The 72,089-nt window shown below is 35.1% G+C and overlaps 4 protein-coding genes across 5 annotated transcripts in view; 2 read left to right on the top strand and 2 right to left on the bottom strand.

Moving 5' to 3' along the window:
• LOC126978817 (elongation factor Tu-like) overlaps positions 1-9,142 on the top strand; it is a 16,643-nt gene extending 7,501 nt beyond the window's left edge. For both annotated transcript variants that reach the window (XM_050827903.1, XM_050827912.1), the window contains 2 exons: positions 4,913-5,141; positions 5,603-9,142. In XM_050827903.1, coding sequence (XP_050683860.1) covers positions 4,913-5,141; positions 5,603-5,808 — 435 coding nt within the window. In that variant the 3' untranslated portion in view covers positions 5,809-9,142. The remainder of the gene's footprint in view (positions 1-4,912; positions 5,142-5,602) is intronic.
• Positions 9,143-22,487: 13,345 nt separating this feature from the next.
• On the bottom strand, positions 22,488-50,720 carry LOC126978647 (meiosis-specific coiled-coil domain-containing protein MEIOC-like). The gene is made up of 10 exons (XM_050827638.1): positions 50,579-50,720; positions 46,564-46,649; positions 45,260-46,338; positions 41,393-41,501; positions 37,296-37,518; positions 35,498-35,685; positions 34,151-34,269; positions 30,688-30,809; positions 28,326-28,412; positions 22,488-26,490 (listed from the first exon to the last, which is right to left on the bottom strand). The coding sequence occupies exons 1-10, from the start codon at positions 50,642-50,644 to the stop codon at positions 26,317-26,319; spliced, it is 2,253 nt and encodes a 750-aa protein (XP_050683595.1). The 5' UTR covers positions 50,645-50,720; the 3' UTR covers positions 22,488-26,316.
• A 6,033-nt stretch (positions 50,721-56,753) lies between these two features.
• On the bottom strand, positions 56,754-66,185 carry LOC126978664 (WD repeat-containing protein 48 homolog). Its single transcript, XM_050827661.1, has 4 exons — positions 64,548-66,185; positions 62,090-62,254; positions 61,452-61,622; positions 56,754-58,461 (listed from the first exon to the last, which is right to left on the bottom strand). Exons 1-4 carry the CDS (start codon positions 66,060-66,062, stop codon positions 58,366-58,368), a joined length of 1,947 nt encoding a protein of 648 aa, XP_050683618.1. The 5' UTR covers positions 66,063-66,185; the 3' UTR covers positions 56,754-58,365.
• A 4,586-nt stretch (positions 66,186-70,771) lies between these two features.
• LOC126979355 (uncharacterized) overlaps positions 70,772-72,089 on the top strand; it is a 21,245-nt gene continuing 19,927 nt past the window's right edge. The window contains exons 1-3 of the mRNA XM_050828595.1: positions 70,772-70,784; positions 71,173-71,298; positions 71,676-71,784. Coding sequence (XP_050684552.1) covers positions 70,772-70,784; positions 71,173-71,298; positions 71,676-71,784 — 248 coding nt within the window. The remainder of the gene's footprint in view (positions 70,785-71,172; positions 71,299-71,675; positions 71,785-72,089) is intronic.

The raw sequence follows: 72,089 nt of genomic DNA, 5'->3' as shown, positions 1-72,089 counted from the left end.
TTAGATCGGTAACATCTATAATGAGTAGATTTTAGAAATTTACCCTGTATAGTCTCAATCATATCGGTATATTTTACTGTTCAGAGGATCCCAGACCTGTACAGCGTATTCAAGTTGAGGACGTATTAGTGATTTGTAAAGTGTTATGTATGTTGTATATTGTTTAAACTGGCGGGATACGCGCATGACAAATCCAAACATCTTATATGCATTGTTTAAAATATTGTTGATGTGCTGGTCTAAATGTAGTTTAGAGTCAAGCTGTATGCCAAGATCACGGACACTGCACATTTTAGCTAGATTTGAACTGCAGAGGGAATATTGGGAGGTAATAATATTTCTTTTTTTAGAAAACGTTATAGAGTGGCACATGGGAATGCTCAGGAACAATTTATTTGCGTTGCAATAGTCGGTGAGTCTATTTAAGTCCTGTTGCAAGAGAATAGAGTCAGAACGATTTGATATGGTTTTATATATCTTCAGGTCGTCTGCATAAAGTAAGAATTTTGAATTTAGGAAGCATGTGTGAATATCATTAATAAATAGAAAGAATAGAAAAGGTCCTAAAATAGATCCCTGAGGAACACCGGATGTTACATTAACAGGTCGAGACTCATAACCACTAATGACGATTTTCTGGGTACGTTTAGTAACATAGGATGCAAACCAACGAAGCAGGTTGCCTTTTATGCCATTGTAGGAGATTTTATCCAATAATATTTTGTGGTCAACTTTGTCAAACGCCTTTTGAAAATCTGTGTAAACAGTATCGGTTTGAATATTTTGATCAATGTTATGGAAAAGAGAGGTCGTAAATAAAATTAAATTTGTTGTGGTTGATCTTCCCTTGACAAAGCCATGCTGTTGTTCTAATATACTGATGTGAAGTAGGGGGTAAATTTTATCATGTACAAGACTCTCAAAGACCTTTGACAAAGATGACGTTATTGAGATAGGGCGGTATTTTTCAACATTACTTCTAGGTCCGTTTTTATGAATCGGAACTAAATTTGCATGCTTCCAAACGCTATGGAATATTCCTTCATTCAAACATTTATTAAATATTATTTGTATTGGATAGGAGATGGTTTCCCATGTATTTTTAAGAGACCTAGCTGGAATTCCGTCAGGTCCTTTTGAAGAGTCCAGAGATTTCAGTTTAATTTTTATATCTGATAATGTGACACTCAGATTACTTAAATTAGTGTTATTAGTGTTTGTGCATAAAGGGGGCCCCAGTTATCTAAATTAAGACTTGATGGCTCATAAGAAGATTCAAAAAAAGAAGAAAACATATCGCAAATAGTTTCAGGATTACTAGAGGAGAAGTCCTTGTATGTCATATGATGTGGAATACCAATCTTTTTTTTTACTGTTGGCTACATAGTTCCAAAAATATTTAATATTAGAGTGAACACTATCCTCTACAGAATTAATGTACCTTTTGTAACATAATCCGCATTCTTTCTTGAAACGTCTTCTAAACATGGAGAAAGTTTCATAATCCGAGATATTATTATATTTCTTCCACCTACTCCATGCTCGGGATTTATTTTTAAAAATGTGTATTAGAGACGGTGAAAACCAAATGGGAAATTGCATATTTTTAAGATTTGGAAGCGAATGATTTCATAAAACTTTGCTACGGATAGCTCGCAGGATGTATCTTTTAGTAACGAGTCCCAGTCAGTATTGTCAATCTCCTTGTTAATTAATATATAGTCAGCTTTATTAAAATTATACCTCATAACCTTTTTCTTTAGTAGTGGAGTAAATATATCAAAAAATGTTAAAATATATATGGGTGGATGGTGTGCATCAATATTAACTAGAGATTTACTGGGTTGCAATATTTGACAGTTCACACTGCTAATGACTAGGTCAAGTAATTTGTTCAAGTGATTTTTAAATTAGTTGTACTGAAAGCTATTAGTTAGTGACATAAACTGTTGCAAATGAATTCTGGGTGTCGTTAGTGGGCATTTATCGGATATATCTATGTGATCCTGAGACCTAATCCAGTCAATAGATGACAGATTGAAGTCACCAACAACAATAAACTTATTAACGGAACTCTTGTTCATTTGGTTTGCTAATGTTTCAAGTAAATTGACATAGACATTGTCAGATACATTTGGCGGGATGTAAATAGCTATAATAATGTTAAATACATGGGGGTTAGCACTTGGTAGTTGTAAAGCAACACACTCAATTGGATAAGCACTTACCATAGATGGATGCATTGGAATGGAATGGAGGTGTTCAAGCACTGCTATTAGAACTCCTCCACCATCTTTTTTGTTACTTATGGAGCGGTCTCTGTCTGAACACACAGTAACGGGAGTCAATAAATTCAGAATTATTTATATCAGGTATAAGCCATGTCTCTGTAAGTAAGATAATGTCATAGCAGTTAGTCAATATGTTAGTGTAAAGTGTGTGTAACTTTGTACGAATGCCCCTGCAATTCTGATAATAAATACTAAGCGTGCTTTTATTAGCCATGCTTTAGCTTTGCTTAGCCATTGGATATTATGAAAATAATAATAGATGTTTTAACTATAGAATTAATAGACATAATATGTATAGCACATTGAAACATGATTGAGTCAAAGCTTTTAATTATCCCTTTCTGAAATATGCAAATTTAAATTGAGTGATTATAATAAAGAGTCATTTGAAAATCTACTGCTAATTTTTTTATAAACACATAATCTTGATATTAAGGATATAAAGCATATTCCTAAATTTATTAAATACCACCTACCAATAAGTTCCAAGACCACAAATATTAAAGTAAATATCCTAGTCATTATGTTGGGACAAACAGGATTTAATTTAAGTTGACAATTCTGATAGAATAGACACAGATTGTATTTATCCATTGTACATCTTTTTGAAATTAATTGTAGTACTAATAAATATATATTATTGATAATTAATAGACACATCAAAAATACGGTAGTTGCAAGATATTGAATAATATTATAGTAATAAATATATTTGATGGGCATGTCATAATATGCTTCATCAAATGTAATTATGCCTTGCACACATGGAATCAGAATATGTTTTACAATAGACAGAAATATTTCATTAAAATAAGTAACTAATAAATATTTACTATATCTATTTTGACAATCATTGTGATACATATTAACAGATAAACATGATATTGATATGGATAGTTTTGAAATGCATTTATGGGTAACTTTTATAATTATTGTTTTTAATTTATAGTTATTAGACTTTATGAAATAGTTATATAGCTGACTAAAGTTAAGGCTTATTTTATACTTAAGGTTTAATCGCATAAATTCATGTAGTGTAATTATTTTTAATACAATTACAATATACTTGTTGTTAAATAACACCAGATTAATTAATCTTACGGATATCTTGTTGTGAACGAATAACAATAATGGGTGATGTATCTGTTTTACGAGCAAATATGGTTCCATTTTTAACCCCAAATTTTCCCGAGTTTGGCGAAATAAATGCTTGTGGTTAAGCGTTAAATGCACATTTATGTATATTCTATGAGCGGGGCCCGTAATTGATAGTTGTGTAAAAGTTAAGCCCTTGGCTGCTCGATAGGCTGCGATTAGGTTGTCTCGCATTATGCGTGTCGGTAACTTCACAATGATGTTTTTCGGGGATGAGCTTTTTTGATCAGCATGTGGAACACGGTGGACTGATACAATGTCCGACGCATTAAGTGGGTGCTTGATCGCGTTAAATAGTTTTTCTAACTGGGTAAGTAAATTTTCGCCACGCCTTTCAGGAAGATTTGATATTTCAATATTGCATGATCTTGCCTGTTGTTCCATCACTAATAATTTCTGTTTAACTCCTTCGAAATCCGTGGACAAGGTAGCAATAGGGGATATTTTGTATTCAATTTCTTTTATCTTATTCTCTAAACTTGCTTGTTTTTCCGAAGCGAAATCTAAGGAGTTTTCAATCTCTTGGATCCGAGTTCCCATTTCAGATACAGAGTTTTTTATATTTAAAGTTTCTTTGTTTAATTTTGATACATTTGAATTTAGATCAGATAGTGCAGTTGTTATTTTTGATAATTCCTGACTAATTGAGACATTGGGTTGCATTCGTCAAATTGTTTTCGTTTGCGTGTGTTGATATTCGCATATTCTTTCGCAACAGCTGTAGGTATCTCCGGGTTTGACGGGTATTTGTTGACGTCACTTTTTGGTGGAGTTCGCTGAGTGGCCATGACTTCAAGTATTACAGAGATAGCAATATAGTTATGTTCTTTTCTGTGAGTAATAAGGGGTGAGGTAACCCCTCAGTTACGGCCGGCACAAGCGATGCGAGAAAGAGATGTAAAATAATTTAATCTAACTCGATATGAGCACAATCACTGTCACAGCACACGGATACAGCACTTAAAATTACTTACATAAGAACTATTTTCAGCTGATAGATTTTCAAATAATTTACTAAAATTTAACACAGAGTACCTTTCTCAACAAGGATCAAACGTCGAAACATTCTTATACAAACAATGAATTCAAGCTCTAGAGGTCCTCCCATCATCAACATACAATATACGATAATTTATATTTATATAGTTTATTCTTTATTACTTTTTATGAAATAATTTATATTATTTAAACATTCATATATTGGATGCAGCACCTTAAAAACTAATTTATTATGTATATTACAGCCATTGTAAAATACTATATTTCATTGAAATGGCCTTCGAGATTCTTGTATGTTCTTCTCACAAACTCAAGTTTTTACAAACATAATATGGTAAATTCAGTAACAAAAAGAAATATTTATAGTGACTATTCAAAGAGCTTAGTTTAAGCCTAATTGAATAAAGTTTATTTGACTTTGATTTTAATTATTACTCAATGGAATGAATTATTACCTAAATTTTAAGGCAATCGCTGGTGACAACGTCGGTGTATTACTGCGCGGTCTTAAACTCCGTTCAGTTCAGACTGGAATGCTGCTCTGTCGGGCTGGAAGCGAAAAGTTGAGCAACCATTTCAAATCGAAGATATACTTCTTATCGAGAAGCGAGGGCGGAAGGAAGAAGCCGGTTATCTCGAAGTACGCGCAGCAAATGTATAGCGGTACTTGGAATATTGCTTGCAGGATTGATTTAGGTAAGTTAAATTCTTCTTTTATTTTATGGAAAAGGAAAGCGAGGGTACTGGTCACCTGGTGTTAAGTGATCACCGCCGCCCACATTCTCTTGCAACACCAGAGGAATCACAGAAGCGTTGCCGGCCTTTAAGGAATTTTACGATGCGCCCGCACACCGTCACGCAAATTCTACACCCTGACGTTAGTTCGCTGGTCGACTAGACCATTTATATCATACTTCAACTACCAAGTCTCTTGTAACTCATATATCTCTACTGAACCACAACCAATGGACGAGAAATAAATAAATTTCAATTTATATACAAGTTTAAAAAAAATCACTCTAATTGTATAAAAAATAATTAAATGATATTTAATTACCCGTTATATAACTAAATTATTCGTAAAATTTTGGTACATTTATAAACTTGGTTGTATTTAATACCTTCGTAATTATCCACAATGTTGTAACCAATTTCAGAGCCCACAATGGAAATGCTGATGCCGGGCGACCACGCAGAAGTGTACCTGACACTTCTAGAAGGAATGGTCATGACAGTCGGCCAGCCGTACACCATCCGAGAGAACAAAGTCACCGTAGCAACTGGTATCATCACGGAGACATTACCTTCTGTTGATGTTCCCAGAGGAAAATTAGGGAGAGCCGAAATTAATGTTGGCAGTTAAAAGCTGGCCAGCTGCGATTCGGACGCGCACGAATTTTATTCTACCATCGTGTAAGATAATTATTATAAAATTAAATCGACTTAACGCACTGTCACATATTATGTTATCTAGCCCTCACTAATATACAGTAAAACAATTTGTTATTTTTAAAGTGAAACCCGTCATGTCTGGGTTAAATTATAATAAAAATTAATTTGTGAACGATGCGGAACTCGAACCCGCGACCTCTTGGGTTCCGTCCGAGCGCTCTTACGAGCTGAGCCAACCGTTCGAGTGGCGCATGGTTCGTAAATCTTGGTATGTCGTATTCAACTCTTTAGGTTGTAGCTCGAACAGAACCCAAGAGATCGCTGGTTCGAGTCCCGCATGGTTCATAAATTTTAGTTACAAAGATCAATGGCGAAGTTTCATACTACAAAATATTTGAAATTGAATGGTAGCATTTCAAGAACTGACGTGTACTAATTAATTATCTATAATTTTCTGCATCTACTGACATTATTCATTTTTAATTTGGAACCGGGATAATGGAGAAATAAATGATTATTTTGTTTGAGTTTTTAGGTTAGGTTTTTATTTTTATTACTTTACCGTTCTAACTATATAATACTTATCTATTATATTCCAACTAACATGTTCCAACAACAATAACACTGAATAACACCAATTCCAAAAATCTTTAAGGATAGGAACTGGTAACCATAGCAACTGGCAAATAGTTAATAAATACCTACCTAATTACTAACGTTTACGGTACTACTGTCTACAGTCAACAACTCTTGAGTATTATATTATGATAAAATGGAAACTTGTTACTTGATGCAATGGAAATAACAGTTTATTTGCAACAAACCAGAGTTGGTTGTCCATAGCTTTATAAGTAATTTTATAACAGGGAAGTCAAATGCGCAATCCATAGTTGTAGGTACTTCTAAAGTGTGCCTAGCCTACGCCCGAATTTAAGGCTCGGGTTGACTTTTAAACTAAGTACTTCCATTTTTATAATCTTAAAAATCTGGTAAAATAAGTACCTAGTTTTCTAATGTCTTTTTCTCAATCCAAGACCTTATTTTGTAGAAGTAGGTAGCAGTAAATTAAACAAGCAAAATATTTTATTTTGTTTATTGTTATATAAACAGCGTACGTTAGACCAAATCGTGGGGCATATCATAGTCCGGTAATGGAGAGCAGAAGTAGTTCAGAATGAGGTTCAGAGTTTAAAACGAGAGAAAGATATTATTCAAGTCCAAAACCAAGCCAGTTAAAATAGAAACTACTTATAAAAATAAAGAAAGCACAAAATAACACAACAGCGGTAACTATAATTGATAGGTATTATTAGCATTAGGTAGATCATAGGTGAAAGGTATAGAAATTAGAAACTCATTGATCACTCGCTCATCGCTGTCAGTCATATTGACAGCTTTCCTTGATCTAACCTAAAATGGATGTGATTTCATAGTCGTGACAGCATATAATGTGAAAATGAAATAAATATTTTATTTATTTCCCCGGTTCCCTTTGCAATACAATTTTATCTAACAAGTCAATTTATCTACGAAGTTTTTTTGTAACTATCCTAACCTTAGATGGTTATTCCTATAGTCAGGTAAAATTTCGCCATTGTTCTTTAAATTGTATTTCATACAGTTATAATGAGAGCCGCCCCTACCCTATCGATTTGCATACCGGTACTCTTATTTAGGCATGTCACACACGAAATCAGTTGAACGTTTTGCACAACTCTATTTTATATATTATATTCCTACTAATGACCTAATGAAATTATTAAGTCAAATTAGTACTCACTTGCGTACCAACTGTGCTGTAAATCGCTATGCGTGCACATCTTGTAGAATATTTTTGTGACAGGGTTGTAGAAGTGAAGCGGTAGAACAATAGAGTTGAACCACAAGTTGTATTTATTTATTACACATAACTTAAACTTTGGAAAAAATAAACATCCTCGACTCGGAAACAAACATTGCTTGAAACAGCTCGGATTTCTCATTACTAACCACTGGGGCTAAGGTCGTCAAATGATATTCCACTATTCTTTCAATTATCACGTAGGTATACTAACTAAACTTGACGTGTGACGTGCCTAAGTTGAAAGTATTTTTTACCCATATACTTAGTATTGTAGCGTAACAGACAAACACTACTCATTACAGCGTGACTAAATTTAAAATGTTAATGTGTGCTCGTTTTACAGTAGTGTTAGTTAGTTAGTGAAATGTGTAGTAGTTTATAGTAACACAATCGAATGCAGAGCACGACACTATTATATTTTTTAATGAATATCCGTTAAACAGAACAATACTGATAAAAACACAAACTAAAACGCGGTGCAATTTGACAGGAGACTAATGGACATTAAATTGTTTCAAAACGGTTTCATGGTCTTCATCTATTCTGTATCTTTCTCACACCTAGGTTTTTATGTAAGGATAGTTATCTCACTTCCACACAGGGTTTGTTTATTACGGTAGTATACTAAGTTTATGTTTTTATCTACACCCATGCTTTAAATCCTCTATTAAAGATTCTGAAACAGTTAGCTTATTGCCAACATCAACAACACCCAATGTTCTAATAACCATTTCATCTTCCAAACGAGTGTTGTAATGTTGTACTGAATTTCATAACAACCCTCTTTTTTTTTTCAATCCCTTCATGCTCAAAGAGTTTAAACAGACAGCCACATTCTTATTGCTCTATGCGTGGTATCTGTATGAATTTCAAAAAAAGAACATTTTCGTTTACTCGCGTTCCACATTACCAGAACGTCGAATTATTGCACTATAAATAAAAACTACTACTAAAATAAATAATTCTTTCATTAATAAGTACTTGGTTTATTTGTAGTAATGGATGATATTAGGCTTCTACTAGGACTGGCTGTTTTAATGTTAGCAGCAAGCTAACTGTTTCAGAATCTTTTAGAGGATTCATATTCTGGGTGTAGATAAAGTCTTGTATGCAACTGTTGATAATTAGGTATTAAAACACTCATGTAATACTATTAAATATATATAAATCCACATTCGTGTTTTAATACTCCTTATTACACAACTGTTGCATAAATAACTATTACGCCTCATAGCTAAGTTTAATTATTATCATGTGAACTTGACACAATATAAGATTTGTATTTTGCCCGAGTTATAATAATATAATCCTGTAATGCTAATTACTACATGCCATAATAAACATAATAGTGGGTTAGCGTTTTTGTTGATTAAATAGCTTGTAAAAAAACTATCGTAGAAATTGATTAGGTCGGTATTATAACATATATGTAAATAGTAAAAACAATATACTGTTAATAGTCTTTTGGTTGTTTTATTTGTAATATGTTTTCGCAATCACTTTTTTAATACTAGTATGACGACTTTACCTTATGTAGGATCCTTGGATTTGGTAGTGATCAAAGAACATCAAACTATCATCTAAGTATTCAACATGACGTAAGTACATGTCGTAATTAATTACTCATTCTAGGTAGCGTTATGGGGCTTATGATAAGGTGATGGTTAATCACCAGGCAAAATGCAGAAAAACATTAATGCATTGTACACAGGTTAAAGGAAATGGGGTCGACCTTTCCCAAAGATGGGTGGACCAAATAAGAACTGTCGCAGGTGGCACATGGACTGGAACTGCGGGGGTTAGGTTAGAGAGGACATTGGAGGCGTTTGCTAACAAAGAATAAAGGCTTATATTTTTATTATTATTTACTAAAGCTCTTTTACTGTTTTATACCTGCAAGAAATTCAAATAATCCCCTTACGTGGTATTGTATTAATAATCATATTTGCATTTAAAGTATAATTTATAAAATAAAGGCTCTAAGCGAAAAAGTAGGGGTGAGCGATTTTTCCTTAATGTCAAACTTCATATTTTTGACTTGACAAAGAGAGAAAACATAACACAATCGATAACTAATATAATACTAGAAACAAACGGGGCACTAACTTATTATATATTATATTAATTATTAAAAGTAGCTGAACAAATAGTACCCGTATACATTTCTAGATTTGCGAGTGAATGCACAGAAACGGATATTAAAGAATATTTAAAACAAAATGGGCAAAGCATCTACGGGATTGAAAAGTTAAAACAAATGAAAGACGACTAACTTTAAGTCATTAAAAATCATGGTGGCTAAGAAAGACCTCGACATTATACTAAAAGAAGATTACTGGCCAGAATCTATAGTATTCAGAATATATAAACAAAATAGATCTGAAAACGGACTCATTATATCTGCATTATAACGTTTAAATTTAATACTTACCTATCAAACCACATCTTTCTAACACATACTTAGTGTTTTTGTTACAACAACAAGGACGTAAGAATTAGTAAAAATATAAAATGTGCTAGCTTTAACTGCAAATCCGTACGAAGGTCGCAAGCCTTTGTCACACAGTTGTGTGATGACTGTGATATAGTTGCATTACAAGAATTATGGCTACTGCCGGATGACTTGGGTTTCCTGTCACAAATTCACAAGGATTTTGAATATCATGCAGTATCACCAATAGACACCTCACCTGGAACTCTTAAAGGAAGACCGTATGGTGGAGTAGCTCTGCTGATGAGAAAGTCACTATTCACAAATATTTTACCATTAGCGTCAGGCTCGAAGCGTGTTATAGCAGTCAAAGTGGACCTTGAAGACCGCTGTATACTTATCCTGTCAGTGAACATGCCTACCGAGTGCGCGGATAATTTACCAGAGTTCACTGAATGCCTTGGTCATTTATTTATCATTTCAATCATAGAAGATAGTGGTATAGAGTGCGCGATGATATTAGGGGACTTTAATGCCGATGTAGGTAGCATGTTCGGAAAAGAATTGGCTGCATACTGTGGAGACCAGAACTGGGTTTGTGCTGATATCGAAATGCTCGGTGGGTTATCCAATACTTTCACATATCTAAGCGAAGCCCATGGATCATGTAGTTGGCTAGATCATTGTGTTGTGACGTCAGCAGCGTTTAATACGATTAAAAGTATGAGTGTGGTCGATGATGTGTAATGGTCCGATCATTATCCTTTATTAATTGAATGTGATATCTCAGAAATTGTACCAAAGAAAGATTTATATTACAGTCCAATCCAAGTTGTATGGGGAACCAGAAATAATCACCAAATAGCATCATACACATCAAATTGCACCAAATACTTACAAAGCTTACATAATATCAATAAATACCATAATACACAGTGCGTTGGCTTGCCGTGTCGTTACCACGGAAAATATAAACTAATTGATAATATGTATAAAGGCATTATAAACTGCATGAGTAATACGGCGAGAGAGGAAATATCACATTAAAGATTTACATATGCAAGCGAAACAGGCGTATGTAGGTACTATGGTTACAACACGGTCGGCCTAAACAAGGAAATATCTACGATAACATGTGTGGAACTAAAAGGAAATTTTAAAATAACTTAAAATGATGCCAAAATAATGATACAATTAAAAAAGGATATTATTGCCGCGCAACGATCTAAAGGCAATTTTAAGAGTAGTGGGGGAAGCGGCTCCCGGGCGCAGTATGACTCATCGCGTTCGGATCGACGCGTGTCGGTGAGTCCATGTCGAAAACCAGAGTTGTTTAACTGTATACAAAATATGAAAAGGGGTAAGTCACCTAGGCACGACGGTCTAAGTGTGGAACACGTATTATATCGCGGGTGTTTCTTACATGAATTAGTTTCAAAAATTTTTAACCTATGCATGTCTCGTTGCTATCTTCCTCAAGAATTTATGAAATGGACCTGGTAACGCTTCTCATTCCAAACATTATTGTCCTATCTCCCTAGCTACCATCATGTCTAGGATCTTGGAGAGGCTGCTACAGCAGCAAGGATGTATCCTGAACTCCTAAAACATATTAAAATAATAATGCATAGTTTGGTTTCCGTTCCAATCTCTCAACGGATATGGCTATATTCGCTTTAAAAAATACTGTAAAATATTATTTAAAAAGAAAAACAAGTGTACACGCGTGCTTTCTTGATCTTAGCCGCGCAATTGATACTATACAGTATGACATATTATGGTCTCGGATGGAGGGGACTGGTGTTCCCCGTGATATACTAGGACTGTTGAAATATTGGTATGGAGCCCAAACTGATGTGGTTAAATGGGGTAGCAGCTTCTCCAAAGAGTATAAGCTAGAGTATGGCGTTAGACAGAGTGGTCTCACGTCGCCAACCCTATTTAATCTTTATATGAATGGACTTATAGATAAACTTAGCGGGTCCAAAGTCGGCTGTTATATGTGCAATCAACCTGTCAATAACTTGAGTTACGCGTATGACATGGTCCTGCTGAGTCCCTCTATAAAGGGCTTCCGGAAACTTATAAATATTTGTGAACAGTACGCCTCAACTAATGGTTTAAAGTATAACGTAGATAAGACGGAGATTATGGTATTCAGGAACGACGGGTCGCACATTTCAAACACAGTTATCACTCTGGCGGGATCTTAGCTCAAATTTTTTTCTCAATTTAAATACCTGGGGCACATCATAAGAAATAACTTGAAGGATGATGATGACATTGAAAGACAAAGGAGGTCCATTGCCGCCACAAGTTACATGTTAGCACGCAGATTCGTCGTTCTATACCAGTTACTTGTGGAAAAACTATACAAAACGAGCTTACCATACGCTACGTGTGCAGTACAATACCGCTTTTAGAGCAATGCTTAAACTACCTTGGCGCTGTAGCGCGTCGGGCATGTTTGCGGAGAATAGGGTTGACGATTTCTATGCTGTGTTAAGAAAAAGAGCCGCTTCCTTTATGGACCGCATTAGAAAAAGCTGTAATTTAATAATTAATTCTGTGTATGACTGTTGTAAATATGATATTTGTGACCTGTGACAACTTAAATATATTATATATTTGACATAATATATTTTTAATAAAAAAAAGAACTGAAATTAAATTTTACATCATTGAATTGTATTATATTAATTTTATAATTTTTATTTCTATAATTTAATTATTTTATTTATAAATGTAATTATGACATATTATATTATTTTTTATCTGTAATTTAAATAAAATCAAAGTAATCTCAACTTGTAATGTAATTTAAGTTAACATTGTTTGTAGATTTATGGGTAAAATGCCTGAAATAAAAGATTTATTATTATATTATTATTATTATAATCAATATTTTTATGGGAATAAGTGACGAATCGGGCAAATAGCCAAAACCTCATGGTTAGAAGCATCATCTTTTCTTATGGCAGAAGACGAACGAGCAGATATAAGTCACTTAAATGTATGTGTTCTCCGAGGCCCATATTCCATTGTATAACCAACTAGAGGGATCACAAGAACGTTGGCAAACCTATAGTGAAAAATGAACGTATCAAATAAACAGACATTTATTCGACACTAAAATTAGAAAACCGAAAGCACATTTGGTACCTACGTGGCGGGAAAGAATTTAACCGGGGCATTGTGGTGAAAGTCAACAGTTACATCTATTGAAAGACTTTTCTCAAAATTGATTATTTTTGGATTCTTTTTAATGTCATTTCTAACACTACCACCGCTTCGGAATCAAATGGCACTCTGTGAAACAAGCGGCGCAAGAAACTCTCCCAGCATTCTTTTTTGGCGCTCTTTTTAAATATATACAATATTGGGCCACCGACGATTCTGATTTATCAAGTCATTGCAGTGGTAATATGTTCAGAGTCCTGAAGTATATCAAAACCACATATTCGTAGCAAAATACAATCTCTTGAGTTCAGTTCAAAAAGGGTTCAAAATAAAACACAAACAATTTCATCATTATATATTTTTGTCAGAAGGTAATTAATATCGTGCCAAAACAGTAACAAATTATTAGTAAGAAAAAATCACATCTGCAACTAGCATTAACTACACTTTATTGAGATATTCACCTACCGGCTCGTTGGGACAACATTGATAACATACAATTCAACAAGACGCCGTTAACACTAATGTGAACTAACATCGATACGCCTACGACGTGGGGGTAGTTGTACATTTAAAACTCCTGCGAGATTCATTCCATATTCAAATATCATCGATTCCGAAATTAAGAGTCCGCGAAAAGTCGTCTGATGAACAATTTAATTTTAAACTACCCACAAATGTATTACGTTAATAATTTATTGAAAATATACCGCCATTTGACTCATTTGCGGGTAGTCGGAAAATAGTTCGACTGATACATAAACCCTTACACTGTTATAATATCTAATTGCAATTTTTTTCAAATCTTCAAAATACCATTAGGATTAATTAAATATTTGTTAATTTTATTTCATTTTTACTTAATCACGGTAAATAAAAACCAATATTGTAATTGTCACTATCGGACAGTAACATTAAACTGGTATGCAGTTTGTAATTCTGGGGTAACTTTGACGGTTGTGATCTATCACGATTCTTTTTAAGATGAGTTTAATTAGAATATTTGCTTTGTTATGCAATATTTTTTGTGCAATTTGCGGACAATATTGGTGTAACAATATTCACTCGCCACCAGCCACAGTAACTTTTTAAATACTTAGTAAAAATTTAATAAAAGTTAGTGTTAATATTAGCCAGAGCATATAAAAAAAAGTTTTTTTTTTTATTATATTATAATTTTCTTATATGTTTTCAAGCTTTGGTAAGAGTAATTTAATCCAAAAATACTAGATATATATATTTTGGTACACTTTAGATTTATTAGTGACTGATCTCTCTCGCTCACACACCGCTGAGGTGAACGTCCGCTATTTCAGATCCACGATTGATAAGTTAAAGTAAAATATTGAAACTAAATATATTATTATTAAGGACTGAATATTATGTAAGTAGCGCGTGCACACCATTCCTTGGGTGCCCTCGCTAATAGCCAAAGGTCACTTTTGGCTAACCACAACGTCCGATTTCGGGTTTCGGTCAGAAAACACCCAGTGACAATTATTATAAAACGAAACAATCATCCATTACATCACAGGATTCTATTTTCTAGTTTTTTTTTATTGAAAATCAATAATTTATAAAGGAATTAAGGACAGAAAGAAGTAACCTAAAATATGTAATACCTCATTCTAAATAGCACGGCTATACTAGCTCACTATTAAATACATATTAATAGTGACTATTTAATACATTTAACAACTACCCCCACTTAATACTGCGACACAGCAGAGCCTACCTTTGACCGTTGAACACAATCCATATAAAACCTGCACTAAATCAGTCAAGACACTCTTCTATGCCATTATCTAAAACATGAATCACAAAGATATTGTATACACGGATCTAACATTTAGAGGAGAAAGACACGTCAAAATATTATATTTATGTAAAATGCCGTCAGCAAAGTGAGTGAGCTACACTTATATCTTGGTCCATGCGACAGATTACTTGGCATCTTATCAATTACTATTTCTCAAACAATTACAATTTCATTCTACCCGCATTTCATGAACGGTCAAAATTTTGTATAGTTCAATGACTCAAAACCAATACAGAGCCTTGGAGGCTAGTTAAGTTTACCTACACATTCATACTAATAAATCTATTCGAATCTGTTCCGTATTGCAACCATCATAACTAAGCTTAAATGAGGAACTGAGTCATTGAAGCACACTGTAACCAAATGTTAATAATATTCGAGAAATGCGAGCATAATGAATAGAATTTTACAAACCACTTCTTCGATATTACACATCTCAAAACTCGTCTAGATTTACAACGTCAATACACGATCCAAGTCATCAAAAAAAATAAACCGAGTTCGATATTGCGATGTGTAATATCAAACGCACATGAGGACGCAAAGAGGAGATGTACCCATTTTGCCAAAATCCAATGAAATTTGGGATTTTAAACCCTTCTTAAAATGTCATTAGCAGTACATAATAAAGTGTTTTAATTATTTCCCAATTATGAATTTTGTATTGATGATTATGCTATTACGGCTATCTCCTGTTTGCTGTTCTCGACAAAAATACAATTCCTTTACCATGAATTAAGTTATAATAAGCTCATAAAATTCGATATTCACCACAGACATTATATTGTGTATTATTAGACACGTAAACACGGATACGGACAGATCAACAAGTTAGGACTAGCGTTTTCAAGTTTTGCTCGACGGGCGTTTCAAAATTACATTAAAGACAATAAACAATCCTGATATTAGAATACATCCCACTTCTGATTTTAGAAATAATGACCGTAATCAAACCCACTTCTGACAATTTTTAAAATCAGTAAGTGGAACCTATTCCCTTCTGAAGTTAGGCAATGAGATATACCAAACATAATCCACAATGTAAATAGGAAATTTATTGTGGAAACGCCCGACCAGCTAAAAATGCGGTACATAGCGAACCGAAAAAACGTAACTGGCATCAGAAACAATGGCAGTGTGTCAGAACAAGTTAAGATTCAATATAGCTTAACGTTCAGTTAAAGATCTCTTGCCTTACTATAAACTATAATATTAGAACATGCTATTTTAATTATTTCGGAACTGCCCGTATCATAGACTAAAATGCCATTTTTCTTACCATACAGTAACAACTTGCCACCATTGCCATACTTGCCACCACAGTAACAACTCTTAACCGATACCGAAGTTCGACTTTTTACTTATACGTTTAAGAAGTGAGTACTATTTTAGAAGATGTTTCGGAAGTAAGGCAACAGTAGAGAATCATTTAACTGAACGTTAATACCAATATGAATCTATAAAATGCGAGACCGAATCAGCACGTAGATTTAAAAAAAACTTAATTATTAGCATAACATATTGAAGTAAGCAATAGCAGGAACAATTATTTGATACAATTCCGCTCGCGTCAGAACCAACACAGCTTGGGTTAACTTTCAAAGTTAAACTTGACAATTACTATTAACGGCCGCTTTCTGTATTTGATCTCAAATCTATTTTGGATCGAAATTTTACGTCCACCGATCCTGAATCTGCATTTCAATAAGTCAATCTTTATTTCCAAATCCTTAAAAAATGCCTATCTGTCAAATTAATACATGTACTAAGCTACAATCCCTAAAACGTCATCTCACAGGTGGATTGAAAAATGAAATCAAAAAACGTTTTCTATACATTATTGAAATTGGCAAAAGCAGGAAATGGATTAAATTTTGTAAGCTCGGATCGCAAATTAGGCTTGCGATTGAATATAGAAATCGGCTGTTAGTGAATCAAATTATGTTCTATCGTATAAGAGGTATAATGGCACATGTTATATAAAAGCACTTTCATAAAAATATATTTATGTAGAACGTGGTAATTTCATTTTGTTTTCACATAACAATTCACGGCAAAACTAATATAATGATTCATTACAGAAAGTAGAAACAATGAATTATTTGTTCAGTATAAATGGCTTCTGCCATAAGAGCTTTCTAGAAATGCTCGAGGTAAATAAATTTAATCAAAAACAGCTTGAAACAAGTTTAACTTCAAAGTTAAATGTATAAAAAATCTGATAAATTTTTGAGTATTCTCTAAAATACTCGGAAAACATAAACACAATGAGTAACAATCTTAAACTTACAGAATAATAAAAAATATTCGTATCCTCGTGGAACACTATTGCATTAAATTAAACAACTGTAATTATATCACTTAAACTTAAACATTAGAAATATATTATTGTTTTGGAGACGCTTTAGCACCACAATAAAAAATAACTGCAATAGAGGAGGCATTGGGTGTCGGAAACGTTCTCCGGTGTACGTCTCGTATTGCGTGTAATACTTGTGCACTGGCGACAATATGTAGGTATGTACCTATATATCAAACAGCAATGGAATCTCAACCTATCGACATAACGTCGGAGAACAACAGTAACTTCATTGTAATATAAAAAAAAAACAAACTTAATTCAAGACGCTTACAACTATAAAAATATTTTAGAAATTCTCACTTACATTTAAGAGGAACTGGCAAAATAAATCCTGTATTCGTCCATTTGGAGTGACAATGCAATCGGATAAAATTCATGGATTTTGGTCCACACATATCATTAATTCATGATGCCATTCCTTTATAAAAACTGGACAGAACCGTACGCAAATCGGCGAGTAGCAAAAATATTAGTTACAACTATATTATTATATGCACGCTAAACAATCGATGAAAATATATCAAATCCATTAAATACCCATTAGAAAAAAACCTATTGTTACTGCAACACCTTGTAGAAGCAATGTTAAACTTTAAGTATCAAGCCGTGCCGGCCGAATTCACTCGAACCCCGATACACACTTATCACATAGAACCCATCAGGACTTCATTATTGTCCACCATCAACCAACTATCTACTAACGCAACTAATATTTAAATGTCCTTAAACAAGTCCGTATCGAAACGACATAAGAGTATTTGTGCATAAGATGCGAAACTGACGTTCGACAATCAAACTAACTTTGCTCCGACGCCAATGACGGAGACAACAACAATCTTAACACCGAATAAAAGTCACATCGATTATTATGCTTTAATTATAAATATTTAGTAACATTAAACTATAAGAGGATTCTTGAACCATGTGTGGTTAACGATAGACACATAACTAACAGACTCAAACTAGAAGCTTTAGAGCCGTAACCAACAATATCTAGACAATCTAACGGCAAATCCTATATACCTAGAACTAGCTTCGTTTAAAATAGAATAAAAACCTACGTTACACATTGTTACAGGGGACTACCCGAACAGTGATTGAAAAACGACGCTACCACATTCAATTTTGCAACAGTACTATTCGTCTCAGTGTCATAAATATTTCACATAAATTATTATCAAATTCGATAAAGCTCTAAGATTGTTCCACATTCACATATATATATGTTCGTCTGAGTAGACTTAGCGACGATTTATGAATATATGACCAAAATATCTTCAGCGTCGCTGGTAACGTACTGTAATATGAACGATGTCAGCTGACCGAAGCTTCGTTTAAACTACTACTGAAAGTCAAGTGTTTCGAATTAATATTCTAGAGTAGACCTCTAACAGCATTAACTTTTTTGTACAATCAGGATTTCATCATGTCAATTCTAAATACATTAAATTAAAATAGGACCGAAAATGTCTCCTTGCGGGACTCCGCAAATAAAAATAGCATCAATTCAAATGCTAATTCATCATAGTGTTATAGCAGGAATTGACTACCTATTAATAATTAACTAGCGTAAAATTCTTTAAATTATCATAAAGGCTCTACTTACCAGTACCACCTTAAAATATATTTTCAAGGTATTCAAAGGCTTCCTATGAATCCATAATTTATTTTTACCTATAGGTATACATTTTATGAGTTTTCTAATATAACGGATCTATCTGTAAACATGGTACTGGCAGAAAATTATTCTAATATTTTGGTAATTATTCAAACAAATTAAATATTTCATGGAAATTTTGTCAAACAATTCCATTTCTTAGTAAATTATACTATGGACATTTAATTTTAGTGATATAGGACGAAATATATATAAACATATATATCATATATTACACTCAATTTCCGCATAGCTTTTAAATTAAGTACTGAATATTTTTTACATTAATGTACTACAGGACAATACTATAATTAGGCTATATCACACGGTTCATATTAATTTATTATAAAGATATGCTGTCGTAAGCGTTGGTCAAGTTGAAAAATTTGATAGGTTTTCGTTAACTAAATAAATAGATTGCTATTAAACTGAGACGGAGATGGGAAAGTGTATAAGTTTTATACAACCCGATAAAGCTAAAGCTTAATTATAGGAAAAAGAACAAGTATATAATTAATTATTGTAGTTGATAAAAAATAACGTGGGTTGCCGGCCATATATAATTATTTTTCTATTATCACACACAAACGTTGCAATCGTTAAGCCAAAGAATATCTCAGATACCAACCACAGCTGCTTTTCAGAAACAACATATAGCTCAAAAAATATTAAACAATTTAGTCTCAAAATCTGCAAACGAATTCAAAGCTTACAATACTTGTGGACGGAGGAATTTTAGAGCGAAATGAAATTCGGTTACCAGATGCGAGTGACGTCACGCAATACCTAGGGAGATTTGTCGCTCCTTTAACTTTAGAAGCTAATGTGGCACACATTTAATATTATCTTACTTTAAATAACTATAACTTTCACTAAAGCTCGAACGGTAGAGCAGAATTTCCGATGTATCGCGCTCGTGCCCACTTACGAGCCACGGACGCGCCGTTTTACTTTAGACTATATGAATAAACTTCTGCTATTTGATATATTTTAGCCCATCTAGGAGTTTAGGCGGCTTAACGTGCAATATTAATTTACAGCCACCGCATTTGATATGTACGGCTATATAATAAAATAAGTAATAAATTCATCTGGAAACAATAAAATAACAAAAAACACAATATGCATTCAGTTGATGAATTAAGCTTCATTTAGTAAGGAAGGGTCATGCATTATCGCTGTATGGTAAACAAGACTAAACTTGTTGTGTTAATATCTTGACGATGTGTCTCTAGTTTCGAGACGAAGACATGTTAAAGGTTATTACTCCTCCCCTCCTTATGTATAACAACTTTTTTATGTAAAAGGGAACATCGGCACATAGTGTGCTCATTTGGAAAAGTTTTATTGAAATCAAACGATGAGTGAATGAATACCAATTGTATTATATCTGAATGGTATTAATTGCCAGTTAGAGTGTGATAAGTCGGTTAGTACAAGCGTATCAATTCATGTAGAGGCAAGAGATCTCCAGTGGAAACCAATTTACTATATGATAATTAGGCTTTTGCTCTCGTTATGACAAAATAATATGAAAAAGATTGCAACGGTAGTCGAAACCAATTTTGGAAATCGTTTAGTCAGAGAACAAACTAAAGAACAATGAAATAAAAAAACCTATTGTATGGTTTTATGCTTAGATATTAAATTTACATATATAATTTACACGTCTAGATAGAGTCTCTTGCTGTTAGACAACCAATAAAAGCTACGTCTCACACTAGCGATTTGTATGACACTTTGTGTAAGTGTGCATGAATTGCGCAAAATAAATTGCGTTTTTTCGACGTTTTCACAGCTGTCATAGTCTATCTAGACGTAAAAAAGATCTAAGGTGTTATGTGTTAAACGCTTTGTCAGGTGTCACGCAACCCACGCCAACCTGACTTAAAAGCAGTAGTTGAAATTAATGATTCAACTTCACCCCTACTCTGCGGCCGGCTGTAATGCGACATGCGATGGATGGCCGAAATTGGAGGCGATGTAATAAACGTTTTACTTTAATAATAAAAATAAATGAAAACTATAGAGTAGATATTGCACCCGAACAACAAATGAATCTTTACTCATCAAAGACTAAAAGCATATTTATTGCACACAGTAACACGTAAATAAATCTACTAATTCGTCGTCCTTTAATATGGCAACTAGAAATTGTGAAATTCAGAAGATAAAATAATAAAAACGTAATATAATTTGCTAAGATTCTTAACAATGCGTTAGTGCTATGAATGAACATTGAAAATAGGATAATTTCGGACTACCCTACTTTCGTCACAAAGCTATGTCTATACTAAAGCGAATGTTATAGAAACGAATATTGAATTCATCATCATAAGTTTTAGGATAAATTCTGAATAATAATATTGTTGTAAAAAATTACAAAAATTATATTTGTCTTATTAAATAAGCGTTTCTTTATAGTGCTGACTATAAAACCAACAATTTCCGTAATTTTATAGCAAGAGTAGTAAAGTTTTTGACAAGATCAAACAAAATTTTGATTCTATCAACTATTTTAATGGTTAATGATTTTTAAATGTCGAATTTATGCAGCGAAAATTGTATTGATTAAATAACAGAATCGCTTTAGTATGGACATATTATATGCGACAGCCCTAAAGCCGGCTCCACATTCACGACCTAAAACACCGCAAAATTCACTGCGAGTATTGATAATTTCACAGCTTCATTTTCGAGTTTTGCGGCGTTTCTCCATTAATGCCGATTTTCCCACGATAAAGTTTTCGCACTTTGTTCTTGGCGTTATAATGAACAAAGTGTTGTACTTTTCACGGACACGCGCGAATCGCATCAGTAAATTGTGGCCGCGATTACGAGGGAAGTGTAGAGCCGCCTTTAAATAAATATTATAACACTTCATTGTACTAACATTTCAACTGATTGGAAGTAAACGGGACCGGTCATAAATAGCTTATAGCTGCGGTAACGTTTCTTATTACTATGTAGAAATCACATTAACCTTACGTATACTTAAAGGTCAATATGCCTTGAACTTAACGTTACTTTTGAGTAAAGTAAATAATAACATTCCACGAGCTAGTAAAAAGAAAAATTATTTTATAATTATATCACAAGTGGTCGCCCGCAGGTTGGAAACCGTTATACTACTATCATTCATTTTATTCTCACGATATTTAATTTTGTTATTATATGTAATAAATTTAATATAAAATTCTTTGGTATCAATCAATGTCTATTCTTGTGTAATATAGTATGACATAGTCATGAAAAACGTAAATATTAAACTATTTAAATGCATTGGTAGAACATAATATTATGTATAATTTAAGCTTTCTTCAGTTATTCGGTATCAGGAATGTTTAGACAAATAATAAGTGATGTTGTTGATGGTTTTCATGGGTTAAAATCACAGTTAATAATTACCGACGCTTATACCCTAAAGAATTCTGTAGTTTGCAAGTATCTACCACGTACTAGGGGCTTTTCTTATGTGTAGCCAGACTATATTCCTGAAAGATATAATGTGTAAAAACGTAAGCACGTTCAGATGCTTGAAAACAGATAAATCTCTTTACTAGCTCGTATCAATAGAATTATAATATTACTCAAAAAAATCTTATAATATTTTAAATAATAAAATTAGAAAAAAGAACACAACTAGGTAAAACTATTTTGGTCCTTCAAGCCGGATGTTTGAAGGCCCAAATTGATAGCTAATATTTGCAGTGTAAAAAAAGGCAGTCAAAAATTAAGTAACGTCAAGTTCTACGGCTTTAAAACTCAGTAACATATATACCACATATGCCTTATATAATAAAAACTTTTAGGCCAGTGGTTCTAAGTATAATAGACTATATATTTAGAATTATATTTACCAATATTACATAAAATTTGGACATAGCGCTTTTAACAAGCTCCTTTGTCTAAATTGGCATATTGCGTTGCCAATGTAGAATACATTAAAAATTTCAGCACTCAAATCTATATTGGGCAGATAAAATAATTTAAGCAACAGCGTAGTGTTGTAAAATGCATGCATTTCAATACGGCAAAAAGCACTAATATTAATAAATATAATGAAAATAATAATAAATAAAGTAAATATTACAACTAAGGATAAATTCATTTGACGAATAACTATTCGTTTGTCAAATTGATTAGTGTTAATAAAATATGCTTCACCAAAACGAATGGAGAATAATAATATATTTTTAAACATCTTCACTTAAAGCTAATAAGAACTTAACAGATAACTAATATTTTGGTTTTAGTACCGCATTAGCTGGCGGATAAATACTTGTGCACCAAATAGCACTTATTTACTAAAAGCCTTTCAGAGGCGAGTTTTCCGACAATCACCATAATTTTTGTTAATCGCTTGAGAACAGATATAGAGCTAGTCTCTACGTATCGGAGCAGGTATATTGTTACGCCAGATAAATTTGACAATAATCACTCAATTCCATTAAATTAACGAATAAACAATGCTTATAAAAATAATTTGTCTAGCAAATTCAAATTTTAGCTTAGCGCGATTAGGGCGTCCGATGCGATATCGGTTCGAAGTGTACCTAAGAATACTACTACAGGGTAAAAAAATATTTTTGTTGAATACATACATAGGGTAAAGGCCTAACATTCAAAGCTGTGAAGGAGTACTTTATGATCAAGTAGAAGCGAAATACGTGGCGGAAATTCGCAGAAAATACGTTCTATATTTACATAATCAAAGTAACAATATATTAATTTGTGAAAATATTAAATAATAGGAATAAGGAAATGAAACAAAGCATTCACCTAAAGAACCGCCTTTTAGTTCGTCTGAGTAGAAAGGACTAACTAATAAGGAGAACAAACAAGCACCTACTTGCATGGTTACCCAAGCTCTCTAACAATTACAACAATTACAGACGAAGATATGGCAAATTTTCCTCGTGTTTCGCTACGACTGAGCAACAAGTTGTGTCTTTTAGATGGAATTACTACTTGTCAGGATACCTTCGCAGACTTTTACCAAATTACCTTTTTAATAAAGAGTAATTTGAAATATCTAGGCCAAGAAGTCATAATCCATAAGTCAAGTTGACATCTATTATGTCACCAACACGTCAATGTCAGGTAAATTGAAGATATTACAAAAACGTCAATCTGAGAGAAGTGTATGACGTACGTGACACACTTTTGACTAGAACTAGCAGCAAAGCCCTCTTAGGCTTGGAAATCGATCGAAATCTTAAAATATCGAATTGAGGGCTATCATTTTGAAGCCTTAAAGATCGTAATGGCACGAGTTATGTATTCGATAGCGATAGATTTTCAGTCACGCAATTTCATAATTTCTAACAATATTAGTATTACAATACATAGTCCTCAACATTCAGAAATAAAATATCGACAATATAATAATATGAAGACTATTTTATCGTCACATCATAAAATAATTTTAATATTACTTTCGAGTATATTTATCAAATAATATGTACTATAACAATAATTAATAATGTGTACAGTACAGTGTAACAGATAAAACACACTGTTTCAAAATTTATCTAAATAAATAAAAATATTAAGGTGGTAGTATAACATACGTACTTTCGCTAAAGCAAGAAAAAAAATAAAAAAAAAACAACAACACACGTGAACACTTCATAAAGGTAATTCCATTATACATAATGAAAATATCTTTTTACACGTACTTTTCTATAAATAATTTAAATGCCACACTGTAATTTACACATTGCAAATTTCATAGCTGTCAATAAAATTAAATAGACGAAAAAAATTGTTACACACATCCTCAATACTTCTGGAGTTATTTACGTGTTCAATACCGTAATAATTGTGTCAATACTTAAAATAATATAATAAAGTATAAACTAATTAGAGTATGGTCGGTAAGTAGAGAGAATATCGGTCATTGACCTGTTGATGCTCCCTGTCTTGGTCGTTTGTGTACAGTTATCATGATGAGAGAACGAGATGATGTCTCACAGTGGCGGGCAACGGTTACAGAATATTAATAATGAGCTTAAAGATGTCTGTTAATGACATGAAAATTTAGAGGCCTCTTTTATACAGCGTGCGCTATAATGGCGACATTAAATAAATACGCAGTTGAACGTAACGTAGAACTACTTAACCGTAATCATAAAATAATATTCAAAAAAAATACATAATTCACCTAAATAAATCAATTTCCCATAATATCATTTTGTAACAACCTGTAAGAAATCTAGTAGCCGTGCGCTAGCGTAGGCTACTTCACAGCACCTACTTCGTGCCTTTCTTATGCGAACACGTTAGGATTATTATAATTTTGTTCCCTAAATATATAATTTGTTTGTTTGAAAAGTTCAAATTTTAATTTTTTTACTTTTAATTTTAATTTTTTTTTTTACAATTAAGGTTAGTGCTACCCGTGTGTTCATTTAATGTCGCCATTAAGGTGTCACGTTTTATACCCGACGATAGATTATAAATTAGCTTTTATTAAGAATATAAATATGAAAGGAATGAATCCGGGATAGTAGATAGTACGATAAAAACAGAAGATAACAAATCTCTCTTACTAACAACAATCCTCTCCCATTTGATCTCACGTAAAAAAAAAACAAATGACTTAATCAATAAGGTCATTTTCCGAAAATCTTACTGCTCCACGACCGTACTCTAGTTAAATTTTTAAATAAGTATAACATGTAGGTTAAATATAATATTGAGCGACATTAAAACGATTGAATCCGCTTCACATGGATACATAAAATTCATTAGAGATAATAATATAATTCGTCATTTTTGGTTCAATTTTGTCATTTACCAAAGTTAATTTTAATAGAAAACTGACAGTGAACTAACAAGAATATTTAAGCGAATTTGCCATAAAACCAATTATTACTAAGTCAAAATACTTGAAAAGAAAGGTTTTTATTGAATTTATAGAATATTGTCATCAAAAATATCTTAGAATTTCTTATTAAAGTGGAAAAATCTATTTTTTTAATTGCAGAACGAGATTTTGACCGACATTATCGTCACACACATATTATGAACAAAGTCGTATCGCAGCAGAAATCAACAAGGGCGTAGCGTAATGCGATACAATTCCAATAATATCGCTCTGCAAATGACACTCAGAGACTATTGATAAATTAAAAATAAGCCGCGGTTAATTCCTTCGTAGTCAGTTTTCTGTTCAAACCAATCTAGTGTATAGACCCGGTGGCAATGTAGTAGGGGTGCCTCACAAACCTGTTCTTGTACAAATCGTTTCGGTTGTGCGTGTTATTCTTGTGCCTGTAGTTGTGCGCACGACGATTCTTGTCCTTATCTGTCTGTTTATTCATCTTCTCTTCTGGTTTTGTTTCGTTCAGCTTCTCCTGAAACATGATGTTTTTTTTATAATTTGTTACGGTGCTGGTTGCAGCGACATGGCTGTAATTCCAACAGCGTATGGAAGTCCTGTTACGAAGGCGGTCAAGAAAGCTCTATCAAGACTAGATGGAGGCTCCTATGCACATGATGCCGGCTCGATTATGGGAACTACAACGGCACCTATTTCTGCCATGAAGCAGTAATGTGTAAACATTACTGTGTTTCGGTCTGAAGGGCGCCGTAGCTAGTTAAATTACTGGGCAACTGAGGCTTAACATCTTATGTCTCAAGGTGACGAACGCAGTTGTACTGCCGCTCAGAATGTTTGGGGTTTTCAAGAATCCTGAACGGCACTGCATTGTAATGGGCAGGGCGTATCAATTTCCATCAGCTGAGCGTCCTGCTCGTCTCGTCTCTTATTTTCATAAAGAAAAATAACAGTGGTAAAATTCATTTTGAAAAATAGCAAAATTTGTAGCTTCTTGTAGCTAATTAGTATTATATATAATATAAAAACTTCAAATCACAATATATTATTAATATCGATATTTAGAACATTGTTTTAATTGTGAGAGCGACCAGTGCTTGAAATATAATATAATAATATAACGAATACCTATGCTACAAGTTACCGGGCCCCCAAACACACACAAGTTACTAAAACTACTGTTTTGTTGCATGTAAAGCATGGTAAATCAGTGAAATCCTGGATCTTTAATTGGAGATGATCAAATTTATAATACTATTGTTACTGCTCATGCTTTTATTATAATTTTTTTTATAGTAATACCAATCATAACTGGAAATAGTCAACAAATAAGCCTTAATTTGTAACTTCATTGTTGCTAATTAGTTACTTAAAAGGCGATTTGCATTTGATTGCAAATGTCCTTAGCAAAAAATCTCGACTACCTAGAAAACCTACCATAGAAACACATTACAGTACATTAAAAATATAAAATATACAGTATGGAAACAGCTTATATGAAATAAATGTAGGTACATACTTGTTAGCATATTAGCTGACGATATACCAAAAATTAACGAAATCCGTGCAGAGGTTTTGTCAAAAAGTAGGCTTTTCATTTTGAACAAATTTAAACGTCCTGTAAGATTTGGGTGACTGGGTCAATGATTCAATGAACTTGAATATTTCAATATCATAAGGCGTTGCCACTTTGCCTAGCTGCCTTTGAATTGCGCCGCCCGCGGCCGTCAAAGAGATACACGTGCCGGCGGTGTCTCTTTGACTGCGGCGCTAATCAAAGACAAGGTCAACGTCGTCCGGCGTAGGGAAGGACATCTTCTGTCAATAATTAGCTTTCTAATCAAGGAGTTGTAATCGATAAACAATAAGCTGTGTAAGTCTATTTTGAAATGTCTGTCTGTTAAATCAATTTTTATTTATTCGCTAATTGTTAAGAGCTTGTTTACGAGAAGAGAACTAACACCCGATTTGGCGCTTGTGTGCTACGTTGTCGTTCCTCGGGGTCAAACTACGTTGTCGAAACAAACTGTTTTTTTTTATCGAATTAAATTTTGATATTTATTTTCTTTGAAATTTCAATTTTATAATTTAGAGAATTTAATTATTAATGTATTTTCATTTATTTCATATATGTGCAATCTATACTGTATATATATATAGAGGTGTGTGTCCCAATATTTCACTTTGCAGCTAAACCTGCACGTCGCAGACGCATAGTGTTTGTATGTCGCAATAGGTACAAGGCTCCAATCGTTGTAAGTTGTAAGTTGATAAGTAAAAGGTCAAAAATTACCCCTCGTATAATATAAAAGCCTATATACCTAGTAAAATATAAAAGAATCGAATACTCACATCTTTAGCGTCCGGTTTGTTTCCGTTGACGGGCGGCTCGTGGTGATGTCTGGGTGTTTGTTGGCCCGAATTCTGCGGCGATTCACCCTGTGCATTGTATATTTTAGTTAATTTTCGGTAAACAGGAAACTAAGACTATAAACTAATATTTTTTTTTTTGAAATTACGGGACGAGACGAGAAGGATTCTTTAAAAGCCCACAAATTCTGAGTGGCACTATAATTGTGCGTACCGTGCCGTACGTGCGCATTGTGTGTACCTTGAGACATAAGATGTTAAGTCTCATTTACCCAGTAATTTCACTAGCTACGGCGCCATTCAGATCGAAACAGTAATGTTTACACATTATTTTTTTTTACACAATAAGGGACGCAGCAGTACGTTCAGCTGTAATTGATACGCACTAACGCAAAACCCACGCATACCGATCAGTACCTAAAAGCAGATTCCCATTACCATCCGTCGCACTTGTCGTCTGATTTTTTTTTTTTTTTTTTTATTATTATTATTTTTTTTTATGAAAGTAAGGGACAAGACGAGCAGGACGTTCAGCTGATGGTACGCCCTGCCCATTACAATGCAGTGCCGCTCAGGATTCTAGAAAAACCCAAAAATTCTGAGCAACACCACAATTGCGCTCGTCACCTTGAGACATAAGATGTTAAGTCTCATTTGCCCAGTAATTTCACTAGCTATGGCGCCCTCCAGACCGAAACACAGTAATATTGCTTAGAACTGCTTCACGGCAGAATAAGGCGCCGTTGTGGTACCCATAATCTAGCCGGCTTCCTGTGCAAAGGAGACTCCCACTGATGTCGGTTGGTGCTTTTTGTCTACCAAACTCGCCTACTTTTTTCCTTCTTTTTATCTCTCATTAATTGAGCCACACATTCTGCAATACGATACTGAAATGAATTAAATATCACTTCGAATGTGTTCCATTGCATGTTCAACGTGAAATGAGTTTCAACTAGGATGTAAGTGTGCCGGATACTGTCATGTGTATACGTCTTCGAAATACAGACATGCAATTACGCAAATTGCATGCAAGTTTAACTTGCAAATGTATTCACTGCGTGCTTGTAACTTGTATGTAAGCTACTGATCTGTTTTACATACATGCGAATTCCGGCCTTAAGAGCAGAAATATGCCTATATATACGTCATAAATATTTTCACAAAGTTTGAAATACTGTGACAGACCAAGCATAGGGAATATGCTCCAACATTATAAAAAATACTTCTATACAAATTAAATAATATCTAAAATAACGTTTCTAGATTATCTTATTATACCCAGCGTAAAAATACCTATCCACCTTGAATATGATCATTGCCAATTAATAACACTACGACATGTGTACCTTCAAGAAGGGCGTACACCTTTCTAAAAAGTCGACAACGCTCCTCAGATTCCTCTAGTGTTGCAGGAGAATTTGGGCAGCAGTGATCACTTGACATCAGACAACCCGTACGCTCGTTTGTCGTTCAAAAATAGTTCATAATGAAGTAACTTGGGTTTATATTGATATACTGATTAAGTCACGACTTCTTTGATAAACATAGTAGTAGGTAATATAATAAATTTGTACAGCAAATGTGAAAATGTAACGTAGTTTCCAACCCAAATCAACTTTCCCGCGACACGCAACAAATTTGAATTTCATCCCCACCATCTGGATGTGTGGCGTTCTTTTACAGATCGGTTTTCAACTTTCTTCCACGTAATTACAAAGCTGTGGAATGAGCTTACTTGTGCGGTGTTTCCAGGACGATACATGCATACCTTCAAAAAATCGCGTACACCTTCCGGCAACGCTCCTGTGATTCCTCTGGCGTTTCAAGAGTATGTGGGCGGTGGTGATCACTTAATATCAGGTGACCCGTAAGCTCGTTTTTAATCCTCTTCCATAATAGTTATTTATGCAACTGTCGTGTAATAAAAGGTATTAAAACATGAATGTGGGACTAGAGAATGAGTGGTAATAGTATCACATGAGTGTTTTAATACCTAATTATCAACAGTTGCATACAAGACTTTATCTACACCCATAATATAAATCATCTATAAAAGATTCTGAAACAGTTAGCTTACTGCTGACATGAAAAAAGCCAGTTCAAGTAACCATAATATCATCTAAAAGAGTGTTATTATGAAAACGGATGACATGACGGATGAATGTTGTACTGAATTTCATTACAACACTTGTTTGGATGATGTAATGGTTATTAGGACATTGGGTGTTTTAATGTTGGCAGTAAGCTAACTGTTTCAGAATCTTTAATAGAGGACTTAAAGCATGGGTGTAGATAATAAATAGTTTAGATCGTTATCAAAGTTATTAATCCATTCAATAGTTACCGGCGCGGTGTGGTTGTGAGGAGCCAGCGCTACTGTGAGTGTCAGGTCACACCACATGGCGGCCCGTGCCCGGCGAGCACACACGCACAGCTGCTTAACAGCATCCGCTAGTTGTAGAATCGCTGTTAAAATATAAATTATTTATCATTCCTATATATCCTTTTAGGACCGGATTAAACTTTCCAAAATGGACCATCGATATATGAGGTTGTTTAGGCCAAATATGCCTAAAGGGTTTTTATAAATAGTGAAACAGTCACCGCATTAATTAATTTATTTATTAATTAATGAAATATTGTGGGTGCACAAAGAGTTGCACTAATTCCTTCTCTTTTCTACCTGCACCCTATCCGTCCCACTTACGGAGTAGCGCGAGCGCAGCTGATCGTTGCGTTCCGCGAGGAGTAATTACTTAGTATTGAACTTGTATTGATCAAGTATTGAACTTGTCAACGCCGTGATAACTCATTAATTCGTCTCCTTACATGTAATCTCGTGATCAAGTGTCTTGTGATCCCTAGTTTTACTATTATTAAATTCGGGAAGAAATACTGACCACTCAAAGAGAACGCCTACAAAATAAAGAGGGAAATTCGCGACCCTGCACGTGGTGGAAGAATCGCTGCTGCTCTGGTAAGTCCTCCTGTCTTCTTTCCTTACACCGGCTTCCTAATTAAAATTTTCACCTAGATCCAGCGCATACAGTGGTTTTAGGGTTTCTACCCCCCTGTGCCATGCTGTGCCTGCGGGACCCCATGGTTATGGAGATATTCATGGTTAATGTTTTAAGATTAGTATAGCGCTATTTAGTTAATAGAATGATTTTAATCAGATATTTTCTTTCCTTATCATTATCTCGTTTTACTTTATTATATTATTTTTTATTATTCTCGTTTCCGTATGAAACATATAATCTTTAATCTCATCTAGATTCTGTTATCTGAAGTATTAAAATAAATACTGGTTGTTGGTCATATATATTTATTTTCTAACTTAACCTAACCTACCTTTAGTTTCTGGAAAAGGATTTGGTTTTTAGATAAGTTTTAGGTTGGTATACCTATAATCTTTAATCTCATCTAGATTATGTTATCTGAAATATTACAATAAATACTGGTTCATATGTATTAAGGTTCTAACTTAACCTAACCTACCTTTAGTTTCTGACAAAAGATTTTATATGCTCAACTTTAATTAAACAGGGATCACGCTTTTAATATTATTATTATGTATGCACAGAATCATAAAATATTTATCATCGCAATCACTAACTGTCAAAGTCAAACTTCATAAAGAGGTTTATTATGAATAATTGAATCTTTAAAAATTCATTTCGTAAAGTAGACGTTTCCTCGCAAAATGCATACCACCATTGGATACCTGATTTTTTTGCAGATATAGTAGTAATCTTATTTTAACAAAAACATGGTAGTCAAACGTTGTAAGCTTACAGGAGTACGTAATTTGTATGAAAAGTAAAAAAAAATACGCTTTCTTTTAGTGAATACTATCTACAAAAAAAATATGTGCATTTAAATCGATGGTCCATGTTGGAAAGTTTATCCTAGGACAGTAAAAAGAGTGATACTACTAGGTAATGAAAGATGACATCAGTCTGGTTTGAACAAGTGTTTAGCTATCTATGTATCTATATATATATACTAAAAATGGTCTTTGATTGAGGCTCAATCACACCTCTGTCACTAATCGTATCGACATAAAACTACCAACATGCGAAATTTATCCAAGATGGTTTATGGCTAATTATTTTTTATTGTATTTATAATAAGGTGAATAAAATTTAATTTATTTCCTATTAAAATACGCCCAGCGAAGCGGGTGGGAACGGCTAGGTGTATTTATATTTTGAAATGGGTAACGAAATAAATCAATGCTGCTTAGTGACTTGTTGTAATAATCACACGATCTTCTTAAATATGTACATAAATAAATAAGAAAATGTACATTTAATGTAATAATATATATTACATTCCTTAGCGTATAGTTTATATTTCAACTATCGTCACATTAGCTTCTTTGTCACCAAACATGTTTTAACTTTAATGGTAATGCTAGGTTTGTTTGAACTATATACTATGTAATTATGCTTGTATATGACTGTTTGTTTCCTGAAATAAATAAATCATTGTAAAAATATCAACGGACACGGGATTCACATTATTACATCGCCTCAGATTTATTTCGTCGATCTATCGCATGTCGTATTATAGCCGGCTGCGGAGTAGAGGTGAAGTTTGAATAATTTATTTCAACTACTGTTTTCAAGCGTGGGTTAGAACCCCACCATTAAATTTTTTTTCATTAAATTATTATTTTATTTTATGTATAAGTAAAGCATAATATACATAAATTTGTTTTAGCTTTCGATTATTATGCTGACGTTAGTAAGTATGTTATTTTGTGAAAAATAGTTTCACTTGCATCGTAATTACATAAAACCACATACTTGATTTTATTAATTTCCGGCGAAGTTAACCAGGGGCTTCTCTGCAAACAAATGTGCACACGAAGGGTTCTGTGGGTATCATAGTACAATAGTAGCTTGCATGGCGGCCATTTTGAAATTCGCCATCTTGGTTTTAAATTAGACCGCGTCCACATATGAGGAGCGACGGCAAACGAATGCTATTGAACGAAAGAGAAGGAGGCGAGCGAGAGACAAGAGAGAACTCTAGTAGTACTAATGATGCTTGTAAGCCAACAAAAGACTTACTTACTCGGCTAGTAGGCATAAGAAGTTATGTTTGTTAGGTGGTGGTTTTCGTGTTTGTTAACACAAAAACATGTTTTATAAACAGATTAGGGGCGTGGCCTAACAGTTTTGTTAAATAAAACATCTAAACATGTTTACCGCGAGAAATGGATAACATCACCCGCATTCGCCTGCGGGGACGGAAATTAACGCAAATTTGCTAGCGTTCACTAAATGAAGACGTACCTATTATTCGTAGCTAGCGATAATTCTATTTGGTTTGTTTGTTATGGAGTGGAATAAAAAAATACTTTGGTTTTTATACAACTGATAACAGAAAGACCGCATCTTTGGGATGGTCCATTGGTGGATCATAAAAATAAATACAAAAAAGCTGGATGCACTTCGTCGGAACTCATTTTTGAAATGAAACAAAAACAGGTGCAGCGGATTAACTGTTTTGATAACATGATTTGTTAAAAAAATTGGCGCAGCAGACCCGGCTTTATGATCACCATAATTTCTATAAAAATCGCGTATATGCCTAATCTTATAGTTAAAGAAATAGTTTTTGCTTGATTGGCACTTGCACTCTTTTGTTTTGCTGTGTAAGGTATGCCTCTAGCCAAGAGCATGTGTAAATCCTCCATACTGTTAAAATGTGGCATTATACTTTTAAAGCATTTCCTATAATTTTGGAGTTTCCCAAAAGCCCCGACACAAGTCAATCATGTGTCACTCAATACTAACGGTCAGTGTGCGGATATCGATGCTGTGCCGGTGTAAGTTCCCGTCTCCTAGCGGCCTGAACACTCGCCACTGCATTACGCCACGCCAACATAGCGCCCTCTATCTCTGTATGTGGTGCACTGTAATACCCAAAATACATTCAGTACATAATATATAATTAGAATAATAACTTCATCTTGTTTAATAATAGAGAGGGGAAACAAGCCAGTGGTCCACCTGATGGAAAGTCAACCTCAGCTTGCACATCTCTATCATAGCAGAGGTTAGGAGATGAACTGTCAGCCTTTGAGATGGGAGTATGCTCTAGAGTTGAAAGTCCCCAAGTCGAATCGGGAATACTGAATAAAAACGCGCGGTTGTGAAATGCTTGCTGCTGGTATTGATTAACTTGAAGAACGCCAAACATTCCCTGTGATATACGAGTATGTGGTAGTAGATGTAGAGAGACCCTAGATCTCTAGGGAACGAAGATCGAAGAAAGAATCGGACATGACTTGATCGGTGATTCAACCCGCTGTTCGTTGTATGAAGAGGTTGGAGCACCTTAGTATAAGATCGACAGCAAATAACACAGAGCTGCTCGAATTGCTGGCGATCCAGCGTTTTGTGAACTGCTCCGTCACTTTTTACTGCCACTGAATTTCACTTTGGATATAATCCTCACTATCTCGATGACTCGTTCTTCCACAGTGTGGTGTTCAAGAAACACGCCCGTGTTTCTTGCGAGGACGATACGACATAGGTACTTTTTAGGAAGGCATGCTAAAAGACCAGTAAGACTCTTGTCATTCCTCTTGTGTTGCAGCAGAATGTGGGCGGCGGTGACCCGTACGCTCAGCGTAACGGAAACCGGTAGTGGGGAGTTCTGCTTTCACTTATCTGACCTATATTATCGCAAATTGAAAAATGATGGGCTATCTTGGATTATTTTACGCCCTATATTAGAATAATCTAGGTAAAAGTCCCTGGTATAGGGGTAGAAATTTAATAAACTAGTAAACTCGTAAATTATATTATATATATAGTAAACTAGTAAATTCGGCTAATTAGTAGTAAACTACTTTAAATCAGAATGCAAAACAGTTTACTATAAATAAAATAAAAAAACTTTAACACTAAATTATTTTTAAATGAACCAATTAAACAGACGTCCAGGAAATCGTAACTTTTTAAGTTCTTATAGATAATAATATGATACTATAATTTCATACACATAGCATAGTTAAATGGTAAATATACGTCTATGAAAGTGTAATATCCGGACGACCGAGCCTTGCTCGAAAGAATATACAAAACTTTTACAAAAAAATAACTAAAACACAGATATAACTACATTTTTTCACTCACATCTCTGACAAGTGCTTGATATCCTCTTTCCACGAGGTAGGGTCGAAGGTGGCCGGATCCAGGCCCTTGTCTTCCACGTGACGCTTCAGCACTGTGATCTTGCCGTCATCAGGTTTGTTCGGTCTCTTGTTCTGAGCGACACAAACGCTCGCGCGCAGCGTTTCCATTTTACCCATCAGTGTCAACACCTGCATAATATTACATAGAAGTTTATTTGTTTATTAAAGTACCCTCATCCTATACAATACAATTTTCTACATCTTCAGGAACAATTTTTTGTTACAATTATGGTAAATATAAAAATTATAAATAACACGCCCTAATTGCTTCTAAAAATAAAACTAATAAAATAGCTACAAACAAACATAAAAAAAAAATAACCGATTAATTAGAAAAAAGGAAAACAACTTACTTGACTAATGCCGATTGAGTACCTGCTTAAGTGCTTAACAATGCTTTTTTTTAAACCTGATCAACCCACTACCAAATATATCAAGGTCTGAATTATTAGTATCGTTTAAATTATTGTTTTCGCGAAGAATTCGAGCGAGAGGCGCCTGAATATAAATTTAATTAGATTTGAACGAGACGGTTCTCGTGTCCCAGTGTTTGTAACCAAACTCTTCGGAATCTTCTAAACCAATCTGTTTGAAAATTTGTGTGTATATCGGGTAGGTCTGAGCATCGGCCAACATTTATTTTTCATACCCCTAAATGATAAGGGGCACCCACCCCTAATTTATTTTTGACAGATTGTGTTTTTTTATTTTATTATGATTCAGCATTAAAAATAATCAATCGCATAAAATGATAGTTCGATAAATTTTATGTACGATATATTTGGTAGGTCTGAAAATCAGTCGCCATCTTTTCTTATACCCCAAAAATTTTAATTATTGAATTTATTTTTATTACTTTACATGGCTTTACAACGTTTGCCGGGTCAGCTAGCTATTATATATTTATAACGTTTTGTATGCGAGGTGTATATAAGAGCTTGTGGTTAGAATCGATATGACAAAAGGTAAACTTAAAAATGGCTTTGTTCAGTTCTGCCGATTCATGTTTAAGTGTTGTTACCCATAACAATAGGTGAGCGACTTTTAAATTATTGCACAAAAGTCGTTAAAATCAAACAATGTCTCCAAAAAATTATGTAAGTATTCGGGAATAATGTAGTCTAAAGCAATCGAAAATTTGTAATCAAAGTTTATGATTTAAAAATGAAACAAAAACGTATTTCTGAATGATTTGAAAATTAAATATGTAGTAATCAAATTATAACGTTTAATATCGTACTTGTGAAAACAGCTTTTACATTAACGCTTATTATAATTGCCAATTTATTAAAGTATTAAATTCGATATAGTATGTTATCCTTAAGAGATTGTGCCATCGTGGACTTTTGCGTAGACCTATATAAGATAGGTCCCAGACGTTTTTTTTTCCGACACCTCCAACAAATATCTAAAAACTTAACAAATATACTAAAATATTTCTCGAGAATCACGCTATACATTGGTGAAATCAGCATGAAAAATGGTGCAGTAGATTTTGTGTTTATCGCGAACAGACAGACAGACGCGGCGAAGGACTTTGTTTTCTAATATGTACCCCCTTATTCATAAAGGTCACTAACTTTAAACAGCCGCTTTGGAGTGTTTTTTCTCATTCTGACTTAGGTCAATAGAAGAAGACAGAGTGAGAATTACCAATGCTTTAAGTTAGCAGATTATTATGAATAAGGGGGGTAATGATTACATATATTACTATCACAAAAGTAATATCATCTATGTACCTTTGTATGTTCTCGGAGCATATCAACAGTGAGTCTATCGACCCTGGTGGGGCATGGTGGCAGCCTTGGCACAGGAATAGAGTTAGAAGACGACACAGCCCTCCCGGGGTAAGCCAGTGCCAGTCGAGCCTCAGTCCTCTTCCGTTCCCTCTCAAGCTGCTTCCACTGTTCGTAGCAAGCATCCAAACGGGCGTGCAGAATGCTTGATGATGTAATTGAATTTCTGAAAAGATGTTTAATGTTGGATACTTTCATAGTAAGTCCACAGAATATATAATAGTACAAGTACAGAAGCCACACTCTGCAAAATCATTTAAAGAAATAGCGACTCTTGCAGCCATACAATGAGGTGTAATTCAGATCGCACAGCTGCTATCTCAGCAGATACTCCATAGGGAGTGCCGCTTGCGCCTCTCTCTCCCCGAGAGAAGGTCGCCTTCGATGAAGGCTTAGAGGGCACCTGCCTAAAGCCAACTGCAGGTCGTGTTTAGTGGGTAGGCACCTAGGTTTTCACGTGAGTCCCACATAACCAACGCAGGCAACGCAAGCATTCACCACCTCCCTCCCGTCGTTATCCCGGAGGGTAGCCCTTTCCCTTTGTTTGCGTAATAACCTACATTTTTATTTACCTACAAATTGCCTCTCTTTCTATCGACTGACTCTTACCTATTCTGACGAGAATAGGGTTGTCTTCTTTACCCAAAACTGTGCCTACCTATAAGGTCATCTTTTAAAAATTGCTTAGTTTTTTCTATAGTCTAAATATGTAATCGTAATTGTAAAACAAAATTCTTTCTTTGTCAAACCTACATTAGCTGCAAGTAGTAATGTATGCGTTGGAAGATCACGATATAGTACATAATACCTACTTAGTATAGTAAATAAATAGCTACCTAGCAATTACAAGTTGTAATTTCATTATAATAATAATCACTTTGAATTAGAAGTGTGAAGTAGGTGAACAATACTCGCGCGTGCGTCACTGTTCGCTGTTGACTCCAGGGGTGGGACAGACGCCTTAAAGTGACGTTTTCAGAAGACTGTAGTGCCATCTGTTAGTTGGCACGAAAATGAAAGCTTTGTCAGCTGTCACTCGCTTTGAAACCTTTCAACTTTTCTTTAGTTGTGTCACTGCCCACTGGTCATAAAATGGCGGCTACTTCTAGCGTTTGCGCATGTATGTAGCTCTCGTGTTCCATTTTGCATATATACACTACTAAATCTATCTTTAATGTTCTATGTTGTGACAAAATACGCGCAATTTCAACATTTATTATAACAAAAATTTCAATACCTACATTAGAAAGTAGAGTTAGTTATTTAATTGCGTCACAACATTAAAAATGAATTTTATAATTTCGAGCTTATATATAGTTATTTTCGGGGCCAATCTCCAGGTGGCGCTAGTTTTCAAATAGACAGCTCATAATGCGTAGAGAGGGCTCTCTTTTCCCTATATATTATTATACTCTTTGGTTGAATCCCTACTAGCCAGGGGGGTGCAACTACCCTACATTGGCACATGAAAAAAAATTGCATTGAAAGTGCAGCCATCTATTCTACTAGGTACGCTGCAACTTCATTACGATGGTGATCATTTTACATACATGATAGATGGATAGATAGCGCAAGTGATAGCTCACTTAACTTACTTAAAAGAACACTTGACTATCGTGTTGTAATCATAGAATGGCTCTTCTTATATAAAGGTAACTTAATAAACGAATAAGAATTTCCAACCACACAATCAAAACAAACATCAGTATGCAATCAATACGGTCTACAGCAATAGTAAAAACTAAAAACATAATTAGCGCCATCTAGCGACGGTACGCTACGAGCGTAAAAATAACGCAGCGCCATCTCTTAGCCTGGGTACACTGATTTTACAAAATAAAAACATCAGTGGCACATCTATCTCAAGTATATGGTGTATTATCTATGCTACTGGCTAGCCTACTGTGTAAGAACCGCCGCGGGTACTTACGATTTCAATACCTACACAGGGAGTGAGAAAAACCTGGTATGTCCTATGGTATATTATATAAAGTGGAGCTTCCATGGCGACATTCAATGAACCCGTGCCGGGTAGGTCTACTAACCCTTGATTATATAAAAAAACCCTAAATAATAAATTTTGCATAGTACACTTCGGAACAAACTAGAAGTGTTTTAGTAGCCGCTAGCGTAGGCACTGACATCTGCATTACTGGTGAGGTGATTTAAATTGTGTTTAATTAATATATAAAATTATACAGGGTGTAAAACAACTACATCTTTAAAGTGGGGGGTTGCAATTGTACCACGGTCATTGAAAATATTCAAAATAAAAAATTATGCAATTCATATTAATTATGACGATTAGGATTATGCAATCGCGAGCGACGACTTACGAAGATAAACCCTTTAGGGGTTTTCGTTGTATTTAGATGTATCAATTTTATTGTATGCTTTGTTTTGAACAATAAATTAAAAAATATATATTATTTTTATTTTTTACAATAACAATGCTATGCAGTCCGTCTATGAATCATAGCTATCTAATTATCTGTATTAATAGTCCCTAGAATTATTTAAAAAAAAAAACAAAAAGCAAAAATGTATTTCGCCGTAACAGATAGCACTAGAAACACTGTACAAGTGATATTGAACCTTATTACATAGGAACTGTACATGGCATTACAATGCTGGCAAAAAAGTTTAAGTTCTTACACTAACTTTAAAAAAAAATTTCTGCAACTGCAGAACTTTCATGCTAAAATGTCAATAGCCATGATTCAGTTATAGGTCTTTATAGCTCTACGGAATCCTTTTGTATTCGGAAGTTGTCTGGTTTGTATAAAAATTTTTTTTGAAAATTTCACTTAATATTTATTTTATTTTTATGGAAAAGGAGGACAAACGAGCGTACGGGTCACCTGGTGTTAAGTGATCACCACCACCCACATTCTCTTGCAACACCAGAGGAATCACAGGTGCGTTGCCGGCCTTTAATGAAGGTATACGCGCTTTTTTTAAAGGTACCCATGTCGTATCGTCCTGGAAACACGGCACAAGGAAGTTCATTCGATCACAATTCTTGTAGTGCCACTCAAAATTTTTGGGATTTTTAAGAATCCTGAGCGGTACCGCATCGGCAATTGGCAGGGCGTATCATTTACCATCAGCTGAACGTGCTGTTCGTCTCCTTTATGTTCATAAAGAATGTAAGGCACATTAGCGAAATTTTTAGAGATTTTAGAAATTGTGATGGTTATAATGTTAACACCAGGCACAAACATAGACTTGTTATGCCTACTACTTGGTTCAATCGAGATAGTACAACAGGATCCTAGAAAAAAAACGTCCTAGTAAAGAATATATGCTGCGAAATTTAGATGAATTGTTAAAAAACATTTTTGTGATAAAGGTTATTGTAGTATAAATGAGTTTCTGCACGATACTGAGGGAATAGAGCCTGTGGGTGATCCCAGGATATTTAATGAATATATAAAGAATAAATTATTGTTTTTAAAGTGATAACCCCCACTTCTAGGATTAATACACAAACAAAATTTTATCAACGATGCGGGATTCGAACCCTCGCACGAAACGCTAGAGGTCGTTTCGTGCGAGCGCTCTTTCCAACTGAGCCAAAAGTTCAAGTGACGTATCGTTAATAAAATCTTGTTCGCTTTGTTCAACTCTCAGGTTGTGGCTTCATCTACAGGATCTACTTCACAGTTGATAACCTGCTCAACCCCATTATTTGACTGATAGGAAATTGATTTGAGATGTCGATACAAGAGCGTTCATAAAATTTTGTTTTCAAATTTTATATGTATAAAAAAGTAATATTTATGATTTCATTATAATGCGGGTTTATCAAAAAAAAAAGAAGGGCGCTGAGTTTATTGGGCCTATTATTTAGGTCAAATCTTATCAAATGTGTGGTATATTTTGAAGTTGCAATAAGTAGTATAAAATCCTTTTTTGAATAGAAATATTTCAGTTAGAAACTACCCATTTTAACATTGAACTAGAATACTTTATGATTAACTCCACATGTTACGACATATTAAATTCTTCATGTATACATAATATATTTATAAACTTACCTCAAGCCTCTCATAGTGTAGAATGGTGCCAGTACGGGTGAATCTACCAAGGGCGAGGGCAGTACGGGTGTGGGTACAGAGGGACTCCGTCTTATCATTGCCCCGAGACCTGTAAATTAGAAACAACTGTGACAAGTTCAACACACTCGCTTAAATAACATACATTGTGGCGGCGTCATGGAGCGGGTCATTCCTTTTCCTCAAGCTGATAACGAATCCTAACACCGCGATATGAAAATGATGTCATTTGCACAGCGCCATCTACGGTACAACTCCTATAACTTCAAGGCGATGGGGCTCAGAATTTCGAGAAATGAAATTAGGGGAAATTGAATTTAAGTGCTCGAATTTACACGAGTTCTAAGAAAACTTTTTATTTTATTTATTTTTACATATAAATAATGTATATATACATATATAAAATCTTTGTGCTAATCCAGGGTGTCAGCTTCCTGTATACCAAATTTTATCAAAATTGTTGCAGCCAATTGCGCGTGAAGAAGAAACAAACATACACACGCACTTATAAACTTTCTCCATTATAATATCAGTTAGACAAACAATTATACTATACATTATTTCATAATCCACACGCATGAATACCTCGCAGATTGCAGATTTATTTCTTATTTACACTTATCTTATTATTTTTGATAATTCACACTATCTTTATAAATTTTAGCCGATGAGTTATTTGGACGTATAAGCTATATTATTGTGAAGTTTCATTAAAATCCATTTAGTAGTTTTTGCGTTAAAGTGCAACAAACATACATCCAGACTTTCTTACAAATTTTCGCATTTATAATATTAGTAGGATTGGGGTTGACTAGGCTATCAACTATAAATAACAGAATTCACAACTAGGCAGTTTTTTTTATAAGAGCGAGCAAACGGGCAAGAGGCTCACGCGTTGAGGTTAAGAGATGCGTTGCCGGCCTTTAGGGTATGTTCAAATCTTAATGGTCTCTTAAGTTAATCGGTTCGGAAAAACAGCAGCCGGAAATTGATTCCATAAAGTGCGAAACAATTGCAAAATTATTATTATTATTAGCTTTTATTTGAACATTTTATCATTAGTACATATCACTTTTTCGCCATTTCCGCGTGTTCTGTTGCCAGTTGGCTAAGGCCTCCTCCAATCTTCTCTATTCCTGCCTTTCTGTGGCTACCCTACCACACGCCACTACAACCCCAGGTTGTTCCTGCCACCTGTCTTATATGGTCATTCCATTTACTCTGGGGTAGCTGCCTCTGTTTCTTTTTCCATTCCTTGGGTACCACTGGGTGACTAATATACTCCATGTTCCTCTAATCATTTGTCTAGCCCAGGGGTGCTCAAGCTTGAACTGCTGGCGATCTACCTCAAAATTTGTAGACTACGATCGATCGGCTCTGAGAGGCTTCAAGTAGGTGTGATGAAGGATTGTCGTCTAGTTAGAGTGTCACGATGATATAGATATTAGTTTTGCGCAAAATATGCATTTGTTTAGTCAAGGTAAGTCGCTCTTAAATGTCAATGAAAAAACTCATAATTATTATTCAAAATTGCGAGTTTATTGGTTCTTACAAAACAAACGCGTTCTAAAGTTCTAAGCTTAACTAAAGAGTGACTTTGGATTTTTAAGCGTGACACAGCATGTCCTGAGCATACTTTTCATAAGATGGCACGTAATTACCGATTTTAGTTTATTACACCGGATTTTTTCCTCGAGATCGACTCAAAAAGCACTCACGATCGACCGTTTGAGCACCCCTGGTCTAGCCCATTTCCACTTATATATTCTTATTTTCCGAGTAATAATCTGAACTATTTTCTTGAATCTGATGCTGCTTATCATTACTTTATCCAGGTTGTAGAATGCCAGACATTAATATGATGCGGGTAAAATTTTGCATTTTGACGTAATGTACGATGATAGAATTTGGTTACTGGTATCATCCCGAACAACTCCTCTAAGCACTCCCGGTGATAAATGCGGTAGAAGATGCAGAGAGAACAACCATACGCAACACATACGAGTCGAGCCAATTGGAGATGACTTGATCGTCGATGATTCGAGCTGCTCTCTGTTGTATGCTGATAGTGGGGAGCGCCCGCCCTGAGGTGAGAACAGTACTCCATGTGAGGCCGAATTTTGCGCCTTACATAGTTACAGGCGGCTTGTAGTGAAGTACTGTCTCGCCTTCTGAGTACACCAAGCTTTTTCAGGCCAGTTTGGCCTTCTCTTCCAAGCGTCCACGGACTGAACATCGCTCGAAACATCGATGCCGAGTATCCGGCTAATGGCCACAACCTATATCGGACTTTATAGAGGGGTGTTCTCGAATCGAGGGGATACGACAAAGGTAGACCTTATAGCGGTGAACGCACAAACTTGTTTCTTCTTAAGGTTAAATTGGAATAAATTTTTTCGGCCCCGTTCCAAGACTTTGCAAAGCTTATAGTCTTGATTTCAGACACAAGTTTGTTCCGGTTCTCGTCGACGCTTTCCCGGGAGATGTTATGCTGCATCTGCATAGCAATGAGTACTGTTGATTTGAAAATTATCATTGATATGCAGAAGAAATAGTTTAGGGGATATGACGCAGCCTTGCGGGACACCAGCGTTTATGTTTCTTAAGCCATATCATGTACCGTCGATGACTGCCTTGATGCTTCGATCAGCCAAAACGATCTGCACAACCTCTCGTGAAGCCCATAGGAAGGCAGTTTCGCTATAAGTGTTTGTGCCATACCCGATGGAAGGGCTCATTTATATACAATACTAATTTTAACATTCATTCCAAGATTTATAGACCATATTGTGTTATTTAACGGTTTGCTTAGGGTAATAATACCCATTGGTTAAGAGCGTCGGAGGCGTAATGTCCACAGGCGCGGTTTCAAATCTCATCGTTTATTAATTCAATTTGTATACTATTAAACAAGGGGAAGGAAAACGGGCAGCAAGAGGGGAAGTGGTGAGGTAACCAATAAAAAAATAACGAATTGTAATGAAGATTAGTAAACAAATAATATTTGACATCTATTTAAATCAAATGTATTACGTATACTTGTCAATATATGCAATGAAACAATATAATGTTCTGGCACAGAATTTTTCATTTTCAACATCAACATTTCACTTAGTTACACCTTTTATCGAAATAATTGCTTAATCTGGCCGCTCATTAGTTTTTTTTATTTACATTTAGTTTTAATTGAACAGTTTGCAGCTACGTTGACTCGTAACACATTGATAAAACGATTTACACCTAGGTACTTACTCAGGTTGAGGTGCAGGAATAAGACATCAGGCGCCAGGTTTACGCTACTTGCTATTTATTTGTGGGAGAGGTTGAAGACCAAACTGACAAGGTCATGATTAGGGGGCGTTCATAAATTACGTGAGATGTTTAAGGGAGACGTTGAAGCAAATATCACACAATTTTTTGCTGATTGAAACAAAAAAATATTAAAGTATTTTGAAAGAAGATAATTTCATTCATACTTTGACGTTATACATCTACTAACTGTCAAACCACCACACACCACCACAGAAAATTAAAAAAAAACACCTCATGTAATTTATGGACGCCCCCTTACCCACTCGCACGATCAAAGAAGAAAGAATTACCTACTTTGCTTAATTATTTGTTTTTTTATCCAAAACTATATCTTATACTTCTCCGTGATGGATGCCTTAGGTTAGTCAATTAGTCATACATGCTCAATGAGTTCATTGTTTGGTCTCACACAAAATAATTGTAATCATTTGTCATAATGTCTATCACATACCACAGTTACCGGAAATCTGTTTTGTCTCTAAACTACACTCAAATAGCTTAAGCATTCATAAATTGTGAAACAAAAAAAAAACTTACCAAGATATGGAGTATTTTCATGCATAAAAGACACATCAATGTTCAGTGGATTTGGTGGAGGCCGAGTCCTCATCAATAAATTCATCTGTTTAGCTATCTCTTGTTGACGCAGCAAAGCTTGTTGGCCATCCCTATTCATGGTGTTATCATAATTGGGTCTCTGATCCGAACCATTTTGAAAACCTTCACGAGAAAGAATTGGAGTCATATCACGCCTTTGCATAAATTCATTTGGATGATTGTATCCATTTGGCTTAAAGTTCACCGAATTCTGAGGCACTGACTGGTTTGGATAGTCGAAATTCTGCCCCATATTATTTCTATCAGGCATCTGTGGCATTACATCATGGATAAAGAAATTAATATCTCCATGAAAATTATTTGGTTGCTGAAAGTTCCTGTTATAGAACTGTTTCTCTTGGAATTTAAATTCATCATTTTGATAATGACTGTTCATATCCAATGGCATTTTAAAATCGTTATTTTGTATTAGGCTCTCATCTCTACGATCATTGGATAAGTTTAAGTTGTTCAAATAACTCAGTAACGTGGTTTCATTCTCTTTTACAAACCCATTTTCAAACTTATTTGGATATCTTTGGGTGTTGTTAAAGTCATAATTGGCATTATAGTTCATGTCTAAGTTCATGCTATTAGGCCTGTTAAAATTTTGTGGGAACATATTTGTTTCTGGAAGGGAATTTCTTTGGCTTGGTTCGAAGAAATTATAGTATTTCTCATCATACTTATTTGGAATTGCGAATTGAGCACCGCCAATTTCTTGAGCAGCCAATCGTAGCAAATTCAACTGTTCTGGTGTGACTGTTTCATCTGTAACTGGTTCAATGCCAACAAGTGTATTGACATCATTGTCCTGATAATTGACAAATGCGTTTGGATTAAAGCCATTCTGCATAAAGCTGAAGTTGTTCTGCTCATTTTGGTTCAAATTATACAAATTATTTGGATACGTATTGTATGTTGGGGGAAATACAAATGAACTTCCTGTGTCAACATTGGGATAATTGTTTATACTGTTTTGTAGGTCGCTCATAGCTTTTTCCGATGTTTGTAGAGAGCTGAAAAATATGAACACTCATATATGATTTATTTTAATATTTCCGACTTAAAGACAAAGAGTTATACCAGTAAAGCCAGATAAAGATATTTCTTGACTCATTCACTTTTTCATTCATGTCACTTCTCACTCTTTTACATACAAGGAGTATATGTATCCTTTTCTTCCATCTCTGTTATATGTTATATATTAGATAGTTATGTTTGCAGAGAAATTGTGTACTTACCAGTTCCCTTCTGTTGGCCCAGGCTCATCAAGAATCTTTGTGATGAGATCCCGGACCATTGAGTTTTCTTCCATAATTCTGTCGGACTGAAAATAATACTAATTGTTAGTAAATTATCATTCAAATCATAAATTTAGAAAATTTGTACTGTATTATAGTTTAATCTTTAGAAACTTTCATTTTTTTTACAAGTACTGTTTAATGTACTGATGTGGCACACTTATTGGTTTATTATATATGTAATAATAATAAAAAGACTCCTTGTTCACTACAAGAATAAACGTTTTCCACAAAAAATAATACTAAATTAGGTGTTACAAAGTGGAAATACATGTTTATCGTAATTCTGCTAAGATATGTAAGTATATACTTCTAGAGAATCCTTTGCATAATTAACAATAAAGATAGCTCATATCATTTTGTAAATTTCACAACTTTATAATGTACATGTCAAGTTGAATTCTCCATTTTTAGAGTCCCGTACCCAAAGGGATGGAATCCTATTACTATGACACCGCTGGACGTCCGTCCGTCTGTCAGTCTGTCAGGTGACACCGGGATGTACCAGTATCTCGGGAACTGTGATAATTTGTAGTGTTGACATTTCGACAGATGATGTACTTCTGTTGCTGCTATTACAACAAATAATAAAAAAGCAGCCAAGTGCGAGTCAGGCCGCCCATGAAGGGATCAGTAGGAGCAAGTAGCATAATACAAAAGTTCATTGTAACTTTTATCAATGTTTGTATAATAGTGTATTTTTTTTAACTAAAAAAAAACTCTCTGTGGAAGTTTGCATGGAAATGTACATCAAATATATTTTCAACTTTATCATTCTCTTATTTAGAAGTTACAGTTACATTTTGGAAGACCTATCCACAGATACCCCAAACTCATAGTTTGATGAAAAAATAAATTTTCAGTTTCAGTTCTAAGTATGGGGAATCCCCAATATTTATTTTTGCCTACGTAACCCTAAAAATAGAATAACATAAAATAAGATAATGGTACGGAACCCTTAGTGCGCGAGTCCCTCGCATTTAAGTCAAATATTGTAGTTGGAATTCATTGGTTGCAAACCAAGCATAGTCTTTTCTATAATGTCGTATTAATGACAACGTCGTATTTCTGTATTAACAACGGTATGAATAAATATGTAATCAGACAGTGCTTTAATTTGATAGTAATTGATACGCCCTGCCCATTAAAATTGCAGTGCCACTCTGGATAAGAATCCAGATTCTTAGGTTTTCCAAGAGGAAAACCTAAGAATTCTGAGCGGCACTCCAACTGGGCTCGTCACCTTGAGAGACATAACATGTTAAGTCTTGTTTGCCCAGTAATTTCACTAGCTATGGCGCCCTTCAGACCGAAACACAGTAATGTGTACACACATTACTGCTTCACGGCAGAAATAGGCACCGTTATGGTACCCATAATCAAGCTGGCATCCTGTGCAAAGGAGCCTCCCACTGGTAAAACACTGCACAAACTTTCACAATATAAACATAAAAAAAGATATTTTAATATAATAAAGATTATGTTTGTCAAAAATGTGCAATCATTCATAATGTCTAAAGATACAAACTATATTGTAGGTCACTTGATTTTACAGTGAGGTATCAAAAAATGTAATTCATAACTTCATCCTATCAACACTGCATTTTCCGCTACGTATTCGCCATTTGAGGACTTTACAGTCCCACCGACCATCTGTCCGTTGAGCTATGAGCCCTGCCCACTGCCACTTCAGTTTAGCTATGTTGGTGAATTTAACTCTCATCTCCTCATTTCTGATTCGATCTTCGCAGAGCAACTCTAAGCATAGCCCTCTCAGCGACTAGCTTTGTCTTAAGTTGCTGTGATATATGGGACAAGAAGGTTTTAGGAAGCTTCCCAAATGCTGCCCATCTGAGTTGGATTCTACAAGTAACACTAAAGAATGATAACCAGCCCAATATAATGATGCTTTAATGAAAAGGTTCCTAAAGATAATGTTGCACTACCTTGATTAAGTAAGTAAGATTAGTAAGGAACAAATATCTGAACATAATTCTGTGATTCCCCTAATGTGAGCAGTGAAAATTAATTAAATTATTACCAGCCCGCATTACTCATCTGATTTTAAGTAATCAAAAGGAGAAAGAAAAAAGGAGTATATGCTCCTACCAAATATAAATTTTAAACATTTAAACAGTCATCAACATGTCAAATTTGCCCTATAATGGCTAATTTACTACAACATTAAAGGGTAAATATTTAAGAAATTGATGAAATTACATTTAATAAAATAAATACATGTTTTCCTACTTTCCTTAAATATCCAACAGACGGGAATAAATTTGACTGTAAAATGGAACAGTGGTGTGCAAACTAGTTAACGGCATGTAGAATAAAGGTGGTCAATAAATCAATAAACAGTTTTTATTAACAGTTTATATTCGTTAACGAATTAACAGTTTTTCTTCAACGAAAAAACCTGTTGAACATAATAAGCTAATAAATTCAATCAACGTCTTCACCCGTAACTCGCAATAAATGAAGAAATTGAATGCCTCACTAAAACAGCTTAATTCAGAACAGTTGGCGAATTTGCGAACGGATATGTTGACTTGATATTATATTGACGAAATAAAAACCTAAATTATTAATAAATGCATTAATTTATTTTTCAACACCCATTACCATTTAACAGTTTTTTCAACCTGTTGACCATTGACAAAAAACAGTTAAATTAAATTAATTCAGTGACACACCTCTAATGTAGAACTAATAGATAATAAAAATGCATATTTGCATGATGTATACAAATGACTGTAGCTGACACCCTGGCATTCTTGGTCATGTGTCAATTTTACACTGAACTATCAATGGAATAAAAGTATTATTATTATTGCTACTTGCAATGGAACATGAGAAAAAAGAAGAGAAGAAACAGATTTTGATGAAAAATTGGATTACCAGATGGGAAAAATTCTGCTTATAGAAACTTGTTTAAGTATGCTTCCCAAAAATGTAGTGAATGAATTACTAGCAAATATTGCAAAATAATTTAAGAAAAATGAAACTTGTATGCAATCAGCTTGTATGCTACAGACATGGCTGTAGCTGTTGTGTGTATTCACTCATGTCAGTTTGCAGCACCTCCCTCAAGTATATTCTAACCTGCTGTTCAAATTTAATGTGCTGCAAAGTACAAAAAATTGATGCTATCAGCCTACAAAATATTGCAATAGTATATAATATCATGCTACAGGTAAACTAAGAAGCATTTCTTTTATATTCTTTTTAGAAACACCAATTTAAGTATGCCAGCTTATAACTTATTTATTTATAATAGAGTAACTTTTAATATGGTAAAACGTAAAAAAAAATAGTTTATTATTTGTAATAATTAACTGAAATAGTTACATTATTTAAGTTTAAACAATGGGAGATACTTATTATTATTATTAGTTTAATACTAATAACTTATGTTATGTTATTACTACTTCTATACTTAGCTAAAGGAAAGATTACTATGAGATGAGTATTCAAAACAGTTTTAGAATTCATAAGTATTGTTTCTAGTTCGATATAATTATAACACATTAAGTACATTTTATTCAAAACAAACAACTGGGAAAAGTAGATTGCATGGGTACAGTAATCCGTATAATAGAGCACTTTTGTTCATAATGTTGCAGGATATATTAAAATACCATTTCTGGGAACACTTAGATGCAGCACAATTTGTTTGTTACCGAAAGCACATACTATGTTTCTATAAATAATGTAGGTTGTATTCTATACATTTTCACTTCACTATAATGGGGTGTTTCCCAAACCACCAAATATGAAGGAGCTTGATTTTATTGTAATAAATACACGAGATCTCACAATAAATCACTTTTTTGCTGTACCGTTATATGTTAATTTATGTTTATTCCAGATTTTGCCCTTTTGACAATTGGACTTTTATAACACCCATTGGAATATACACACACTTCACCGAGGGTTTAGACTTTAGGCTTACCTGATCGGTTTCATTTTCGACGGTTTTAAACGCGTTACTTATGTGACATAAATCACTGAAGGCCATTTAAAATATTTTCTTGCCACGATACATACGAGCTACGAGTGCTAAGCCATTTTTTCTTTGACCTACATCTACCTACATGTATAAATACTGCGCGGTCTTTTTAAGTGTTGCTGCTTTTGTTTGATTTTCCACTGCGTAAAATTCTATAGTATTAAAATTAAAAGTTTACAAATATAATCCGCACCAATATAAAAATAACTTACCTGTAAATATTAAATATGCAAAAAATATTTTTTTTTTGGTTTAATTGAGTCGTATAAGTTTCCCGCGCTTTTAATTTTTTTTAATTCTAAACTTTTTTCAGCCATATTTCAATAAGAAATTGTTAAAATAATATAATGTAGGAAAAATAACATAATGATCAAAGAGCACTAAAATTTTTGATAATTCCAAATTATATTTTTGTATTCAATTAATTAAGTCACTGAAATTCAGAATCTACCACTAATTCAGAAGAGAAACGGGCGTTGTAGCGGCCTGGGCCACTATGTTTATGTTTGATTCAGAATCCAGACGACCCTTATGTGGTTTAAAAAATGTATTGTTCCATATAGGAATTTCCACTTAAATGGAACTTACAGGCTATGTTGAATTACGAAATTGTGTCTTAAAGCGTACAGTAAATACATAGTAATTCAAATAGGTTAAGCAGGTAACTATAACATTTATACATTTCTAATTTCTACTACATATTATAATATTTTATAAAAATTATAATATATTCCCTCACCCAGTAACTTCCTAGTAGCTAAACCGTTGTTTCTAAAGCTCACAGTCAACATCAATTTGAAAAACAGTGCCAGTCTAGGGACCCCTAAAAGAAGCTAAGCTTTTTCGTATAAAGCGATTCGTTTAGTACTACAGTTTCGGTTTTCATGTGCTATTCGTTTATAGTTTCAGTGTTCATGTGCCGGTAGCAGTAGGTATTCAACGGCGATTATTTTTATACTAAGTACCTACCTAATTACCAAATTGATCTACTTCTACCCTTATATTGCCTTGTAGTGCTATATATATGTCTGAATTATATGTTTTTTTAGTGTGATGTTATAGGGTATGATATGATATTATTATATTTTATACCTTAGTTGCTTTGTATTGTTTTTAACAACTGTTATGGGTACGCTTTTTCGCTTATTACTCTATTTTTTCAGTGTCTGAGGACCTAAAAATGAGGAAAAAAGTGGATGACAGCCTTAAAAAGAGTTCATACAATATGCCCTTAAACTAAAGCGCACTACTGTGAAGACCATTTCATCATATCATGTATGAATCTACAAAACGTACGTATTTAATGTACTATTAGAACGACTTAACCTCAACCAGCCGTCCCTGCTGCCGCTGCACATGAGGAATGACACCCTGGCGACAGCGTGACTCTTGACATCAACGGAAAAACACCGCTGACCATCCCGCGGTGTCAGAGCTCTATGCATATTTACATATATATGTATATACATATTTGTTTAATATAGTAAAATATCGATAAAAATTATGGATTGATTACAACCCTTACATCGCGATGTATCCGATATATTAAACAATATATTAAAATTATGCATCGGTTAAATATATTGGCACTGCGTCTCACGCGTTTCATACAAACGAGATTTCTCATTTTCTATGGCACACCCGTCTCTTGAATGCAGTGTTTAAATTCTCTTTGTTACTCATTAGAGGAAAAGTCAATAAAATCCAAAAAAAAGAGAGAGTCAAAGAGTATAATAATATATAGGGAAAAGAGAGGGCTCATCAAACTTAGCCCCCCAAAAAAAATTTTTTTTGTATTTTTTAATTTTCAATATCGCATATCGTTAGTTCGTAGTTTGTTCGCTATAAATAATTGTTTGTTCTTTTGTTGTTTATTTAAAAACAATTAATTAAAAATGGGGGGAAACGCCTACTATTTGGTTCTGGCACTCGCCGGCCGCTGCGGCGGCACGCTACGCTCGGCTCGTGCGTTGTTTTAACTGTTCTAACATAACCTAACCTAACCAATTTTAATGAATTGCAAATTAAAAAAAAATCGAGAACAAACCAATGTTTATAGAGAACAATCAAGAACAAATGGTGAACTAACGATGTAATAAAAAATCTGGGGGGCTAACTTTCTTGAGCTAAAAGAAAGCCCTCTCGACGCATTATGAGGTGTCTATTTGAAAACTAGCGCCATCTGGAGATTGGCCCCGTAAATAACTATTATAAGCTCCAAATTTATGTTGTGAAGCAATTCTTCTCAAGCCTGAGGCATTGACTTTGGAATGGGTGGTAGTTTTCTTTGACTTTCAATAAGTGATTTCACATCCTATTTTGAATAAAAATATTTGAATTTGAATTTGAAATTAAATTACTAAATCTACTTTTTAATGTATGTATTGCAATTTTTTACCATATTGAAATTGCGTGTAGAGTTAGTTATTTAATTTTGTCACAACATAGAACATAAAGGATATCTATTTTTAGTAGTGCAAATATGAAAAATGGAACACGAGAGCTACACACCTACATGCGCAAACTCTAGAACTGGCCGCCATTTTATGACCAGTGGGCAGTGACACAATTAAAGTTGAGTGGTTTCAAAGCGAGTGACAGCTGATAACGCTTTCATTTTTCGGCCAACTAACAGATTCTCAGACAATCTTCTGAAAACGTCACTTTGAGGCGTCTGTCCCACCCCTGGTAAAAGTGTTCGGTCATCGGTGGTGATTTTCAGGTTTCAACAAACTACACGGTGTTAGTGTTATGTGATTTATTTGAGTTTTAATAAAAATACGCAAACCTACATGCGAGTAATTCTCGAATTACTTTCTGCTTTTATATATTTATGCTGCAAAGTAAAATTTGTTCCGTATTACTAGATTATTGTTAAATTAAAAGAAGTGTGTATTTACCTACTACAGGCTCCAGCATTCATGTTAAAGTATAGTTGAAAAATTGGAACCAGTTACGATAACAGGGTACTTCAAAATTGTAGAATGTCTCTACCGAATGTTTTAGGTAGTAGTAAAATAGTCAAGAATGAGAATAAAAAAGAAAACTTTATGGCATCCAAGTCTATTTTCTCATACCTTACGACCAGTCATGGTCACCGCAAACCATGTGTTGAATTCCGTTACAATGTTACCAGAAGTAGATTTATCTATGGTGTAGTAAATTCTTCATTTGGAGAGAAACCTCATACTAGAAAGCAGGTGCAGAGAATCATTAAAGATATGAAACTCCACAAATCAGAATCAAAGTATAGCTCTAAATATGACCTTATTAAAAATGAAAAGAAGAAGTCTATTCTTATTTATAAAACAAAGAATTCATTTGTTAAGGAAGTTTTATCTTTGCAAGATTGCTTTAATACTATTGTTGAGGCACATTTTTCCTTGCTCCATGCGGATTCAAAGAGATTTTATTCCATTCTACAAGACAGATATTTAATATGTACAGACTGGATTCGGATATTTCTACATTCCTGTGAAATTTGTCAGTTGAATGAATTTGTACGTGTTAACCAATCAAGTGACAATTCCAATTATAAAAGAGTTGTAGACTTGCATTTCATAATTGAAAGTAAAAGCAATATATGCATATTTATTTACATAGACGTACACACAAATTATGCAATATTTAGGAATTTCACTGATTTAGATGAAATGTCGAATGAATTCTATAAAATATTTAATGATTTTGGGCAACCTAATACTATCAATGTGATCAACCGTGTTATATTTGACAATATGTATCAGAAATTAAAGTTATTGATGCCAAACTTAAAAGTTATCGTAAAAACTGCCAACACTTTGGGGCATAATCGTAGAGAAGTCTTTTATCCATTAATAAAGGCATGGCTGTTCCATAATACTGATGGTGATTTAAATTATAAAGTTGCTGAAATGCAATGGAACTTTAACCACAGCAGCCACCTTATTTCTAGTAAGAATGTTCTATTAAACATACAGAAAAAAGAAACCCCTCATTATGCTTTGTTTAAAAACAAAGCTCATGGAAAATTTGTGGTGCAGAAGTCAGACATAGAAGTAAATACAATAACGTCGCAACCTCTCTGTGCTGTTTGTAAAAAAAATGTTGCAAGGTTGTGTAAATGTTCTGTGTGTAATAAAAAATGTCATTTCTTTTGTTGTAAAAAAATTAGATCAAAATTAAAAAGACACAAAGCTACTGAAATGAAAACTGTCTGCAATAATTGTAGCATGACAAACCTCAATGATTTGTTCCAATAATGTTGTTTTATTAAGTTATTTGCATTATTAAGTATTTTAAATAATGGATCAAACTTACCAGCAACAATAATATTATTTCTGAGAAAAATATATACTTTCATGGCTTGGGCCATATCCTGTTCAAAAATCTGATCACCGATTACTTGCTGGTGGTCCGCAAGTCAGCTGTGAGGTGACATGTTTAATCTGTCACTACCCCCTTATTTAAATTGTAATGCTGTTCATGATAATGGTGTTAAACATAGATTTCAGTTTATGTACTGGTAATTCAATTGCCCATTTTTGGTTCAATTATATTATAATGACATGCTACTTAGTGTCTTAATTTGTAAGAATAAAATTAACTTTTAAGCTTAAAATGTGTGTTTCTATTAATTATATTTTAATGTGGAAAAAGAGATCCTGCAGTATAGAGAAATAACCCTTTCTTGAAAGACCAGATTGATAGATTTTAACTATTTTTTTTTTGGGGAAGAGGAAGACAAATGGGTGTACAGGTAAACTGATTTTAAGTGATCACTACATTCTCTTGCAAGTTGCAACAACATAGGAGTGTTGCCGGTCTTTTAGAAAAGTGTACGCGATGGCCTGGTCGTATAAGGCAACTCGCAACATAGCTTGGTTGTATGTGGAAGAAAGTTCCTTGAAAACCGCACTGTGGAGGAACACCACACATTTGGATGTAGGGATGATATCCTAATTTGCGGCGTTTCGTGCCAACGTGGAAATCGACGGCAGGAATTGTTTCAAATAGCTCTTCGGAATACTGGGTTCCCAACAATTCGAGAAGCTCTGCGTTGCACACGGTCAAGTGGTCGAGCTGATACTGAGGTGCAACAGACCAGAGGTGACAGTAATACCTACTCCATATGTGGCCGGACCTGCTCTTTTTAGAGTGCTAAAATCAAAGTTAGTTTGGCTTTGCCTTCCAGATGACCGCGAAATTGGCAATCGCACGAGATTTCGAGACCCAGTATTCCTATACTAGGCGACTCATTAAGGAACTGTTATCGAAGATCGGTGATACGACAAAGACGTAAACTTGAGTTCTGGGGGTTAAATTGGATCTTCTCAAGACAGGACTCTTAATCCGGCACTGTTCGAAGATTTTCCGAGAGAGACCTGCATGAGCGGTGTATACCTACGGTATCTCCAGTACTGTTATCCGCATAGCAATGCAAGTTGGCGGCGCCCAACATATTTATATACAGAAGAGTGAAAGAGATAGATACATATGAAGGAGATATAACCACAGCCTTGGGGAACTCCAGTGTTCACGGGCTTCAATTTCGACCAATAACAGAGTATCTATCTATACTCAAACAGGTTACAGTACTGCGTGCAAAAATCAGGAGATTCAACACAAACCTCATAGAAGAGCATAAATGTAGGTGATAGGTAGTATTATAGTTTAACGGTATTACTGTTATAAACTAGTAAGTTTAAACTAGAGATGAGGAACATTGTGATTTGACCGGATATTCGGCTTTTGTGTTATAGCGTTAGTTAATTTGAGTCAATATCCGCAGTCGACAAGGTTCGCTAGAATTTATCTTTTAGCACCTTTCAGAAGCAGGTCATTTTTTTTAGCCAGAGGCTCACGGGATGGGAGTGGTGAGTCCGCCCATGGACATCTGCAACAACAGGTGTCAAGAGATGCGTTGCTGGCCTTTAAGGTGGGAGTATGCTTTTTTCTTGAAGGTTCTTAAGTCGTATCGGTTCGGAAAAACAGCAGCCCACGAAAAACATTAACAGTATAGGTACTATAATGTCATTGACCGTCACAGCATATCCAAAACCTCCGTTCTTTCAGATATCAATAGGCAGATGTTTCCCTTAACAAAATTGCCTGTTTTTAACTCAAATAAAAGACAATATCATTCAATATTTATATAATAATTTTTTTACATGAACTAGTCGCATCCTCACACAATGAGGGTAGATTATATTTTTTCTTATAAGTACGCATAAACACATTTAGTCACACATATCTCATCTCGTGCATTATAAGGTAGGTACCAACACTATTATAGTGTATAATATATATAATATCTACGTGAAAACTTTTCTTTACGAAAAAATATGGACAGAAATTATTTAGGTAGTTAGTTTTTTTCTTTGATTCAATGTCTGGAAAACCAAGTAACTGAGTGTTTACTTCTTCCGTGGCAATTTAATGCCATCTAATACAGTCCAGGTTCACCAATGTTAAACAAATTGTACGTTATCAGCGGTAAAAGAATGCGATTACGAATAGCAATGATTGGCGGAAACAAAATATGAGACAGTGAACAAAACTTGGTCTTTCAGATTTTAATTAAAAAAGAAACAACTGTCTAGGTTCTCCAATATTCTTCCCGCCCAGAAAAACAGCATTTAGATTGATGTTTAGAATTTTTATTCTGCATGATCCGATTTTGAATGCTGGAATCGGTGGTATTGTTAGTAATGCCAAAACTGAAATGCTCGCGCCTACTTGAAATAGACGCCATTCTGAGAATGAAAAAAAAAATATTATTATATTCATATTGATCAGATTAAATAAAAGATAATTTTGAATATGATTTGAATTATAGGAAAATCATTTAGGCCCTGTATTTGTAACCACTGGCTGTTACAAGCGTCTTCAATAATATCAGGCACTCTTTGCCCGGAATATTGTAAACTATAGTGACACTACATAGAACATTTTAAAATAGCAAGGCTTGGATGTTATACACCGTTACTTTAAATTACAAAAAAAAAACACATATTTATGAGAAAAATAAATTAAACAATGTCAAAAAAATATACACACAAAGAGCAAATAATTGCCAACTTTCGTTCAATTCACAATTCTATTAATAAATCGCTAGATCCTCGCACCGCATCACTCCCCGTCACATTTAGACACTTTCATAAACAAGTATTATGTCCAATATTTTAAAAAGTTTAATTTGTAATAATTATGATATTTTCAAGTAAAAAAAACTGATTGAATATTTACGATATCTCAGCTATTCGACATTGCCCAACAATTCGAGTGTTTCACGCATTGAAATAAAGAATGACTGCAAATATTCCGTTTTTGGTAACTAATGTTCGTTTTAAAAATTAAACCTCTACAAGATTTTAATTTTTTCTGGTGGAATCACTACGAATTGGTGACAACTAAGCGTGCAGTGTTTTTGTCTGTCTGTGAATGCTAATCTCCAAAACGGCTTAACCGGTTTGAATACGGTTTTCACTGATACATTGTGACAAGTAAGTAGCATTTAGTGTTTATTTCATATCATTCGGTTTATAAACAAATTAAGTTAATTGAAATAAAAATGTCGCAATCTACACAAATCGCACCTACTCCTAAAGTTAAAACATTCCATAGATAAATAATAAAAAAAAATAAAGATATAAGAGGGACACATAATATCTTGTCTCAGTACTTAGTCAGTCATATAATGTTATCATAAGGACTGAAAACAGCATACAGCCCATAAATAGAGGAGTTCATCACTGTTTTATAATACGATAGTGTAATGTGAACTCGACATTAGATTTCCATATGAAATGTCTGACTGTCCGGAGATCCATGTTGGGGTCTAGAACCTGAAACAAAGATTTTATATTTAGATTAATAGGCGAGCAGAATTAGATATTTTATACTGGGCGGTGATAGCTAAGTCAAGGAAGTCGTTATATTTATACTGCATATTTAGTTTTTTTAAATTTCTTGAACTTTTGACGGTAATTGATCAGGTGGATTTTTCAAAAAAAATACACCTGTATTATTGTAGCAATGGACGCGACTGATTAAGATCAATCTTTGCAGAGATATGTAGTTATTACTAAAAATGAAAGAAAATACCAAATTATCTTGTTTATTATTATTACACGGAAGAAAAAACACCCCCTATTCAATCTTTTTGTTAGAAATCTCACTTATTTATTAATAATCATGTCAAAAGTTAAGAATCGTATTTAATATCAAATATTTCATAAAAAGTAATAAAAAACAAGGATGCATCAACCTTTAGAATTTATTGTTTGTGTGAACATAATGGTTGTGATTACTGGCGAAATAAGTAACATGTCGACCAGGCACCATAAACAGCACTAGATCACAAGTTGACGCATGGACCGATATGTATGTATAATGCCTCCTCTCCACTATCGCCGATGATCGTTTCTTGTATGATCATCTGTCATCGGTCGTAGTGTAAGCACACCACACGATCGTCAGTAATCATTTATTAATAATAATATGTAATATAAATACCTTATAGTCTAACATACATATTTATATAACTTAAATGTACGTCACATTTTCGCGGCGATGTGAGGCGCGGGTTCGGTAGCTTCCGGCAGTCGGCGACGTCCGCGATACTTGCGGAACACGACCCCCTTCGGCGACAACTTCACGTCCAGGAAGGTCGATATATGTTCTGTCGGGACGCGAACAACAAAAGAGTTGAAGTCGTGACGCGTCACCAACTTTTCGCGCCCCAACCGGAACCGTGCCTTCTCCACCAAGTACTGAACAATGTCGGAGGTCTTGGAGGTGGGGTGAAAGCGAGAGACGTAGATATACGTCGCTGGGATTACGGGACGCAGGAGATGGTTCTGTCCTATCGGTGCTGTGCCATATTGATTATGACTAGGAGGCCTCCTCTTCTTCCGCTCCACCTTAATGAAGCCATCCTTGTCGGTCTGACCCTTCGACACAGTTCTACAAGCGGGTTTGTTGCGGGCGTGCCCGCTTCCACTTTCTATCCTCAGCACTGTCCGCTTTCTGCGTTGCTGGCGGATGGCAGCAGCATAGTCACGTTGAGGTGTTGACGTAACGACAGCTGGCGACACCTCCGAGAGGGGAGGAGGTGAGGGAATGGCGGCAAGTACATAACCGCTTACACGTGCGGGTACAGCGGCCGGCGTCGAGTCGAATTTCGCTGATTCAAAACTCGCTGGCGAAGCAATGCATGCCCCACGTCGTGTGTTGATGTTATTGGCCTCTATTGACCTACTTACAACAGTATTGTTGCGCAACGTCGCAACTTCAGCTTGCAAGTCCCTGATGGTGTTCTGAGATGCCTCTTATTTCAACACTACATCTGCCAGGCCTGCCTTGAGGTTTGTGATGTCCTTCAGCAACCTGGTGACGTGGACATAGTCGAAGGTGACGGGCGGTAACTTGTTCAAGTACCTTGCCACGAAAGACGGTATATCGTCAGGATCAGTCAGCTTCAGGAGATTTATCATGTCCTGAAGACTTCTCTCTCCCCTTTCATCCCTCCTGCGGGACGGCTTCTGGTCTGTTTTAATCAAAACCTCGTATAGGAGCGTCCTCACTCTTGAAATTTAATGCACAGATCTGGATGATACTGATCTCGTCCATACTATCAATTGAGTGCTGAAGGAATGCCAGCAATTCATTGGCTATGAGTTTTTCGGAACTCATAGTCATAATAGCGTGCACCGGCGGTTGCCGCGCAGATCACGAATATAAATTATATTCGTAAGTTCAGTGAGCATGTACGTTACCGAGCGCGCTCGGAACTGAACTGATTATTTATTTAGCGGCAGTCTTTCAAGAGGGACATAATGGACTTCGATGGAGAGCGATTATAAACCTCATAGTAACCATAAATATCTGAGTACCTATATACCTTCCTTATTTTTATCTTTATATAATATTTATGTTTGGGATTCCATATTTCTGGGTAGTTCTGATAAAGTTCTATGAATTTAAATGTCTCTTCATTTGACCACCCCGTAGTCATTGTATCGTACTCGTGCTATGTAAATAAAAGGAAAAAAAACCAACCCCGCGACGATGCGAAGTACGTACGGCTTCGCTCTCTGTCCAGTGTTCTGCAGTGAATGAATGACTGGCGATCGTGTGGACACATGCACGCAACTACACGCGAATTCCCTTTGGTACGTGCCCAAAAAACCGACAAGTGACCGATCGCCGCGATCACTATGACGATTATAGACGATGATACCAGTGGGAGCCTCCTTTACACAGGATGCCTGCTAGATTATGGGAACCACAACGACGCCTATTTCTGCCGTGAAGCAGTAATGTGTAAGCATTACTGTGTTTCGGTCTGAAGGGCGCCGTAGCTAGTGAAATTACTGGGCAAATGAGACTTAACATCTTATGTCTCCAGGTGACGAGCGCAGTTGTAGTGCCGCACAGAATTTTTGGGGTTTTTCAATAATCCTGAGCGGCACTGCATTGTAATGGGCAGGGCGCATCAATTACCATCAACTGAACGTCCTGTACGTCTCGTCCGTTAGTTTCATAAAAAAAAAATGATCGGCGATTAGAATCGAATAAGCCCTCCACACGATCGTGCTCGCGTGTAATCGCCAATTGTGAAGAGGCACCATAAGAAGATGACCCGGCATACGACGCCGCCCTAAACACGGGCATTCGTACCACCAGAGCTCAAGAGAACCTTATAGGTCATATCAAAGTGTCTGTGCGAGGCAAAAAGTTTATCGCAAAAAATATCGCGGTTGTAGATTGCCAGACGCCAACATGTTGCGGGTGGAATTTTGCCGATTCTTTTAATTGATAATTTATACCATACCTGATCACAGCACAATAGTTCCACCTTCTCCTCGGGGGCTTCAGTGACACTATCTTCGGGAGTTGTCTTGGTGACACCAGTACCATTGACATCACCTCCACCAATTATCTTTTCCACAACGTGTTCGGCCACTTTGCGACACTGGATGAAATCATTAGCTACCAAACGATCCTGAAACATAATATTAAGACTTTCAGACTAAGGTTTGTTTGCACAGAATTCCAGATAGGTGGGAGCCAAAGTGGCCTCTTTCTACCGTGAAGTATTATTGTGTTTGGGTCTGAAGGGCGTCGCAGTTAGTGAAATTACTGGGCAAGGTGACGAGCACAGTTGTATGTCCAAAATTTTGTGGGTCTTTAAAAATTCTGAGCTGCACTGGGTGTATAAATTACCATCAGCTGAACGTCCTGCTCGTCTCGTCCCTTATTGTAATAAAAAAGATACAGCAAGATAGAAAAGGAAAGCTTTGATTGACAAGCCATAAGTGGTCAACCAATTTTTTTCGACTCAATATTTTGAATATGAAACTAAAATCACTCATTATTAGGCTAAGTGTATGGTCGCTACTTAAGACAATGGGTTACACTTTACAGATCAGATTTAGAACAGCAAAGAAGAATTAATTTTAGAAGTAATACCTTCTTTTGTCTATCCTGTTTACTCTGACAACTGGAATGCGGGAGTAGGTAGAAGGGCAGTTTGTTGAGCTTGGGCGCAGCCATTTCTATTGCCACATCAACCACCCAGGAGGGCACAGTCTCCATTAAGATGTTACCTTCAGTTTCACCTCCGGCATCACCAACCTTAACAAAATGACTTTCGATTACAAAATTATTAACTTACTTTGGAAATGTGAAGGTAAATGGTAATGCAGATCATTTAACAAGTATATTTAATAAAATAAAAGGAAAATGATGCGACAAATAAAATTTAAACCAACCTCATTGTTTATTGATATGAATTTATTTTATCTAAATTTGAAAATAATTTGTTTTTATAATTTTTTGGTGGAATTTCCTACAGCCGGCACGTCGTAGTTCGTTTAACCGAATGCCTCCGCGTCGTCTGAGGTGTACGCGCAATATTAAATTTATAAAATAAAAACCATTTTGTTTTCAAGGTTCTCCGAGCGCAAAGAACTAAATTGAAATCCAAGATGGCCGCCTTGCAAAGCTATGATACAAAAATTTTGGATATTATCGTTTTCAAGGTTCTTGGGGTTGAAGAGAATTGGGTTCACTTTTGGAATCCAAGATTGCCCCCACGTAAAATTATCATTACCACCGTATGGATTTCGATTCCATTGCTCTTCAGGCCGGTTGAGAATAAATTACTACCCAGTGCATAATAAATCATGTTAAAAAAATCTACCAATGTGTTCCAATGCTGCCACTTGCATATTTTATACAAAGATTCATATCAATTCAAAAGATAAAAATCCCTGCCACCAGCACCACCTATCCGGCACTAAAGTAACTAAGATTGCAGTTTTATTTCAATTTGGTTAACAGTTCTCAAGTTTAAGGTGAACATAAGCCACATACTGTTTCATATATACATATAATAAGAAATTTGTGCAATGACAATTTTTAATTTCATATAACAAACATATTTCATACAAACCAATATTATAAGGCTCCCTGAGTGGAAAGCCAACCAATATAGAATACATTGAATATAATATGGTACATTTACTTTAAGGCCAATTCATATTCAATTTAAAAAATTTTATTCAAAATAGGTTGTTACATCACTTATTGAAATTCAATAAGTGGTGATGACTACAACCTATTCAAAAAAGTTTGCCTCAGACCTGAGAAGAAAGGGTGCAACACATCAGCAGCCTTTTTTTTCTTTTATAAAAATATATGGTTACAAAGTAATATCATACAATTAAACTTATTACTTAATAGCCTGAGGGTGGTCGCTCCATTCCCAATCTGTGGTATCAGTAAGAAAGTCATTTATGTTATAGTAACCTTTACAACACAAACATTTTTTAACAATTGTTTTGTATACTACAGGTTATTAGTGCTGTGTAGTGTTAACCCAGTACATGATGTTAGATAGAATATTGATTCCTACATATTTTCTTTGATTAATGTGAGTGTTACACATTTAAATAAAACACTTTTAAAGGATTAAAACGTGTGTAATTGTAACTGTTTTATAGATGTGTGGTATTTGCTGTAAACCACCTCTGAGGCAATAAATGGAGCTAAACTTCATAATGACAAATACTATCTTTGACTCATTTCATCTGCAGTCCCCCTGAAAACGAGATCTGGAAAGGTCTTGAAACATCGGGTTAACTAAAATAAAAATGTAACTTTTACACAAAAATCAAATGTAAAAACTGTTACAATTACACATGTTTCAATCCTTTATGTGTTTTATTTAATCATTTACTTCTTCATACATAACATGGTTTCTTTTCACTTTGAATATCAGTGAAGTGTTGTCAGGAAACAATACAAACTTATGTTTTTTTTCTATTATATTAGGAACATACATCACACCAATGAGTTATTGATATTTTATTTATTTTTTACTTCATATTCTCTATTTTTATTGATATATATATATATATATATATATATAAAAATAAGAATATTTATTAATATACTTCACACCTTTAATACATATGACAATACGAAATCTAAGGTAAAAGCTAGTTTAGAATCAATCAGCAAAGCAGTATTTGGTTTAATAAGGACATTGTTTGAAAAAAAAAAAACCAAAATATTGACAATGTCAACTTGTGTGTGCTTTCTGTTTTTGTCTTCATTCTATTGGAAACATTTAATGCTCACCATATCAGTATTCAGCATAAATATTCTGTATTTGAAATTTCTTCAATAATAGCTCAAACTTACAAAGACTGGTATATATTTAACTCGAAAATTTATGGTAAATAGTTTCAAGTAGATCCAAAATATATGGTGTCATTTTAATGCTTATGTCATGTTCTCTTAGAATGCATTCATGACAGTACCAGACAAAAAATCAAGGCATAGAATATCTAATACTTAAACAGTTAAGCAAAAGCTATTGTGAGTTTGTACAGTTGGCAAAAAAATAAATAAGAAACAATACCTGAAGCCTATAAAGTGTCCGTCCTCCAACTTCACTGAATATCAGCGGAGTGTGAACTGGCACAGAAAAGTAATTATTACCAAACACTTTCTGGCCACCTTCATTTATTCTGTTTGGATGATTCCAATGTTCTAAAAGAGCTTGCAACAATAGTGCACCAAAGTTCACTTTTTGGTCATTTTCAGTAGTTAGTCCCGCATCCTTTGCACTTACCCAAGCGCTAAAACAATCAGTCTCATCTTGGCCAAGATGTATTGTCAACATACCTGTTTTCAAGTCTACATTAAACCAATTTGGAACATATACCATTTTAAATTGTTTCTTCACCTCCTCATCATAATCAACCTCCCCTAAGTCATCTAGTTTACAAGCCTTTAATACATCATAAAGGACTACATTATTGCTACTGTCCTTAGTAATTATGTGTCTTTTATCGTTTAATACTGTGTAGTTTTTAATTGCTTTGCCCCCAGGTATGTGGTGCAGAGGCTGTGTTTGATATACATTATTTGTGTTATAACTATTTTGATTGAACGTTTCAGAGTTTAATGACGTCATCGGTGGAAGTTTCCAGCATTTGATGTCAGAGTCTGATGTTGATACCCACACAGCCTGCTGATCAGCAGTAAAACAGAGTTTAAGTATTGGCGCTGTCTCTTCACAAACAATCAGAAAGTTTACTGGGTTTCTTAATTCTGTTATAATGACTAATCTGTCCCTTCCACCTGATATAATATGGGTAAAATTTTCAGTCGCTAATAACGCCCATACAGCTTCAGAGTGCACACGGATTGTGGAGACACACCTTTGTTGTGACAATGACCATAGTTTGATTGTGCCGTCTGAACTTCCAGACACACATTGAGTACCATCTCTACTTACTACTAATGCTTTTACATTATCCGCATGTCCCTTAAGTTTCATTAAACGTGAACAATTCCTTGGATCCCAAACCCTCAGCACTTTTTCTGTTGAACCACTTACAAGTATTGTACCGGGCGGATTCATAGCCAGGCTATAAATTGATTCTTTATTACCAACTAAACTAGATGTAGTGACTGTATTATTACTGGCAGTTAACGCAGTTAGAGTATTAACATCCCACAAGAAAATCGCCCTATCAAGACCTGCACTGGCTACTTGTTCCTTATCTTTCGCATATGCTAAGGTCCGTACATAATCTTTATGTGTTCTCAAAGTAGACATGCAAAATCCTTTTGGTGCGTTCCATACTTTTACTGTCGTATCGGATGATGCACTAATTAGATTTTTACCACCGCAGCAGAGCACTATGTCGTTAACCCAGTCAGTATGGTGTTCCATACTTTGAATGTATCTATCCTGCGAACTGCCAGTGGTCTGCCAAACTCTGATGATTCCATCTCTACCGGCCGAATAAAGCCTTCCTTGAACCGGATCCAACTGTAATGAGCTAACACCGTTTTTGTGTTTCTTCTCCTCTTCGTCCCGAATAACAAACGAAACTTGAGTTTTTTTACGCATCATCGAGTCCATTTTCCGACATTTTAAGATGAATTTCAATTATAAAGTAATAAATAAGCAATCAACAATGTTCAGTTTGGTATTCTTAGAAATGTAGAAACAATGTTTCGAATTTCGATTTTCGGACATTTCGACAACAACTGACAAGTGATAACTAATCAGTAGGTAATCATTCATTTTCTTCTCAGTAGTCAGTTGTCATTGCCACTTATCCGTCAGATGTCATTATTTAGGCAAAGAGTTGAGCCAAGTCTTGAGCATTTTACTCATTGTATGTAACCTGAATACCGACGAAGCTGAAGTCCAGAATCAGGAACGAATCACAAGTAATGCATGATTATATTGTGAAATTTAAACTTCCTACTTGCTACGGTGTAATAATTTATCTAAAAATCGTACTTACGTAAAGATTTTCGCTCAGTACTACTTTTGCAGCTTACATTACTGACTTACTTTACATTGAGTATTTTAGTGCCACTAAAATATGGTAAGATCTTAAAGTTTAAAATAGAAATACCGACACAGGCTGCTGTCTAAATGCGGAAAATTACGTAACAATCTACAACTAAAACACGAAACCACCTACTCCAAGAGCAGCAGACAGACACTGACAGGGAAATGAACCTCAAAGAGAATGCCTTATAACAGCAGAGAGGACCAACTGATTGTGGCTTCGGAAGGGCAGCTACGATGCCAGCAAGAACACTTTGGGGAAATCAGCCGCATCCTTACGAAATCTTATAAAAAGTTAAATCTGTTCAGCACCGACTGATGATGACCGCATGCGCCAAAAATTTCACTGGGTGGAAAAGTAATAACGCATGCGTAATAACAATACGTCGTAATGCCTCTATATTTATATCAAACGATAGTTTGATCCTTTCGGAGTTTGTGGCCTATCCAGCGTTTAATCTGTGGATTGGAACTTGCATTCCCATAGATAGTTAGTACTTGCTTTACAGTAGTTGCTTTTTTTATGGAATAGGAGGACAAACGAGCGTACGGGTCACCTGTTGATAAGTAATCACCGCCGCCCACCATCTCTTGCAACACCAGAGGAATCACGGGAGCGTTGCTGGGCTTTAAGGAAGGTGTACGGGCTTTTTTTGAAGGTACCCATGTCGTATCGTCCCGGAAACACCGCACAAGAAAGTTCATTTCACAGCTTTGTAGTACGTGGAAGAAAGCTCCTCAAAAACCGCACTGTGGAGGACCGCCACACATCCAGATGGTGAGGATGACATCCTAACTTGTGGCGTGTCGGGCGAAGGTTTAATTCGGCGGCAGGAATCAGATTAAACAGCTCTTCGGAACACTCGAAGTGACTCTACGCAACGCCAAGTGATCCAGCCGTTCACAGAGCACTGGGTCCCCCACAATTCGAGCTGCTCTACGTTGCACGCAGTCAAATGGATCGAGCTGATACTGGGGTGCGCCAGACCAGAGATGACAGCAATACTCCATGTGTGGCCGGACCTGCGCTTTGTAGAGCGCTAGAATGTGGGCCGGCTTGAAGTATTGCCGTGCTCTATCAATGACGCCCAGTTGCTTTGTACTTCTTTGTAAACATCATCATCATTGTAATTCTTCATATTAAGATTGTATAATCTTATGAATGTCACTTGATTAAATTATATTTTTTTGATATATATAAATTCCGCCGTAATTGCTGTATATATAATAATTTTTGGGCTTGCTTTGTAAGCATTATTTTAGTAATTTTGTAGTTATAATGCGTATGCTATAACACCGATAACTATGCTCACTAAAATGGTATTGCTTACGGCGACATTGTGTGCCGGGTCGTCTCTTTCCCTCAAATATGTGCGAAGGGAACATTGGCTGGTGGCTGGTTCATGAGTCAACTTGTGAACGGGTGCTGCTTGTGGGGCCAGGTCGACCTGATATAGTTAGTAAATAATTGCATTTGTTGGATGCGATTAATAATTATGACAGTAGTCACGACCATCATGTTCACGAAGCATCCTTACATAAACAATTAATTCAAGCTCTAAAGGTTGATGCATCCAATATAGGATAATTTATATTTATGTAAAACGATTTGAACTTTGAAAACGATTCATATATTCGATGCAGCATCTTACAAACTAATTTGTTAATTACTGCCAATGAAAAATACTCGTTGTGATTTAAAATAGTGGCCGTTGAGCTTTTGTATTAGATTTGGGCCATATAAGTATTGTGGGAATTTGTAAAGCTGCTCGAATTGTCGGAGATCCAGTGCTCTGTGAACGGCTCTATCACTTGGCGTTTCGTCGCTTCATTGTATATCGTCTACTGTATCTATCACGGTGAGTGTTCTGAAGAGCTGTTTGACCTGATTCCTGCCGTCGAATTCCATCTTATCACAAAACTCCACATATTGGGATATCATCCCCACCATCTGGATGTGTTGTGTTCCTCCATAGTGCGGTTTTCAATTAACTTTCTTCCTTGTGCGGTGTTTACGGGACGATACAACATGGGTACCTTCAATAAAAGCGCGTAAATCTTCCTTAAAGGCTGGCAACGCTCCTGTAATTCGGATGTTGTAAGATAATGTGGGCGGCGGTGATCACTTAACACCAGGTGACCATTACGCTCGTTTGTCTTCCTTTTTTCATAAAAAATTAAAGATATAACGATGATTTGTTCTTGGGATAGTTACTTTTGAGACTTCTTTGGGCGCGAAGAAATCTCGCAACTCTAGTAGTGACTTCACTATACCTGCTTACTATTTCTTTCGTATCATTTACAATGCAGCATCACATTCTAGTGGACGTTGAATATCATTTTTTTTATGACGATAAGTTACAGCCCGAGCAGGACGTACAGCTGAAGGTAAGTAATACCTACGCTATGCCCGTTATAATGCATTGCCACTCAGTATTCTTAAATATATTAAATAGTTAATTAAATAGTATTAAATATATCATTGTCTTGTAACCCATAACACAGGCTATAGATGCTTAACTTGGGGCAAAATAATTTGTGTAAAATGTGTGTCAATATTATTATTATTATTAAAAACCAAAAATTCAGAGCGGTACTACAATTGCGCTCGTCAACTTGAGACGTCTTATTTGCCCAGTAATTTCACTAGCTACGGCGCCCTTCAGATCGAAGAACAATAAGGTTACTGCTTCACGGCAGAAAAAGGCGCCGTTGTGATACCCATAATCTAGCCGTCATCCTGTACAAAGGAGCCTCCCACTGGTGCAGAAAATAGTGCCATTGTGGAACCCAAAGTCTAGTCAGCATCCTTGTGCAAGTAGCCTCCCATTGGTGAAGAAAATGGTGTCGTTGTGGTACCCCTAATTTAGCCGGCATCCTGTGTAAAGTATCCTCTCACTGGTGCAGAAAAAGGCGCCGTTTTGGTACCCATAATCTAGCCGGCATCATGCTCAAAGGAGCCTCCCACTGGTGACGAAAATGGCGTCTTGTGGTACCCATAATCTAGCCGGAATCCTGTGCAAAGGAGCCTCCCACAGGTGTAGAAAAAGGCGTCGTTGTGGTACTCATAATCTAGCCGGCATCCTGTGCAAAGGAGCCTTCCACAAATGATCTTCTGACCGTCAGGTAAACAAAACAGCACCCATAAATTGTTACGTTGTTCTTTTCTTCTTAAAGTCCTTTTTGCAGGGTCAGCCTTTTGGTTGTAGTGAGGAGCTCACTATTTTCATCGGTTGGTAAACAGCGTTTATGGTCAATATACTCTAAATATACATCAGATTCTAGTGTAAATTGAATTCAAGTGTTTCTCTGATCGTCAGTTGAGAAACAGCAAGCTTACACCTTTAAATTGTTAAACATCCGCAAACAATAATGAAAACAAAAATAACGTTAAACATAATAATAATAAATAAACATTGCTGAGGATTCTTTGAAGGTACACCTCTGTGATATGATGTCGTTAATGTTGTTCAAACATCGAATTAAATTAATTGTTTAATATTAATATAAGTGGGGTTGGTTTTTATAAGTTCTAATAATGAAATTGTTTTGTAATGGCACATTATTTTGTATATTGATAGTTGGAAGAGGTAAGTTATTTGATATTTTTTTAGGATGTTATACGGTCTGATTACGATCATTATAGTATTGTGTATTATGTTTCGAAGAGTAGGGCAAACAAGCATACGTGTATCAATTCACACAGGAATCAAAGGAGCGTTGCCGTCTTTTGCAAAAATGCAATGCAATCCGTTCTGAACCATAGCTGTCTAATTATCTTTATTAGTAGTCCCTAAAATTATAAAGAGCCAAAAAGAAATGTATTTCGGCGCAACAACTTGACCCTTATTGGTTATGACTCCAGAACGCCAATAGCTATGATTCAGTCCTAGGGGGCCGTATTCCGTGGTTGTCTGGTTATAACCTGTAAAGGGGTTCCCGTTTCCGAAACTAGATTCCTTTATTGGGTCTATTTTGCGTGCAGTGTTGAGCAGTCCGACTAGCCTAGCTCCTTTCAGAAGTTAAGAATACTGGGATGTTTGCAACCTTCTTGGAGCAACATCGTATAATTGTATTTTCCCCGTTGATTGGCTGTTTGTGTTTTTTTATGACAATAAGGGACCAGATAAGCAGGACCAGCTGATGGTAATTGATACGCCCTGCCCATTACAATAGAATACTACCCAAAAACTCCGAACGGTACTACAATACATTCTTGTGTAGTGTACTTGTGTAGTGTGTGTACCTACCTATTTTTATGGTGAATTATGTATTCTATTTGTATTTTTTTTATGATAACGGTTAAGTAGCTCTACCCATGTGTTTATTTAATGTCGCCATTGTAGCGCCACGCTATATATACAGCGTAATAGACAAACTCTCCTCATTACGGCGAGACTTAGGCCCGGGAAGCCCAAATGATGGATGTTTTGTGAGGAGCGCTTTGTGCCATACACAATCAAAGGCCTTGCTTTCAATAGCCGCCGTCCAACTATGTGTCAGGTATACGAGAAGATCGCCTGCCGACCGACCATGGCGAAAGCCATTCTGTATTATGTCTGCATCCTCATTGCTCATAGCATCATTAATCAGTATAATTAATCATTCTATTCATACTATTTCCTGTTTAACTTTGAGTTGCTTGTATGAATTTTATTTGAGTTTACAGCACAACTGGGTGCTTGCGTAGAGCTGGATTGGTACAACTGCGGCATTGACAACGATATTGATGTAGCGGTTGGGAACGTGTCTATATTCCAGTATCCGTGGCTAGGCGTTCTGTACTACTCTTACTGTGAGTATTGTTATTTATTATTTACATGATTCTTTACTTCTATATCTAATGATGCGAAAGTGAACGCAAAAGCTTAGATGAACCAGAGAAGCGAAGTTAAAACTACAATGGGACCACACGGAAAGCAAAAAAGAATTATCAAAATCGGTTCACCCAGTCAAAAGTAATGAGATAACAAACATAAAAAAACATACCGTCGAACTGAGAACCCCTCCTTTTTTGAAGTCGGTTAAAAAAGACACGAAACAAGAGACAATAAAAAAATAATAACAATAACACACGTTCTAATATTTAAAGTATTTTATTTATATATGTTATTCTGTAAAGTTTCGCTTGCATTGTGGCTTTATAAAACCCCACACTTGCTTTTTTTATAGTTGGCGACACTGGCGAAGCACGTGTTGTTACAACTGTGGCTCTCATACAAGCAGAGTTTGTAATAGGATCCGCAGCAGACATTGGTCCAATGCCTAAACATAATTTTAGGTGAGTAAGAGTATTCAGAGTGTATTAGTATTGAACGTCTTACTCAAAATAGGGAGACCTCTTTCAACTCATTTAAAGTTAAGATACATGCAAGTAAGATTAATACATTTTTGGATGCCAAGTTTTGGCCTTCGGGGCTAGTATACCGACGTTATAAGGAACGACAGTTATATACTGCTTTAAGTAATAATAAATAATATGAATAGTAAGCCAACCAATTTAACATTAGCTACGTTTAACTGCCGTTCTATAACAAGATCTGCAGAACAAATAAAGAAGCTATCAGATAACGTTGACATTCTGGC

This window comes from Leptidea sinapis, chromosome 3 (assembly GCF_905404315.1).
Source record: "Leptidea sinapis chromosome 3, ilLepSina1.1, whole genome shotgun sequence".
Classification (NCBI taxonomy): Eukaryota; Metazoa; Arthropoda; class Insecta; order Lepidoptera; family Pieridae; genus Leptidea; species Leptidea sinapis.
The sequence above is the reverse complement of the archived record's forward strand: the minus strand, read 5'-3'. Positions and strand labels throughout refer to the sequence as shown.

What these genes read in the sequence shown, in the direction of transcription:
- LOC126978647 (XM_050827638.1), bottom strand. Translation starts at nt 50,644, where the DNA reads ATGGCCTTCAGTGATTTATGTCACATAAGTAACGCGTTTAAAACCGTC. An exon ending in TACACTATGAGAGGCTTGAG is followed by an intron (nt 37,519 to 41,392) that starts GTAAGTTTATAA and finishes ACATCTTTTCAG; the next exon opens with AAATTCAATTACATCATCAA. An exon ending in CTCACAACCACACCGCGCCG is followed by an intron (nt 28,413 to 30,687) that starts GTAACTATTGAA and finishes TACAATGCACAG; the next exon opens with GGTGAATCGCCGCAGAATTC.
- LOC126978664 (XM_050827661.1), bottom strand. Translation starts at nt 66,062, where the DNA reads ATGGACTCGATGATGCGTAAAAAAACTCAAGTTTCGTTTGTTATTCGG. An exon ending in GGACACTTTATAGGCTTCAG is followed by an intron (nt 62,255 to 64,547) that starts GTATTGTTTCTT and finishes CATTTTGTTAAG; the next exon opens with GTTGGTGATGCCGGAGGTGA. An exon ending in AACAGGATAGACAAAAGAAG is followed by an intron (nt 61,623 to 62,089) that starts GTATTACTTCTA and finishes ATTATGTTTCAG; the next exon opens with GATCGTTTGGTAGCTAATGA.